Here is a 70,060-nt window from a genome sequence, read left to right as displayed (position 1 = left end):
AAGCAGATGAAAATTTTCTTTTTCAACTCTGTTCTTTCTCTTCTGTTTCATTTTCATTTCTGCTATTCATTTCTTTTGTCCAGCACAGCTTGTCATCCATTAAGCAGCTCAAAATAAGTTTTAGCAACTTAACCAGAGGTTTTTTCAAGAATTTATGACATTAGAAGACGTCTTTTAGATTAGGTTAAATTTTCAACATTTTCAACCCAGAAACAACTTGATGAGCATATTCTACCTGTGTCATTCCTCAAAATGCTACTTCATTACCAAATCATCTAGAGCCCAGAGGTGTAAAAATAGATAGTCAAGCTGTTTAAAAATGTCTTTTCTGAACTTATCCTCAATCAACACTGACATGTCTATCTTATAAATATATTTATCTTTTGTACCATGTTTTTTGAAGCAATTGACTTTCATCTTAACATGATCATAGCGCTTATATGACCATCTCAATCATAAATTTTTCAGGCTATTTTGTGATTGTACAATTTACTCCCATAAAATATTATCAAAGTAAAATCACATGCAATAAAATTTACCAAAAATTACTTTGTTTCTGTAGATGGACTTAACAATACATTCAAATCACCTTTCTGTATAATCAGGAGAAGAAAATAGAAGAAACGCCAGGAAAGATTTCATCCATATACCTTGATCCAAGAAAACCTTTACCATCTTTTGAAGGAACCCAAACTGTTTTTTTTGTTCGAAGGTTGATAATGAGTTTTGGCTTTACTGTTCTTGTGCTCAAGGGAACATGCTCTGGATGCTGTCCACAAAATATGAGGCTTTACCACTTCTGATTGGTTAATATTTAATAAATTACATGACAACAATATATAAGCATGGCACCCTTACCAAGCAGAAGAGGAGAAGAAGAAATCCTTTTGCTAAATCCCTAATACTGTTTGTCCTTCATCTGCACTGTGTAAGCTAAATCAGCACTGGCATCTTTATGTGTTGAGACGCATGCCTTAGGTGACACATGAACTTCCACAAAAAGTCAAATGTTCAATAAGCCATTGAACAAATTCAATTTGCATGTCTGCTTTCTCGTTCTTTGATCCTCTTCTGTCTCATCAACAATTTCATTCAACAACTTTAATGTTTACATTCCCATAACTTGATCCTCAACCATTCCATATCTCTTGCAGCCTTCCAGGAAACTACGCCATATGTGGGGACCTGGTGGGAAAGGCATGCTGGAAATTACTTTCTCTGCTTCCCTAACATGTCCATGTCTTGCCAACAAATCCACAATACAATGATAATGATCCATTTCTGGTTCAATCCCATAACTATTCATTCTCTCAAACAGCTCTATCCCTTCTCTCACTAAAGGACCATGTCTGCATGCTGTAAGTGCTGCAATAAAAGCAACCTTATCAGGTCTAAACCCCATATATTCCATCTCTTTGAACCTTTCCAATGCTTCAGGGGCACAACCATTAATTCCAAGGGCTGAAATTAGAGCCGTCCATGTGATGAGATTTCTATCTGTCATACTGTTAAAAATTTTTACTGAACTTCCAAGGCAGCCGCATTTTCCATACATGTCTATCAATATATTGCAGACAAATAAATCACAAAAACTGAAATTGTTCTTTATGAGGAAACAATGGATGGAACTACCCAAAGCAAGATCACAGATCTTACTACACACATTTAGGACACTAATATAAGTATAGTTATCTGGATGGATTCTAGCCATAAGCATGTGCTTGAAAAGTTCAAAAACCTCCTTATAATTACCATTGCGAGCACAAGCTGCAATGACAATATTCCACGAAACGTTATCTGGTTCTTCAAGCTGAGAAAGCAACTTTAATGTTTCATGGTACTTGCCACATCTGTTATAGATTCCGGCAATATTGTTAGAGGGAACAGCAGAAAGTGGTGTTTCAGAAGCTGCAATGAAGACCAGCACATCTGATATAAGACCATTTCTACCATAAGAGGAAATAAGGGAGGCTAACACATATTCATTATCCTCATAGCCCATTCTAATAATCAGACAATGAAGCTGCTGTAGCTCTAATTTGGATGATGATTTAAGAACGGATGAAAATGAAAATTCATTAGGCCGATGGCCACATTGAAGCATTTGTAGCAGCAAGGAAATAGAAGCAGAAGAGCATTTATTCGCACAACCCAGAATTAAAGCATTCCAAGAAACCACGTTCTTCTCATTTATCTTAACAAAACAACACCTAGCATCGTCCAGTTTGTCACATTTAGCGTAATAGTCCACTAAGGCACTACCGACGAAAACATCAGTTTCCAGATCATGCATGATTATTTTAGCGTGAACAAGTTCTCCATACATTGGGATCTGTAAATTGGCACAAGAGCTGATAATACTTACAAATGTAGTCTGGCTAGGCATAATTCCTTCCTTATTCATTTTCAAAAATTGCTCTAAAGCTTCTCTTGGCTTCTGGCTTTTTGACAATGCACCAATTATTGTATTCCATGTCACAATATCTGTACAAGCTGCCTCCTCAAATATTTTTTCCGCTAGCTGTATGCTTGCACATTTCGCATACATATTAATGAGAGAATTCACAACTGAAACTCTGTAGTCAAACCCTCTTTTAATGACTGAACCATGTATTTGCTGTCCAAATTCCAAATCTTCCAGGCATACTAATCCAGACAAGACACCCACAAAAGAGCATTCAGACAAACAACCCTCTTTCCTGAAAAGCTCACAAAACAAAAGCACGCCATCCACATAGCCTTGGTTTCCAAACAAAGATATCATTGAATTCCATGTCACCAAGCTCTTAGTAGGCATATCCTCAAAAACAAAGAATGCCTCATCTAACCACCCACATCTTCCAAACAAACCCAATAAAGCAGTACCCACAAAAGCATCAGCGTGAAACAGCCCATTCTTTATTGCAAATGTCTGCAATTGAACCCCCCGTCGCAGATCCATAGAAGCACACGACAATAAAGCAGCAAATGTGAAGTTATTGGGCCTAAACCCAAAGTGTTTCATCTGACGAAAAATTCCCAAGGCTTCCTCTAAATAATCATACCTACAATAAGAACTGATCATTGAGTTATAGGATACAACGCTCCTTTGTGGCATGTTTTCAAACACCTTACGTGCCAACACCAATTCATCGAGAGAAGCATAAAGAGTGATAATATTGTTGTAAACAAAAGTAGGTTGGTAAGAACTTGGGCCAAGTGTGATAGTGAGTGCGTGGAGAGGCTTTGTTGTGTCGAGGGAACGAACCCGCAAGCAGGCTTGGAGAAGGTGAAGGAGACGGTGGTGGTGCTTGAAGAAATCCCCATAGAAGCTCATGTTGGCTGGAAACACTGGAAAATCAAAATATACCTGGGGAAGGCTAATTTTTCGCGGCTAAATTTCTATTTTTAATAATAATAATTAAATTTTTAATAAATTACCATTTGAACTTAATTCTTATAATATAAAAAACACATTAATTAATCTTTTAATAGCGTTCAGTATCACTGAAATATTTTTAATTTTTTAAAATTAAAAATAATATTTTTATTTTTATTAGAAATTATTTGTATAAAAATAAAAACATTTTTATATAAAAATAAAAATATTTTTATATAAAAATAAAAATTTAATATTTTTAAATATAATATGTAATAATAAAATAAAATTATAAATAATTTTATAAATATTTATACATCAAAATGAATAATAAGTTTACATTATAATATTATAATAAAAAATTATTATGATATAAAAATTTATTAACTAATTTTTAAATTTTAAAAAATATATGAGATTTTTAAAATTTATAATTTTAAAAAGTTTATTGATTATAGTCTTTGTGAATTTTAATAGTTAAATATTATAAAAGTAAAAAATTATTATTTAAATTCTTATAAGGTAAAATACTCATTAATTAATTTATTAATTTAAAAAATATATTAAAATACCTTAAAATTTTAATAAAAAAAAATTTAGAGGCTCAAAGAATTTGAAGCTTACAAGGCAGCCCAGTTATCCAGAATAGATCTGATATTCAAAAGCTTACAAGGTATAAAGGAAAGCCTAGAGATTCAAAAACTGCTGAGGTTTGAGAGCTTAGAAGTCTAGAAGGCTGGAGTGTGAGAGTAGTCCGAAAATCTAAAGACTCGTTAGAATAAGAGTAATTTGAATGTAAAAATTTAGAATGTATAAATTTTTTAAAATATTCGGAAAGTTTGATGCACGATTTCTTTAAAGTGTTTGAAACGTCTGAGATAATTAAAAAAATAATGTGTTTCACTAAAAAATATTGAGAGATTTTTGAATTTTTCTTATAGGGCAATGTCATTAAATCTAGAGCAGACATTCTCAAAAAAATATGCAAAGTAAAAAAAGTAAAAATTACTATGTGATTGTTTGATTATTTTGGAATCAAAAGTTTTAGTAAAAAAATTAAATTAGATTAATTAAATCTAATCCCTACTACTTAATTATGTGCCGTGTGTATAACTATATATGAGTGATATTAAAAAAGAATTGTGTTTATATGAATACTAATTTTTCAATAATTAATTATTTATAAAAATATGTGAATTTAAAATAAAAAATATTTTTATTTATCTCATACATATGTTCAATTATTTATATAAATATACATTTTTTTAAATATATATATTTCTTTCATTTCATAATTTTTATTTTATTTTTTTTTGCATATTTAAAAATATAATTTTTTTATTAACTTTTTAATTATATTTTTTTTAATTATATTAAATTTTATTAAATATTAAGAATTATTTTAAGAGATTTTTTAAATAAAATTAAATTAAATAGAATTATAATAATTAATTTATATATTATTATAATTAAAAAAGTTGAATAATAATTATGAAAAAAAAAAGACGGAAGATCAAGATATCCGCATCGTCAATCAATTAATTAATTAAGCACAAAAGGGAGATAATTTTCTGTTCTTTTTAACTTTTCCACTAGAACACGAGGTTACAAAGCTAGCATTAAAAGTCAATGACTTGACGTCATAAACTAAACCTTAATTAAGCCAAAGAAATTAGACCTCACGTTGACTTCCATTCATCTCCCTCTGTTTCAACTTCTTCAAAGTATAAAGAAGAGTGTTTTTTTTTAAAAAAAAAAAAGCATAAAGAAGATCGATGAAGGGTGATCAATATCTAGTGATGTTTAGGGTCTGGACCTCCTGGACTAATCCTCTTAGATTCGTTAAAGTATTCTCCATCCGCCATTTCATTCTCCAATCTCACCTTCAATGCTTTTGATATTTCTTGCAGTTCTTGAAAAACTGTGGTCAAGTTCTTCCTCTCATGGCGATGATCAGCGTAAGGCACAAGAACTCTACTTTCTAACTCGGCAAATGGAAGCAAGAAGATAACAATGTAAACCCAAAACTTCAAATAACTCGCCATTGTTAATTCACTGCCTCTTCTAGCTAGCCAGCTACAGCTAAAGGTCTCGAAAAAAGGCTAGTTTGTGCAGAGATTCAAAGAAGACCTCCCTTATATAATAGTTGAAAGAATCCTCTAACCCATTATTTATAATAAGTGGAGTCAGAATATATTGGCGAAATGAGCATACCCTGTTGCTTTTTTCTCGTTTTGTGGTGGTGGGTGGTGGCCAATGTCGCCTAATAGTACAAGAAGAATGAAGTTCATGTACATGCATGTGCAGCCAATATCTATTCAGTTATGAGCTTTCTGATTCACCAAGTTAGATTGATTTCCTTAACTGAATATAAATTTAGAAACTTTTTTTTCATGGGTATATAGAGATTCATTAATATTCCATTAATCCTTGAGAGGATTCTCAAGTCCTTAACCATGAGTGTGTGTCTAGTCATCATCTGCTTATTCTTTTTGTCCTTGTTTAACACTTTGTGATGCTGAAGAGCTCATAAGAATGGAAGTTTTGAGCTTGCCTTCAACCTTGTAAGCTCCGAAAGGTCAACTATGTTCAATGTTTATGATGTCAAAACCTTTTGAGTTCAGCAGCTGTTGTTTGTATTATCTTTTAGTATAGCTCCAAAGGCAAGAACTTTTTTAGTTCTTTGGATTTTTGTGAACATCATTAAGGATTCAATTTAGATGACTATGATCGCCACTAATCAGCAATTAAATTCGAGCAAAGTTGCAGTCACATGAATACGCATGCAACACAGAGAGAAATGGGGAATGAGATGAAAACTAGGGTTGGTTGGTCTTGCAAGTTATGCAATTAATTAAAATTAAGAGAGCACTTTTTAAAAAAAAAAAAATTTAAATGGATCCGATTCACTATGAATCCAAGTGATATTAAAGCAAATATCATTTTTTTTCTTTTTTTCTTTTTTTCATGAAATGACTCACTGAAATTTGAGTTCTTGGAAGCAGTATCTAAATAAATTACTTTCATCAACAATGACAAGTCTAGAATTCAAATACCTAATTTTACAAGTAAAATTCACCAGCGGATATCAGCTATGTGCTACTAATGTAGCTATTTGTTAGAAAATTAGGAAGAGAACTTTACTCAATCAAGGGATAAATATCAAACAATTTGTAGTAATGTTTTACAGTTGACCAATAAATGATTGATAAGTAATAAGGTTATCCATACATGGCACTCACCAATTTGTTTAGTGTAGTGCTCCTGTAGCCTTGAAATTTTCATTAAATTATACCCTTTTTCATCTCATAATTTTCATTCCACAGTGACGGAGATTAATGCGAGAGAACGATAGAGCTCACTCAAACTATTGCTGTTGCTATTGATTTTGTGGTGGGAAGAAAACTAGGTGATGTTTTATCCATTATCCTAAAAGTATAGGAAGAAAACTAATTGAAGATAAGGTTTTGACTAAGATATAATATTTTATTGAAAGCCCACTAAGGCACTTGTATACGTAATTACCTATAACCAAAACTACACTTCTACTGTATTATATCAATGGTGTACTTATTAATTAATTATTTTGAACTAATTACTATATGAATGCAGGTGGTGCTGCCATCATTATGCTAGTTAATTAAGACGATGTATTGTACACTCAGCTGAGCTCAATCAGCACCAATTGCCAAAGCCATCCCAGCACCCAATGTGTCTTATGAATTTCTCGAAGAATCCTAAGTTTCATATCCACATGTGAAGTTATTCTTACTAATTTGTCTGTATCTTAGCCACTTGTATTGCTAATGCTATGATGTGTACGTATATACGTACAGCATCAAGCAATCTTCCTTGAATATGTAAGCTTTAATTTACTTTAAATTAATTAAAAATGGTATTGATCTCTGTTCGTGTACAGCTTTATTAAACGGTTAATTGTCTTTTTTTTATTTTCTCTCACTAAGAAATTTAGTGCTTTCTGATATCATAGAATTTTTGAAAAACTAATTTCAGATTCAAATCTAGTATGAAAATTAGAATGTAAATGTTTCAACCTTTGAATTTAAATCTGTAATGATGTATGTATATAGAACAATTGTTGATGGGTTTTCAACCTTTGAATTTAAATCTAAAATCTAGATTATGAATTTTTCCACCTACCCAATTAGCAATCTAGCCCAACAATGGCAACCATCTCCTATCTGAATCCAAATCTTAATGACTTAGAGCTGGGGCCTGCAACAGCTCCTGTATCTTCATTCTCCTGATCAGATGCTTTTCTCTTCTTAGAATTTGATGCACTACCTGAAACAGATATAGCTGACAAAGAATCATCCTCCTGAGCTAAAGCTAACTGAACAGAACTTCTATAGAAGTATGTAATGTCCTCAAGAGGCTCTCTAATCCTTCTTCTGAACTTTTTCTTGGAAGAAGCCACACTTGCAGGAATTGGGTTGGCTGGTTTTGCAGAGAAAGGTGGGATATTCTCTTTGTTGCTGTGGTGGTCACAGAGTTTGGCGGTGAACTCCATTGGGTAAATTTGTCGAGCAGCTGGTGAAGGATTCAAGAGGTAGAGGAAGAGTATATGTAGTGAGGTAGAGATGAATTTGTTCACTTTGGATTTGGAGGGATGATGGTAAAATTGATTTTTGAGTTTTGGGATTTGGATTTTGAGTTTGAGTGCGTAGGCGGGTGGATTGAAATTTCATTTCTTTTTTAGTTGAAAATCTTTTTCTGGGAAAGAGAGGGAAAGGGAAAATTTTCATGTCAGGTTTTTGCAGAAAAAGGAAAAATAAAAAAATGGCGCCCAGTCTTAGGATCCAAGGAGGCAAATGTGAAGAAATTATAGGTTTCGGAGCTCTATATGTTGACTAAGCAAATAGCCAAGTCAGCATGACAAAGTTACCAAATCTAGTAATTTTCTTTTATTATTATTATTATCCTCGTTATTTTAAAATTACAATAAGATATTATTTCAAATTTTTAAATATTTATGTAATTTAACAAAAATATTTTTATGGTAGTATTTAACACTACCTCCAATATAAAAATTCAATCAGAAGACTAATAATATAAATTGATATAAAATATATATTAAATTTGAATGAGAATAATTTATAATTCTATAATATATGTATATATTTTTTAATTTATTTGTGAATATATAGATGTTAATATAAAAATATATTCATAATAAAATATAAAATTTTATTAAAAATAATAGCATATTATAAAAAAAATCAAATCCTTTATTTTTTTAATAAAAACATAAATTTTATTAAATTTCAATAACAATTAACTCAGAAATATAATCAAAAAATAAAAAAAAATCTCAATCACTATAGTTAGCTTAAGCAAGTTCATGAATTACACAAATTAATAAAAATAATCAAATTCTTTATAGTGAAATAAAAATATTTTTTTATAAATTCTAATTTAATTTACTAAATTATGTGTTTAAAAAATATAACAATCAAATTAATTCAATTAAAAATAGAGAAGAATTTTTAATTATTTAACTTTTACTAATTAATAAAGAATTTTAAACAAATAAATTATTTTGTTGATGTAATTAATTACCAAACATTGAACTTTCATTCATAGAACACTGTGACCCCAGATCTCTCAGATGGAATCCTCGAAGTTGTCAGCTTTAATCTCCCTCCAGACAACCTCTTTCCAGGGGAGGCGTTTTGGTAATTAACGAGGAAATGACGGCGGTCGGAGAGCCAATGTGGGAGGAGAAGGGTTGGGGAGGAGGTGGGTGGAAATGAAATTAGGGTTAGTAATGAGAGGGCGCCATTGCTTACAGATGCATGTGCATTGCACGAGGAACTAGTGAAGGATTTCCCGCAGTATTCTTAGGGAGCAAATCTGACTTTTTACTTTAAGCTAAAGGACTAAATGATAATCTTCTCTGATGTAAATCTACACAGTGAATCATTGTGAAACCCTAAAACCCAAAAATCAGATCAGAGAGAAGAAACTAGAGATTCAGAATAAGCTGGGCAGGGTCCTACAAGATGAGCCCAATTCTAGAAATTATACAAAGCCCAATTTGAAAAATGGCCAATTTCCCTCAAAATAAAGGCAAGAATCAGTGACGTGGGCTCTTAGGTCACCATATCTGGACGTACTTGGCCCTGTTGCATCACTGGAGCACAGTTGCAAAGAGGGATGCTAAATTCTATAACTTTCAAATAACTTTAGAATTTGAATATAAGCTCTTTTCTTTTTATTACCTATTATGTTTTTTAATCATACATACTGCACAGTTGCTAAGTCTTAATTAAATATAAGAATCATTGAATTAACCTCCATGGAATTAAAAAACAATATAGTTAAAAATATAACAAGATCAAAAAAACTTGATTACTGAAGAAAATGTATGAGAAAGAGAAGCAATCAAAGTGAGATATAGAAAAGGTAGGAATCAAGTAGAGCAACTTGAAAGGAAGGAGAAAGCTCCAGGCAGTATGTGTTGGAGATGAATTGGGTGTGTGCATGTAGCCACTGTTTTGACAAACAGTGACACTCTACAGCTAAACATAGAAAATGACTGAAAGAGAATAGCAATTGGAATAGCTTTTCCTTGTATATAAAAAAAAAAATAAGAAAAGAAAAAGAAAAGCAATATTTTCAATATCACAAAGAGATTGGCTAAGCAATGACCTCACCTCTCATTATAGTTCTTGTTATTAGCTATAGCTACCTAGTTTCTACACAAGTCTAAAATTGCTGTGTTCTAGTTCTTGTTAAGGCCAATAGAGCTTATTTCCAAGAATTTGGGAGAGTAGTCCAATTTTTTCATGACATAATAATTAAAGCAGTTTTTTTTTATTGATAATCTCATAATAATGCCTTTTAAACAGATCTTTGGACTTGCCCAAGTGAGTGTACTTTCCCTAGTTAGATATATGGAATTAGGGTTTGTGATTTAGCCATTTTTCTTTTTGTCCAAGGAATTGAAACTGCTAGTAGGTGATGATCATTCCCAAATAATGATTCAGAGAAGGGATATGGGATTTTTATGAAAAAGGGAATTTTGATTTCTGGAAGGAATAACAGAATGTTGGAATTTTTTTAAAAAATTTTTTATCTAAAAAGCATATAAATTAGAGAAAGTTTCATAACCCAATTTCAAGGTTGAGTGTTGATATTGACACTCCCTCTTGCTCCACTTGCCAAGTCGTAATCACCACTAGAGAGAAAAAAGTGCTATAGGCCCTACCATTAGCTTAGTTGGTGTGATCCATAACCCACTCCTGGCTTTCTTTTTCCAAAAATTTTTGGTTGGTTTTCTAACTAGTTAAAAAACTTAAAATTAAAAAAAAAAAAATGATAACTGTGTCTGTTTAGTTGATATTTATTCTTGATTTTTTAAAAAGTTAATGACTTTTTTTTTATGGGAAAATCCATATGGGTAACCTTGCTTGCAAATGAACAATCATTTTATTTTTGAATTTGGTATATATGGAGTGAAATTCATTGGAATATTAAACCCATATGAGTTGCAGAATGAAGACGATAATGTGATTGGCCATCTTCTAAAATTGAGACTCTTCAGTAACATCAATCATAGCAAATACTGTGCTGTCCTCTTCTGTCTTGTTATTTATGGAATATAGAGTGTGTAGGGTACTTCCCTTTTTAATTCAATGGGACCCTTTTCTTTTGTATCAAACCATGCGCAATCAATCATGATCAACTTACAAAAGAAAAAAAAAAAAAATCATTCATGTTCAATATAACTTGTCTTGCATTCGTACCAGTGAATGCTGTCAACACATAAAATATTAAGTTTATTTTACTTTTGATTTGCTAAGCTGATGATGACACTAAAAATTTTCTGAATTCTCTTATTCACTTCATATGTAAAATTAGGTGACATCTCAGCTCTTAAAGAAAAGCAACTAGAAAGCCGGGAAAAAAGAAAAATAAAAACAGAAACCTAGGAGAAGAGTGATAATCCTTACCCTAAAACCTCTTCTAAAAGCATGGTCCTAAAGTCTATTTTCAAGGGCTAATTAGGACTTTAAAGGTAGGTATGTCCTTAAACACATAAAACACAGAACAAAGCATAAATGAAAAAGGAAGGGTTTCTGGGCTGGGTGGCCTACAAGAAGATGGAGAAATATTGGAGGCATCAAAGCTGTCAAATATAAGTAAGACAAATGAAGCAACAACAATAACAACTTGGCAGTTCCTGTAATGAAATGTCTCTCGTCACCATAAATGTAGCATTCATTTCATATACAAATCTCTCTCTCTCTCACACACACACACACAGTGTCTGAAACTAAAATGTCCAAATAAAAAATTTTCCCATATAGAGAGGATATTTTTGGGTAGGGTAGAGTGTGACTGATAAATGATTATCTTGGATCATGCGCCAACGATTGGTGGCTTTCACGTTTTTCACAGATAAAAGGAGAAGATGATCGATGAAGACGATAATATTATTACATGCAGCCCTCTGTCTCACTGCCATTGTCCTTTTCTAGGACTTGCGCAACTTAGCTTTCCAAGTTTTCTTTTCTTTTCTTTTCTTTTCTTTCTCTCCACTCCTTTGCATTGCATGCTATGCTTATTGCTTAATCCTTCCCCCTCTGAGAGCAATTATTCAGTGCTTCTGAGTGTCGCGTGACATGCACGTCGTGATATTGTAACCTTATCATGCTAAGTGATAGTCTGGGTGTGTTAGTGTAATTTTCACTCTCTCTCACTGATTTCTTTCTTGCTTGCTTGCTTTGTTTCTCCAACCAAAAGAAAAAATGGCAGACTTTGATTTTCTGAATGGGGACATGTTAGCTTTCCTTTTCCTGCGAAAGACAATAAAGAGAGCCAGGACGCAGATGTTGCTTTCCATGTATTCAAAGCCTTGCAAATATTTACTACATTTTACTTTTACAGCTTTCCCCTACTATTATTTTTCCTCTTTTTACCTTCCCCAATATCTACTTTAAATTCCAAATCATTCAATCCAATTAAAATCACCCATTAACTTGTCATAAAATTAATTTGAATTAAAATTAAAATAATTTATATATATTAATTTGAATTTTTTTCATAAATGTGGTTAATTTTAATTTTACAGAAATTAAAATATTATTGTACCTGAAATAATTATAAAAAATAAAATAATATATTTATAAAATATACTATAAGTGTAAAAATATGTTTAATTTTTATTTTTTTTTAAATTAAAAAAATAATTCTAATTAATAATAGATTCAAACTAAAAAAGAGAAGTAAAGTTAGAATTTAATATATTTAATTAAATATAAAATAATTATTTATTGATTAACTAATAAAAAATTATATAAATTAGATAAAATATGTAAATCAATTTAACATGAACAGGCTTTGAATAGGCCAGTAATATTATTTAAATAATAATTAAAAATAAATAATTTAAATGGAGCCATCCCACAAAACTCATCAAATAATCTTTCAATAAATTTTTAATAATAAATTAGTACTTAAATTTAATTTTTGTTTAATAAAATAATTCTTCCGAGGTATAAATTATTGTCAGTTGACCATTAATTAAAGATTTTATATTTTTTAATGACCAAAACATTTTTTGAAGTGGTCAATTTTTTTAATAAAAAATTATTTTTATTTATTGTTTTAATAATAAATAATTGAGAAATTATTATTTTAATTTTTAAAAATTGATAAATTTATGGTTTTTATTTATTATTATATTATATTTTTTATCATTATAAATAATTTTAATTTTTAAAATATAAAAACTGATATTCTATAATTTTTATACTTATAAAAATTAATTTATGCAGATTCTAATTATAATATATAAGTATAAAAATTAATTTTTAATTATAGTTAAATTTTATACATATAAAAAACAATTTAAATACACTTTTAAGCATAAAATTAATTTTTAATTTTTTAATTAAGTATAAAAATTAATATTTACTTTTTAAATCTGTCATTTTATACTTACATAACATAAAAATTAATTTTTAAAAAAAATTAAATGATTCATTATTAATTTTTATGCAAAATATTAATTTTATATATTTAAAAATTAAAATTATTCAATTAAAAAATAATGAATAAAACTCACAAATTCATCATTTCTTAAAAATTAAAATAATAATTTTTAATTATTATTATTAAAATAATAATAAAAATAATTTTTAATTAAAAAAAATCATCTAAAAAAATATTTTACTCATTAAGAAATAAATATAAAACCTTTAGTAATAAATGATTACAATATTTCACTCATTGTAAAATATTCTTAGATTAATTTAAATTTGGAAAGAAAATTATTGAAATATATAAAATATAAAGTGTATTTTAATTTTAAAATTAGTGCATTATTTAGAATTATTATTGTTAAATTATTAATTATTAATAAGAAATCAAATTAATTTTAAGCAGAAATTGAATTAAATTGAGATTCATTGTTTTTTCTATTTCTTTCCTTTTAATTTTTTATTTATTTTATAAAATTAAATTTATTGAACTTATTCAATAAGATAATAATATTTAAATATGTCATGTGTTTTAAAGAAAAATTAATAAAATATAAATTGAAAGTAAAGATCACGTGTTATAGGGAACGAAGAAGGCTTTTTTTTAAAAAAATTCAATATTAATTTGAGATAAAAATAATATATTAGTAAGGTAAATCTGTTTGATTTTGAGTATACCTTTGATAAATTTTTCATGTTTTAGATTTAATCACGAGTGAAAAAAATTTATTAAATTTTTATATTAATTTAAAATAGAAGCAATTAACGGGACACTTACATATGCTAATAAAATCATTAAACAAATATATTCATAAAAACTTTTAGAAAAATATCAAAAATTTATACAATTTCAAAGAATTTTTCTAAAAGTTTAGAAAATATACTATCTTACTATTAAAGAAAAATAATATAAGGGAAAATTGTAGAAAAAAATGAAAGAAAATGAAAATGAGGTGCAAAATAATGATAAGCAAAAAGTTCAATAAAAATGAAGAACACGAGAAAACAAAGAGGGAAATTTGATAAAAAATTTTGATGAAATATGGTGGAAGATGAATATGAGAAAACAATGATAAAAATGAAAATAATGAAAATGAGAATAAATGAACTGATAAAAAAAGAAGAGTGCACAAAAATAAAGAAAAAAAAATTGAATTTATGATATGTCTGAGATTTAGTGAGTTGTCCAGATGCGGACATCTAGATAGCGGCTCGATTTCACAGATTGATCGTTAATCCGTAATTGATTTCATTAGATCTCTCCATGTTTGATGTTGAGGAAGGGGACTTATAAAGTAGAAAGCGATTCCCCCAACCCCTATTTCAAAAAAAAAGTAGAAAGCGATTAAGGAATCTATTGGAAATGTATTCGGTGGAGACCCTCCGGCACTCATATTAAATTAAGGATTATTCAAAATTCACTAATGCAAAGAGAAAAGAAATAATCAAGCATTCAAGAGAAAACTCTCAGAAGGCATGTAGCTTTAGGATTCTTCTGCAGAGGCACAGAGAAGAGAAAGACTAACTTTTAAAAAATTAGTTCTTCAGATAAAGAGAGAGAGTATCAGCCCCTTTATTTTGGATTAGATTAGCGATATATATACTGGTTGGTTATTCTGATGGTCTCCTATGTCAAGTCCCATTAGATCTTATGTGAGCCTTCTTGTTTAGTGTGTCGTATTTTAATGGATGACATGTTTAATCCATATCCTGCTTATCGTGTATGTCACAGTAATCAAGTTTTCTGCACACTTATTTAATACTCTAGAGGAGACTAAATATGTCATCCATAGTATGAGAGGTCGTTGTCTCATCTTGGTGACATGTCTACCTCTTTCTGAGGTCGGTAAGCTCCGAATTAAGTTCTTATGTGTGGTACAATCACTAGAGTGATCGGTCTGCTCATTCTGGGTGTAAAAAAAATTGGTGGCACTAAAGATGTAATATTTGTGCGCTGTAGGTCAGGTTTTATATAATCCGGTTGGATTAGATGGAGAGATTCACGCGTCTTTTTCAATCACGTATACATGTGTCAGTATCTTGAAAATTCTTATTTTTATACATTATCGGTTTATATAAAGTCACTTATCATATGATTATAAATTTATTACTAATTAAAAACAAGTAGGATTTTTTTTCACAAGCCATTGTCAATAGATTTTTAATTCAATTGGTAATTTAGCAATGAATTTTTAATATCGTCAATTTTTTTTTTTTTTTAAAAGATGGGACTAAAATGGAGGGATATTGTCAAGCATTAAAAAATATACATTTATTTTTAAGGTAATTGTCAAGCATTAAGAAAATATTTACATTTATTTTTTAAAGCATATGTTTTTCTAATAAGTTTCAAGATTTGTTGGTAATTTATTAACTTTTTATGTAATGTAAATTAATTAGTAAATATATCACTGAATTTAAAAATATTGATACATTGAGTAATTATTTTTAAGACATGCCACTTATGAATAAATTTTAAAATTTGTTAATGAATTTTTAATTCCATTAACAAATAAAAAGATATTGTAATACCCGGCTAGACTCCGGTATTGGAATTCCTACCATCCGGTGGAATCTCGGATGTCGGAGACCTCTAGAAGGGTAGAATCATGTTTTTATGAAATGTTTTTATGTTTTTAATGAGTTTTAGCATAAAAAGTCCTTGGAGGAAAACCTAGGTTCGGCTGCCGAAAGTCAAGTTCGGCCGCCGAACATGCATGCGTTTCGGAGGCACGTTAGGCCCCCGAAAACATGAGTTAGGGAAGTTCAGGTTCGGCCGCCGAAAGTCAAGTTCGGCCGCCGAACATTGCATGGATGCGGAGGCACATTCGGCCCCCGAACGTGGCCTGGCCAGCCACCTATAAAAGGGGCACTTAGCCGAAATGGGCGAGTTTTCTCCCATTTTCGGCCACAGCAAGCTTCCGACCTTCCCTTTGCAACTCTAGTGTTCTTCCTCCAAATCTCTTCCATTTTTCTTGAGTTTTAAACTCACATTGCAAGTTTTGAGCGTTTAAAGCAAGTTTTGGAGCTTTGGGAACTCAGGAGCTCATTTTTGTGGATCTCCAAGTTTAGGTCGTCTCCCTCTCGATCTTCAAGAGGTAAGAGCCGATCTTAAGCTCCTTATGTGTTTTAAATAAGTTTTATGCAAGATCTATGGGTAGAAATGCATGTTAGGTTATATGTTGAGTTATGGGTTAATATTGATGTTTTGAACAATGTGGCTTGTTTGAGTATGTTTGAAGTGTTGTAGTTGGGGTATTTGATGTTTTGAGGCCCCTAGGAACTTGTATGCATGATTTGGTTGAGATATATGCTTGATTTGAGGTTTTGGGAGGCAAGGGGTTCATGTGAACCAAGTTTCTGCCCTTCTGGCAGAAACCAGGTTCGGCCGCCGAAGGGAGTTTCGGCCGCCGAACCCCCTTTGTGGAGGCAGCATTCGGCTGCCGAAGTTGCCTCCGAAAAGAGACTTTCGTCTCTGTCTGGGACTTTCGACCGCCGAAGGTGCCGCCGAAAGTGCCTGACTTTCGGATCTGTCCAGGACTTTCGGCCGCCGAAGGTGCCGCCGAAAGTGCCCTGTTCAGCTATTTCATGCATATCTCTATGTGATATTTTCAGGATGTTTTAGGGGGTTTTTGGGGAGTATATTAGAGTTGTAATTACGTATGTTTGGTCCCTCATTTGAGTCCACCTGTGTAGGTTCGGACCTGAGGAACCGAGGACCCCAGCAGTGAGTTTAGCTGCTTCGGTATTGTCAGAGTCAGCCAGAGGTGAGTGGAACAAAAACTTAATCTTTTAAATTAAATGCTTTATCATGTTTCATGCATCATGATTATGCAATAGGATGATTGCATTAGTTTTCACGAATATGCCGCATTGCATAATTTATTGTTGTTGTGGGTGAATGTCGGATGACCCAGTTAGTCCATGACAGGAAGACCAGGCCCCATGCTACAGGCCTGGCACAGAGTAAGGAAGACCAGGCCCCAGTCTACAGGCCTGGCACAGAGTAAGGAAAGATCAGGATCCCATCCTATGGTCTAGCGCGGTTATGGGACTTGAAGACCAGGAGCCAGAGGAGGCCCTGGGAAAATGGTAAGTAATGTATGTTCTTACAGGAAAGACCAGGACCCCATTCTACAGGCCTGGCACAGAGTTAACTTGGACTAATTGGTGACAAGTTCACCCAACCCTTATGTGAATTGTTTGTGTTATGATGCATTTCATAGAGCATAGTATTAATGTGTTTTAATGGTTCAGCTCTGTCACACCCAAACCCAAAACTGGGCCTGGGCCTTATAAGCTCACTGGGCTTTTAGCTCACCCCTCTCCCTTTACCCCCAGGCTTGCAGGTACAGTATAGTGCGGGAGTCCGGATAGAGTAAATAAGTCATGCTTATGTAATAGCTAGCAATGGATATGATCAAATTCTAATGTAAAAGTACAGTATAGTTATGTAATGAGTTTTATGGATGTTAGTGTGTGCTTGACCATAGATTGTTGTATCCCTTTTAATACATGATCTTAGAGATTTTTATGATGTTTACGTAACCAACTCAGCATATGTTATGTCACCCATTGGGGACACTGATGAGATCCCACAGAGGGATCAATGTTATGTTAATGTTTATGCACAGGCTGAGTTTGGTTGATGTTCATGGAAAGAAAAGTTTTAATTTTTATGTATGTTGTTGATCATGTATGGGATTAAGCAGGTTTTCAGGATGCATGTCAGGCTTGCTACGGGTCCCGGCGGCTTTAAGTCGATCCGGATCCTAGCGCCGGTAGCGATCCAATTTTCGAGTCGTTACAGATATCTACTATTTACAATGAATTTAATACTTTGTTGGAAATCAGGATATATTTTTTAATAACATTTATACTAAATCCAAAAATTAAAATATTTACAAAAATTTACTATAATACAATAAAATTAGCTAATTAACCGTTATATTTTAAAAATACACTAAATAGCCTTTATAATTTTGAAAATTCAATTAAAATGATGTTTTTATTAAATTTTAGCACTATTGTTACTCTTAACTTTCATTTATTTATAAAAAATAATTTATATTTAATAAATTTATATATAAAAAATTTAATAAGAATTTTAAATTATAAAAAATGACTTCCCCTTTAACTTACCTTTTCCTTTAATTAGAAAAATATTTTTTATTAATTAAAATTTTTAAATATTTTAAATGTTAAAATATATAAAAAATACTTTTTAAAATATTTTTAAATATTTTAAATGTTAAAAAATATAAAAAATATTTAAAAAATATTTTTCATAAAATAAAAGAAATTTTAGTATAATAAAATATAATTTATCGATAATATTGTAAAACATAATGACACTCACAGATTTAATCTGGTAGTAAGTATATTTGAATACAACATCTTAGATTTCTATTTTTATTATCCTCAATTTTCGTTTAAAAAAAAAAAAGAAATAGTAAAAAAATAATGATAATAATGTTAAAATTTAATACCAATAAAAGGCTAAATAATAATATTTTGAAATATTTATTTAAATGAAGAATTCCAATGAATAATTAATTACCTGTTTTGAAATGTAAAAGATGCCAAAAAAAGAGAAGAATAACAGCATCTCAATAATGAAGGTGGTTTTATCTGTAATAGTCAGCAGTACTCTTTAATTGCTATAGCCCACATTTGGTACCAATTTAATTGATGTAGCCTGCCTTTGAATTTTGAATGATAGATTTAGGGATTAAATTCAACAAATTCTATCTTTCTTTGAAATTATGGCCAATTAAAAATTATAAGAATTTCCCTAATATCGGAATACTCTTTCAAAATCTAGGAAGAAAACAATTTTTTATAAAAAGTGGAGGAGTAATATAAATTTGTTAAAATAAATAATAATTTAAATTTCAATATTTTATAAAATAAAATAATTTTATTAATAGTGATAATACAGCCCAAAAACAGATTGCTTATTGATATCATGTTACATAACTACTTTTAGGTATACAAGTATAGTTCAATTGATTCATAGATTAAGCTATTGACTGAGAAAGCTTCATCACCTTCTAGTTTTCCTTTTTCCAATCTTTTGTTCTCTGCAAGTTGTTACATCACTTGCCAAGTTTGAGACACAACATGAACTTGTCAACAAAATACACCGACAATAAAAATAAAAATAAAAATAAAAGCTATCAATTAATAATTTAAAAAATATATCCCTGTCTCAAATCAAGACACATAGACATCCTTCATGTGATTTAATCACAAAGAGTACTTATAGTGTTAAGATGGTAGTGTATCTGATTTCTTAGTATAAGAATTTAGAAAAAGTTTTAAACATTTCGATCGCTAGAAAAAATAAAAGAGTTTAGACTTGTCCTTTCAAATAATCACAGAGAATATTTAATACACGTATAATAACAACACTGAAACAACATGTATTAAAAATAATATGAATCTAGTCGGTTCAATATTAAATAAAACAATTACATACCGTTAATAAGTAATTTCAAAAATTACATTTGTTTATTTTGAAAAGGCATATTGCAATAGTACTTTACCTAATAGGATGGAAGGTATATACATACTCCTTCCATTTTTGAGAGGATGATTTCACTTTATTTCTCCAACTTCTTAACTTCCTTTATAATTTCACACAATTCTTCTCAAAAAACATTCTCAGCACTCTTACTACATTCATTTATTAAGTTAAACTCATTTATTTTTCTCTATAAACTATAAACGCTCGTCCACGTATCACCTTCTCATAAACCCCAAATCTCTACTTATTATCAATTAAATCAGAAAAAAAAAATAATAATTGATAAATCTTTTTTCCACTAGGCTCCCTGGGTTTGATTTTCTTCTTGGTTCATCATATGGGTCCATCAAATGGATCTCTCAATATTCTATTTGACGAAGAGACCTGTAAAATAGGAAAAAATGGCCAGGGGTCTACCGGGGATGCTCCCGGTAGAGACCCTCCGACGTTCAAGTTAGATTTTATGAATTAGAGTAGTATATTTAAGCAAGGGTTGTAGAGAGAAGATAAAAATAGAGTCGATGAAGGAGAGAGAGGAAGAAGAGAGTGCCCTGAAAAAGAAGACCCTCATTCTATAATGCTACCTGTCCATATCACTCAGACCCGTATGTACGGACGTATCAGACCCTTTATCCACGCCAAGCGGCCATTTAATTCTCCCTGTCACGCATGCGAACAGGGTTGGTGAGTGATCGGCCCTGCTTCCCTATTGGGTCTGGACCCGTATTTGATTCGAATTGCCCTGGATTGCTGGTTCCGGGCTTGTGAAGTTGGGCCGTCTTTCGAGCGTATGGTCTGACGGACTTTGAACTTGCGGCCTTCTCTTGGATCCGTCCTTATTCTTGGACTAGGAAATCCAGGAGGTTATCAATAATTATTTACTAATTATCTAAAACACATATCTATTACTATAACTTTCTTATAGTGATTTAATTATACATTAGGCTCTCCACATATATTCAATATTAAATTTATCAATTTAAATTTAAATGTGAGACATGTCCCATTTCAAAAAAAAAAAAAAAAAACGTGAGACATGTCATAATTTTGACTAAAATATCTTTTTTTTTTTTCATTCAATGGCTGAGTGTATACGTGGAATTCCTACATTAATTAAAGAAATAGTATATATAAGATTTATATAATAGTTACCATCAGACCACTCAATAATTTAAATTAATAATTCCGTAAATTCAAATTAGTTAATTTGAAATGAATTTCATAAAACTTATATAATAATATTTTATGGGCTAAAATACCCCTAATAAAAATTTTCCTCTCAATTATTATTTATTTTACTAATTAATTAAATAAATAACTGAAAATTAATAAATTATTAAAAAATATTAATGATTATAAAATAAATAATTATATTTTTTAATTTTTTATATTATTTATAAATATTAAATAAAAATAATAGATATTATTAAACAATCCATAAACCTTCACTTTTTTAAATTAATTAAATAAAATAAAAACTTTCTTATTTGAGAGTGCACACAAATATAACTTTAATATTATTTATTTTGATTTTATTATTATTATTATAAATAAAAATTTTTTCAATAATATATATATATATATTACTGTTAAGAGTAATTTAGAAATTTAGAACAAATGAATTTCAATTTTGAAATTATATGAAATTGAATTTTGCGATTTAAGTTATATTAAATCAAACAGTAAAATTCATTTAAAATAAATTATATTTAAAATTTAATTGAATTTCACATAAATCTAATCATAGAATTGAATTAAAGACTATGTAAATAACTGAAATTCTAGAAAAAAAATTTAAAAATTATTTAAATTGAATTATTGCATAATTAATAAATAATTATTTATATATATATACACACCTGGGTATTTAGGGATAGTACAAAGTAACTAGGAAGGCTTAGTTTAGTTGAGTGATGATAGTACAAAGTAATGAAAAGGAAGCTGAGAAAGTGTGTCTGTATAAAGGATGTTTGTCCTTTCTTTTTAGTGAAACCACACTTAAAATCTTAATAGTGGAACTCTAAAGTACTGTAAGAAAGAAAAACCAGAAAAAAGCTGTTATATATCATTATCAAACCTTCAAAAGGAAAAGGGTATGAGAGAAAATGGCCATTTGATCAGACACCTCTTTATCAATCCTCTCCTTTAATCATAACTCATCACCAACACTTCTGGTTAAGATTTAAGCCCAAAAAGAAAAAATAGTTACTGAAAGGAGTCTTAAGGAGAGGTAACTAGATAAAGTTTGAGTTACAGGTTACTGTTTCATTTGTTTCTTTTAGAGCTGAGATAAGAAAATATCTTTAATCTTCTCTGACCATACTCTGCCAACCTTTGCAGAAGCATCAAACAGATTTCTATGAGAAAAAAAATAGGATTCATCTTGTATTTACTGCTTCAAATTCTTTCCCTTTTTCTCTTTCTTCTTTCTATTTCTTCTAAGTCTCTTTATTTTGATGTCTAAAGCAAAGCACGTTCAGTGAGTTTTGCTAATTCTTTTCAAGTTTCTGTTATGGTATCTTGCATATTTACTTCAATTTTTAGAGAAATATCAGGTTAACTTCCCATTTGCCTTGTTTCTTTTTTCTTGCAAAATTTTGTAGCCTGCATAGAGAAACCCACCATTCTAATCCATTTTCTTTCTGACATCTTACTCTCTGTAGAGATGGAGATAAATGAGTTGGTCACAAGCTTTTTCTTTTCTTTCAAAAATGGAAACTTTTTTTGATGGGTATGGATTTCTAATTGCCTAGTGAAGATTTTGGAGTTTGTGGTGTGGAATTGGGATATGGAATCTGGAGATGGCAATGACAGAGGTTTTTGGGATCAGCAATTGCAGGAGTATCAGCTTTAAAGTTTTGTGGCAGTAGCAGATGAAGAGCCTCAAGCAATAACAGAAACCAGAGAAGTGAGCTTTGAAGAGTATCAAGAAATTCAAGAAAAGAGAAATCTGGATTTCCAGAGAAATCAACAGCACCCACAGAATCTTTCACAAGAAACTCAAGAACAAAACCTAGACACACGACAAGCTCCTCACCAACATCCTCAGCTTCTCCAAAACCAGCAGCAACATGTGGAGGTGATAAGTTCCAGCCGAGCAGCAGCAGGAGTTCCCAGCAGACGAAGTTCAGACCAGACAATAGAATATGCAAAATCTAGACAAAGAATGAAAGGAGCTGGAGGAGAGATTGTTCAAGTCCAAGGAGGCCACATTGTTAGGTCTACTGGGCGTAAAGATCGACACAGCAAAGTTTACACTTCTAAAGGTCCAAGGGACCGCAGGGTCAGGCTTTCTGCCCATACGGCAATACAATTCTATGATGTTCAAGATCGGTTAGGCTATGACCGACCCAGCAAAGCTGTTGATTGGCTCATCAAGAAGGCCAAGTCTGCCATTGACAAGCTTGCTGAGCTTCCACCATGGCACCCAACAGCAAATGATGCTAATGGAATGATGGAGACAGACCACAATGCTGGGTCTAGTGAAATGGCAATTGCAGAGCAATCAGAATCATCTGGTTATAGTTTCCAGCTTCATAGACAATTGGCAGATAATCCAAGTAATGATTCCTCCTTTATTACACCTCCTATAGATCCTGATACCATGAAATCTTTGTTTCCGACAAGCTCCACAACTTCAACAATGAACTTTCAGGGATACCCACCTGAAATTATCTCAAGAACCACTAACCATAGTGAAGATCTTGGCCTATCTCTTCACCCTTTCCAAGACCAAGATCTAATTCATGGGCAATCACAAGCAGATACAAGCCATACACCTTCAAATGATCAGAATCTTTTTGGTGGTTCAGCACCAGTGGGATATGAAGCTAATTTCCAGAGAATGATGGCTTGGAGCAATAACACAGGTACTGAGAATAGAACTGATGGGGGTTTTGGATTCAATCCACCACAAATGCCACCACAACAAACATTGCTAGAGCAAGAATCAGCATTCTCTCAGAGGGGACCCCTTCAGTCCAGTTTTGCACAAACTATTCGTGCTTGGAATGATCTTACTATGGCGTCTGCAAACCACCATAGAGCACAGGAAATTCATCAGTCTTTTATTTTTGGCAGCAGGTTTGCATCAGAGGGATTGCCAGGTTTTAGCATTCCAGTGCGAATTCATGGCGAAGAAGAGCAAACTGTTGTTTCAGATAGGCCATCCTCTTCTTCTCCCAATTCTCAGCATTGATTAAAGAACTCAACTCCTTGCCTATCCACAAGGTACTAAGTTCTCTTGAAAAGCAACTTGAAAAATTAAGAGTTGATGAACTCTTCTTATTTGTTGGAGATAGATTTCAAGAATAATTCTATCCCACTAATTATTACCTTTTTCTTTAGCATATTATAGAATCAACAAGCAGCCATGGTGGATTATGATCAAACTGAAGATGAAGTATCAGAGATACCATTGAAGTCAATGGAAAGAAACTCTGGTTGGATTCACCACTTCTTTTTTTATTTTTTTCTACTTTTCTTTATATATGTTTAACGGATTCCATACTTATTCCATATAGAGCTCTTATTATTTGTTTAGGGCATTGAATGGGCTCTTTTGGCTCTACTTTGATATATGTTTGATTGGTGTTGCTAGATTTGGATTCTGATATTATAACTCTTTCTTTCTTTGTTGTTATTGTTGAGTTCTCATCATAATAGTCTTCTTCTATAGCACAAAGATGATCATTACACTGTGGGCAAATTGTAATGTTCACTCAATGCACTAAAGAATAGTGCACCACATACTCTTAGAAAATAATTTTTTCCTTGAATCACTGAGAGTGGGATTTGTGTGATTATAAGTTTAAATGAAGGTGTATATGCACTGTTGCTGCTTATACAATCAAATAGAAACCCCCAAGTCAAATGCCAAAAGTTTGCATTTTTGAACTTGAAGACATCATTGAAGTTGCTGCTTCTTTCATTTCTCACTCTGCTCCAATTTGCCTCTTAATACTTAACTTTGAGTTTCTTTCACTTCCTCAAATCCTGGTCTCCAAATGCAAGCCTTCTTCTGCTGCCTAATCCATCAACTCATATTCTGAACTACTAGAAATAATTTATTCAGCTCATATGCAACTCAGCAAGACAGTGTTCTTAGTTGCTGGTCTCCATTTCTAAGCATTCTGAAATGGGCCTTATCTTACAGCAACCTAAGACATAAAGAGATTGTCCTTTATATCTTCTGTAAGTTTGGAAAAAAAATAAAAATGTAAGAAGCAACCATGTCCTGATGTGATACAGGTACGTAGATTTTGCCAGTTTTGAAGTGTACCATGTTCCTGCGACTTCTGTCCTTGATCATGGGAGAGATTTGAGCTGAGAACTTTTTCTCTTATTTAACTTCAGCTGGCTCAATCTTGAAACTGTGCAGTTTTAGTTATTTATTTTTTAATATGGAGATTTCATTTTATTTATTTATTTTTAATTATAATTTAATTCGTCAACTAAAATTTAAACGTGAGACCTTGCAATTTTAGAAATCCCAAGGGCGTGCAAAATTTTCTAAATTATATTACCATATTGCGATTTTACCGAATTAAAAACCTAATTAAGAAGTAATTAACCTAAATTGGAAAACGGCTCACAAATAAATTTATAAAAAAAAAAAACTTTTTAATACACCAAAAGAGGAAAGTTTATAAAAAGCTGAACATAAATTTATGATTTATTGTATACATTTTAACTAATTTTATGTAAATCTCAGTATAGATATTCAATATCATAAATATAATACTCATTTTCATATGAAATATAACTTATATTAAAATTGCCATTGAAAAAAAATATTAGTTTCCTTGTCAAAAGATTTACCCTCATTTGAAATTAAAAAATTCGTAAAAATTTATTTTATTTTATTTTTATTAAGGATTAATTTTGTTTATTTTAATAAAATGTTTATTTTAAAATAAATATAAATAATACATAAATATTTAAGAATTAAATTATATATATTTTTTCAAATAAGTTATCTCGACTGGGAATTTGAACCTCAAAAATTAAGACCTAGCCCAAAAACCTATAGATCTGCTCCACAGTAGCCCAATATGGCATATGATCAGTTGTTGAGCCTGTGGTCTATGAGGATCATTTAGCTGAGAACTTGAACCGGGGATTACTGTCCGAACTCTGATGTGTTCTGCTGGGAGATTTAACGAGCCTCTTTCAAAATTAGACGAGAGCAAGAGACTTGAGAAGCGATAGGAATAGTATGGGATCCAATTCAAAGAAAATCTAGATTCCTCTGCTGTGATGCGGAAAGTACAGGCGAATGAAGCCATCATTTGGGGAGTTCGCTCCTTTTTGTGATTCGAAAAAGTTCCACTTATTTATGGAAAACCCTCAAATCTCAGTGATTACTACCCACTTTTCCTCACAGATCCAATGATCAAACCTAGTGGTGCACACTCATTGCTAGTTCTTGCCTAAACAATTTACCATTGCTAATAGTTCACAAATTCTTTTTGGGTTCATGATTTCTTTGACAACTTGCTTCTCTTTTAGCCTGCAAGTACAACAAGACTCAGTAGTATATGTTTGAATTGGTTGTCCTGGTTTTCCATTCAGAAAGCTTCCAGAATAGCTACCAACTTCTAGATGTAGAGCATTAATCAATGAACAAGTACCCAAAATTTTCATGATCAAACATCAAATCACACACACCCAAAATTATTCAATGCAATCTGTATGATACACAACTGTTGCATGTTGACTATTAATCATGGTGGAACCTGGAATTACTTGTTTTGACCTGGAATTGGAGTGAAAAGCACATGCAATTGCTAAATTCTATCATGAAAATGATAAATCTAGTTCACTCCATAAAGAGAATATACAAAGGGATTCCACGAGAAGAATTTCTTCAAAAGAATAAAATAATAGGAGATTGATTTCCAAGCTTCAAAAACTGCTTTCTGAGAAAAGGGATACAAGACCTGAATATTCTTGATTTTGCTAATGAGTTACAAAGCTAAGTTACAGATAGAAAACAAAGACTGGAAGAGGATTCCCCAGAACTCACCGAACAAGAAATACGCGATGGATCAAATGCTAAATGGTAAAGGCCTCTCTTATGAACAAAAGCCTTTGCTTTTGACTCAACAATTTCACTTGAAAACCGCTTAAATGAATAAAGAATCAATCGCAGGTCTCTACTATACTCTAATTATTGTCGCAAGCACAACAAACAGATGACTGGTGATTATGGGCCAAAACCACGAGCCAGAAATCTTACTACATCCGCTCAAATCTGCAGTGTCTGGCCCCATTCCGATTGTTGTTGTGGTGGTGGTGGAACCAGAAACGATGCCATTGTTCACGGATAGGCTGCAATGCAAAATTCAAATTTATCATTCCAACTAAGGCTACTCAATGTCTTCATGTGTTGAGAGAAGACAATAATGAAACAGAACAGATTATTGAAGTAGAAGTATCCTTTCAATTGAAAATGCACACATACTGTGTACAAGAGGAATCAGCAATGGATGCAGGGAATTCCAATTTTCAGAGGAAAATCAATTTGTAACAGAGTTCAAAGGAAAAAAAAAAATTAGCTCATTACCTGGAAGGGAATTTGCAATTATCATGACCTGAAAATAGAAAAAAATGAGTTAAGAACCAACATATTCAATAGAACACAACGAACCACCAAACTATGAAAATCTCAGCAAGGAAAGAAAAAAAAAAAAAAAAGAGAAAGCTTTCATCAATAATTAGTAATGCAGGGACAAGTTACTAACAAAACGAAACAGCAAGTTCCGAAATTTTCCAGATCTAAAAGCAACCCAAGAATCAAATCAAGTTATAAAACACCAAAACTAGTATTTAGTTCAAGTGGGTTGAAAAAACTGACTAGGGTTTAAGGAAATGAGAGCAGCAGTGTTGCTAAAGGAGCATGCATCATCAGTCAAGCCATGCTTCAAGTAATAATCATTAAAACACCAAGACGCCGTTTTCTGAATATCATTAGGATCATAGCAAGGTCCCCCTTGCTGGATGGAGCCACAGTCAGCTCCACCGGGCCCGCACGCCCAGTCGATGGCTGCCTGCAAGGCTTGATCGTCGGCGTTGTTTTTAGCAACGCACCACAGATCCCTTGGCGCTAAGCCGTTTTGGCCCCTCAAAGAGAGCGGAAGCGAGAAAGCAACTAGTAGCAGAAGCAGATACCCAGACATGATTTAATCAAGAAAAAGAAACTGGTAACAACTAGAGATTGCGGAGTCTTCGTAGGGAATTTGGAGAAGGTTATTACGAGGGTGGTGGAAATGTGACCGTTGGTTGTTTTTGGGACATGGGAGGAGAGATCCAAGGAGCAGAGGAGAGAGTGTGTGTGTGTGAAAGCGAAGGTTGAAGAAGGTTAGTAAAGTCACAGGAGAGATGGGAAGCCGTGTTGGTGGTGGACTTTGTCGTTTTACGGTTACCTATCTGGCGGCAAATGCTGCTTGGATTTGGAGTGGAATGGCCCAGTACAGCTTCAATGAAAGGTGTAATTGGACTTCAAAGAAGAGATATGGAGTGGTTTTGGAATTATTTCATTTAGTGAATTTATATATTATTTATGTGAGGTGGCCATGAGGCCATGTGAAGTCAGAATGTTCAAAGTTTCAAGAATCATGTTTTAATATATAACCTTAATTAATCAGTAAAATTAACAGATTAATTTCAGGGATAAAAGGATGAAATTGATATAAAAAGAAAATAAAAGTATCTTTTCTATGTATGCAGCCATTTTCATCCTTAAAACCAACTCTGCCAGAGAAGAGTATTTGTGGAGGTTGGTCCAACTCCAATCCCTTAGTGTTATTCAAATTAGACACCTTTTCATCAAATTACTCTTGATTAACTTGATAAACCCCAAAAGAAAAAACATTTCACTCTCATACGATGATATCAACCCTCTTAAACATTTCAACGAATAAGATATGTGCATCACTTCTAATTCACAAATAAAATATATCCATAATCCTCATACTATTCAGATTCACTTGTAAAATAGAGAAAAAATTTTCTTTCGAAAATTTTAGCGTTTGTATTGATTGTTGTGTGTCCAGGAGAGAAAATAAATTAAATTGATCAAAATGGAAGAAGTAGCAGTAGAGAAAAAACAAGTGATAAAAAAAACAAGTGATATTCAAGGGCTATATAGATAGGCACCAAGAAGATTGACATGGAAATGAGAATTGAGACTTCAGAGCTCAAAACGCCAATTGATGGACTGTAATTAGCTGAATTTCCTCAAATTGTAATTGAATAATAGGGTGCTGGTGTTGGGAATTTGGGATTGGATACTGGAATCTAGCTTTAAAGAATGGATTTAATCCACATCTTTTTACCTGAGTATGGAAGTTTGGGAGGAGTTTGGTGACAGGATTTTTTGGGGGACACCATATCTGATAGGACGCAAGGTTTGGTAATGATGGACGTGACGTGTGGAATGGAGATGGAAGTGAAGTTCCTGGAAAATTTGCATGAAAAATCTCTTATTGTATGCAAGAGAAATTAGGAAGGAAAAGGTATTATTAGCGTTGAAATATATTCTTTGATCTTTTTATTTTATCTTTGAGACCTCTGCTTGAGTGTGAGAAGGGGACTCTTGAAGCCTCCTTTTCCTTTTCTGTTAAAAGTTGTCTGCATGCCTTTTTCAGATCTCGATCTACCATTACCACGAGAAAGGGTCATTTTTTTCAGATTGATGTTAATATCTTTGGGTTTGTATACCACTTCTCTTCTGTTGGACGATTGATTCTGGATGCTTAGAGACCGTCATGAGCTTTATCAATATCCCCTTCAGCGGCACAAATGACTTTTTAGCGATGCTTATCAGTCTCTTTGGGCTTCTGTATTCAAATACACCTCTTTGTATGGATTTGTTGCCTGCACTATGAAAAGTCTTTTCCTCTATAAATCGGCGAGATATGATTTTTCACTGATGTTTAGCCTTTTGACGCGGCGACAGTGATGGCAAATCCATCTTCTTCGGTTTTAGAAATTAAGGTGTCTGTTTATGGGGCTTGGGCTTGTACCTGGAGTTGAGTATTTAGGCCTAGCTTTTCATTTGTTATGTATTTTTTTTTTTTTTTTTACTTTAGCCCAATCAATGCTATAAATCTCTTAGCTCTGAAAAAAAAAAAAAAAAAAATTCTTTTTATCATATTTAAATTTTTAACTAATAAATTTTATAGATAAAAATTTAGACGAATTTAAAATTTAAAGATTTAAATGATCTACTTTAAAAATAAAGAAATTGATTTATTAATTATTTTAAAATTAAAAAATAAAGTATAATTTTTTTTTTTTAAAAAGAATTCAAAAGTAAAAATATATGTTGTGGCTTCTACGATCTTTTCTTAAATAAATATGATTATTTTAATAAAACACTTTATGAAAAATTTATGTTAACTTTAGATTTTCTGTAAAGTGGTATTTTTATTTTCTATAAACCAATCATTTTATAGAAAATATATTGTATTAATGCAAAAATGATAACATTTCAAAAAATATATATATATAATAAGCTCTTTAAATTTTACAATAGTTTATCTCATAGATTTATGTAAAGTGATACATATTTTTGGTAAAGTAATTATTTTTAAAAAAAATTACCAAATCAATAAAAAATTTACATTTTCTAGCAATATAAAAAGAAACCTTTAAAAATATAAAATATAATTTTTTATATGTGATATGATAAAATATTTTTTAATTAGTAATAATGTTTGTAATTTATTATTATTAGAATTAAATAGCATATAATCGTTATTAATTTAAAATAATTTAATTGCATTAATTTATAAAAAGGTTTGTCTATATAATTCTTTTAAATATAATAAATTTTTCATTAATTTAATATATTCTAGGTTAAATAATTATTTTACAAAAATAAATATTACTTTAAATAAACTAAAAAATAAATATAAATTAATGTAAATATCATTATATTTGTAAATAAAAATAGTTTTACGTTATATATATATAACTTTATTGAATTCTCCTCCAAAATTCCTTTATTTAATTCTATTTTTTGAATTTCATTGAAACTATTAATTCAAGACACTTACATATAAAAAATAATTAAAATCTCTGAATTGGATCGAACCGTGTTAAGCAAGTAATCCCGATCCGGGTCCGGCGAATTGTAGCGTCGCAGGACGTGAACGCGGTTTATTGAGCACTAGAGCGTAAACTATAGTCGTCGGTTTACCTTCTTTATCTGGAGGAGTTGGATTGCAATTACTAGCTCGATATATGAAACTGAGATGAGACTCTAGTGAAAGATCACCACAGTCGTCGCCGGCGACGAAATTGAAGTGACCATGAGCTCTCCCACGAACCCTCAAAATCAAGCCCCAGGCTCTCCCACTCAAGATCCCAACCACGATCAACAAGAAGACCCCCCACAATCAAATGACCCCCAATCCCCTAAAACCCTAACCCTAGAAATTCCTCACGGAGAACACCCGAACGCACAGGCCGATGATACGAACCAAGACGATCCAGAAGATATCACCCCTGTTTCTCCAACAATCTCTGATACCCACGTGTCCGTCGCTGTCCCTACCAATTTTACCAATTCTCGCCGCGGCGGAGGCGGCTCAAAACGCAATAAAAGACATCGTTACCAAGAGAAGAAGATCCAGAAAAGGCTCGAAATTCTTGGTGGGACCCTTAACCCCATCCCGTTTGTCCCCGTCAAAACCCTCGATTTCGCATCCCATGAAGCTCTTCTAAGGAGACTTGGCTTATGGGACTTTGTCCACCTGCAGTTCGATGTGAACATCCGCGTCGATCTTATTATGCAATTGATTGCTAATTTTAACCCCACCGGTCGCCACAGCTACGTGAATGGGTGTCGCATCAAAGTCAGTCGCGCTGACTTGGCTCGTGCGTTGAGCCTTCCGACTAAAAAGGATAAGGTGGATTGTGCGGTAGAGGTGGAGAGGGAAGAATCGATTGGATTCATAGAGGAATTTGTGTCTACTTGGTTGTTATTGCATGAAGATACCTGGATGATGACTGACGACATTTTGAGTATGACTAATGCGATCAAAGAAGGGCATTTTGAGAAGGTCGACTGGGCTAAGTTAATTTGGGTTATGCTCGAGAAGGAGTTGGCGGCATCACCCAATTTAGGTAACTGTTATTATGCCTCGCATTTACAAAAACTGATAAAACATCAGAAGAGTGACTTGTTTAGGGAAGAGCCTGTTAAAATGGAGGTCGATGGGAATGATGACGGGGAGGAGGAAGATGTGAGAATGAGTGAGGAACTTCCTGGAGGATCAGAATTGGAAGAGCATAATATTGAATTGAGTCTTGGTGGACTGGATAATTCAGCAAAAGATGATGGTGTGAAAGAGGGAAAGGAGGAAGTGGGTGATGAGGACACTATGGATTTTGAGGAAAGTAAGGAGGATGAAGAACAAGGGCAGTGGCTAAAGAACAGCGTGGATGGGAATTTTCTGCGGCATTGTACTCTTGGGGAAATTGCAGGTGCGGAATGTGAGGAGAGAAGGGAGGAAGAAGAGGTGGGAGAAGAAGAGGAAAAAGAAGGTGAAGATGGAGAAGAAGAAGAGGAGGAGGAGGAGGAAGAGGAAGTGGGTTATAGTATTTCGCCTAAAGGGGACGCTTTGGAGGGTGTAAATTCTGAGAATCTCATTGCAGCCATGGAAGCAGCACAAATTCCTTTTAGTTCTGGTCTTCAAATGGGTGATACTGTGTCCTCAGCAGACTTCCTTGCATCTAGGGTTGGTGCACAGACAATTCCTGGTAGTTCGTCACTTTTTAGTAATGGCAATGGAAACAAAAGGGAAATTGAGCATCTTGAGAATGATATGCCCCATCATGCTCTTAATGGTGGTAACAAGAGGATAAGGACTGATGGACCATGGGATATGAAGTCATCCTCTGAATTTGAAATGTATATGGAGCAAATGGGACATATTATGGGAAAAGCTAGGATGGCCTATGAGGCAAAGGAGCAGGCTTATCAGGATATGAGTATGAATCAGCAAATTTTGCTTAATGAGTTGCAGCAGCGGGATAATATGATTCAGCATTTACACAAGGCTAAGATGGAGGAGCAACACAAAAGGCAGTTAGAGGTTTATAGGCTTGAGCGTGAATTATATATGATGGCAAATCTCTTAGAAGGGTATAGAAAAGCTTTGAAGGAGACGCACAAGGCATTTGCTCAGTATCGATCACAGTGCCCGCTGCCTGAAGAACCAATTTACAAGGATACTGGGTCTGGGGGTCTTGTTTTGAGCACCATCGAATTGGAGAAGCAGCGTTTGAAACAAGAGGAAGAAGAAAGGCAAAACCGATTGTTGATTGAGAAGAAAGTTAAGGAATTCGAGGCAGAGTGTATCGCTAGTTTTGAAGCATACAAAGATGGAGTCGATACATTGGATAGCAAGTTGCTGGATGTTGAAAAGGAAGTCAAAGTCTTGAAGGAAAGATATGAGAAACGGAAGTATGCAAGGATGTCAGAATGTCCTCCAGCTGAAGAATGAGTTGCTCACAAATCTGTTTAATGTGTGTGGAAATGTAGGTGAATGCCAACTATTTATGTAAGTTGAACGGCACAAATCTTTCTGTGTTTTTGAAACTAGAAGCTAGAAGCTCAAATTACTGTTAATTGCTGACAGTTTGCATATTTTGATGTGTTATCCGTTTGATCAATATTTTGGGGTGATAACAAAACTACTTAGGTTTTTACTTGGTGGCTAAGATGTCAATTTTCTGTTCAAAATTGCTTTAGGATGTTTTAGAATATTACACGAGAAGATGACTCGATTTTTCATCCAGGCCATCCAAGGCAGGAAATATATTATTTTGGTGTCTGTGTCCAACTTCCTTGTACATCACTTTTTTCATTGGATGGCTTGAGTTACAACTTGGGCCTTGCTCAAGTTGTTTAGTAATGTAGATATTGTTCTGGATCTGAAATGAAAAGCACCTCTTAGCAGTCCTATATTTTAAGACTGGAAATTTGAATTACATATCAATATATAATTTCTCAGTATCAAATTGTATTTTTAAGTAGTTACAAAACGTCTATTGATCATGGTTGACCAGTGAAATTATCAGAGGAGAAAAAAAAAGAAAAGGAAAATTTTGTCGGGTAGAAATATCTTATCTATTATATTTCAAGCGATTCTTTTTCCTAAAAGTATTTTCTTGCTTCTAAGAATATTCAATGTTTCTTTTCCAAATTAATGGTGTACTGATCTGAACAGGAAATGATCCGTTGATTATGTGTGCGAGTATTTATCCAGTAACCAGACTACGTTGTGTCATTGTTTGCTCATTGACATGGTTGTGTGGGTAATGCAAAGGCCTACGAGGCAGACAGAATAGTGCTTAAATTTTAGAACTTACTGAGAAAACTTAGCCAAAACTAAATTCAGAATATTTTGATGTTAGAGTTTGTTCTCATAAGGCGTCCAATTGTTCCATGTACACAATATTGCTGATTCGAACTAATGCATACTCATAAAACCGAAGACATCATCTGGAGTTATGGCAATTGGATAATATGATGGCTTACTATTCAAAGTCATTACTTTTTAATCTAACGGTATAGATATGAAACTTGAGATTATCTACTATAATAGAGGTCTGAAGTCTATAGGGTTGTATTATATAGTTATGAGAGTTATTGGTGTCGTGTAGGAGCCGTCCCCAACGATTTCCCCATGTCATCAATACTTTCGTCAGGCTGTTCTGGAAGTAGCATTCGCGTGAAGCTGCAGGACCTGGAAATGCTTTTGATCTCCACCTACAGGTGCATATTGGCCTCAAGACTCATAATCATGCTAGCTACTAGGATCTCTGGAGGAACATCCGCCAGGACCCTCTTTGTACCTTCCATTACAAGTCTAAAACTGTGGAAAAAAACATTTGACAGAGAGGTAGATTTGTGGACAACAATTGATTGGTGGAGGTCTATTAAACTTTTTTCTATGCAACTCATAAGGAAGCAAGCAAATGAAAGCATATCTGGATTCCCAGCAGAGATTCAGTATAATGTGCAGAAATATGCTAGGAGCCTAGGATGATAAACTTGAACTACAGAATTTGGACTGGAGCTCTTGTCTTGACCTATGTTGCTGGTAAGATTCTTATAACAATGCATTGATGCAATATAGACACAAGGAAAACAACCGTCTTTTTCAACACAAAGGGAAGAACTGGTGTTACAAGAACAAGTCCCACCATAAATGAAACCTCTGTATCCATTTCCATGCCAGTACAAGAAATTGTGTGAAAAAAAGGGGAAATCAGAGGGATGAGCTACATCAAAGACATGCTTTTCCATCAAAGCTATGTAAACGGGAAAGCAAGAAAGGCTGTTGGTGGGAGAGGTAGCTGAGCAGAAAACTACAACCAGAGCCTCACGCTGACTGGCTAATAAAGAGTTGTATTCACATATTACTAATATATGTATTTATTTTTGGGCATGGGGAAGGGGTAAAGGATCCTCAAAGCATACAACCTGAACAGATGATATGAGAGAAATACATCATATTTCAGAAGTGTATACAATTTATGCTCCCATATACATAGGGAATCAAAACAAAAAGTGAAATAATTCATAACTTCCATCAACTCTGGATGGTTATATATCCTTTTTTTCCCCTCTTTTTCTATTTTACTAATTTCACTGCCAAAGCAAATGGGGTTGGGGAGACCCTAGCTGCAATTATTAACATCTGCCACGGCACCTCACCAGCAAGGGAAGGCTAAGAAAGCCGTCGCAGTTATCTACGAGTAAATTTGTTTTGCTGGTATCTAAAGAAGTTCCCACTCAGATTCACAGCAATCTGCAGTTGGGGATCTTCTTGCATCATTTATTATAAGACTTGGCATTGAATTCTTGATGCTTTCTTCTTGATTGGGATTTGAATCATTGCCAGGCCATATTGGTAGTTGCTCTTTCTTCCTCACTGACCTCTTTCTTGGCAAAAAAACATCCTGAATCTTCTTCTGAAAATGAATAAATTACTACATTTGATAGTTAAATGAGTAAATGGAACAAGTAGGGGAGATTACCCTGTAAGACTTGCTTTTTACTCCATTTTGAGGAACAAAACGAAGTTCATCCCTATTCACCATAACACAGGATTCCTCAAGCTTTGCCTTGTGAACTGGTTGAACGATCTCTATTTCTGCATAAAAACATAATAATTAAATCAGCACAAGATAATCCAAAGGGCAAAAAATCACACACCACAAATAGAGAGAAAAGAAAATAAAAACGAAAGATTAAGGAATGAGACCTAAAAGATAGTCTGACAATCACATAGACTATGGAAAACAGTTACTATTAGGCAAACTGAAACAGCCCGACCCAAATAACTTTTGGACCACTTTCCATTTGACCTAAAATGGTTAATCCAAGTTATTTAATAGTTTTTGCTAATTTGATTTTTCCGTACTTTGTTGACGTGGGATACCCTACAAACAGACAGCTGAATGTTACACCCTCCCCGTTAAATTTGCGACGTCCTTGTCTCGCAATTGAATACTCAGTCGAATACAATTGCTAAGCCAGGACTGAATTCTCAGGTATTGTGGTTCGCTAGTACCTCGGGCAGCTCTACCTCGTCTCACACAGATAGCCCTTTCCTCGGGATCCCACTAGCTCTGCACAATTTTTCTGACCCAGGGTGGTTCTGATGCCAATTGAAATAGCCCAACCCAAACTGACCCAAATAACTTTCAGACCAACTTCCCACTTAGTCCAAAATGGTTAACCCAAGTTATTTAGTAGTTTCTGCTAGCTATTATATACAATTTGATTTTTCCGTACTTTGTCGATGTGGGATGCCCACGAGCAACCAGCTGAATGTTACGCAAACACAAGAAATGTGTCCACAATCCTGACCTTGTAGAATTGCATGAGTTCAATCAATGCCAATTCCAAAGATCACAAAAATGAATAAAAATTTGCTTAAAATTTTCCTTTTATCATCTTTTTCTTAAAAAAAAAAAAATAAAATAAAATAAAATTCTTTCAGAGGTGGCATTTAATGATAAAAAAAAGTAAAATTGAATAAATCATTGCACTTAACTACTATTAAATAGAAGTTTGTGGCTTAACTAGGTCATATAGCATTTCATGGAAGAAATCAGCATTTCAATGAGGAAAAAGGAAAGGAAAAAAAGGGAAAGAAAGAAGAAGAATAATCGAGCTCTCAGCTCTAGCCAGAAGAAGGGGCAAAATGGCCCCTGCAAGATTGGCCACATTGGTTTGGGTTGGATTGAGGACCTGTATCAGTCTGTCTGCTGTACTCTTCAATGAAGGCTAAAAGAAATATGGATACCCACTTACATAAGATATGTGCTGCCAGAAACACAGTGCACACGTTAATCTTTACCTATACACAGCCCGCAAATACAAACAGGTATACCCAGAGATGAGCTTATTGACTAGCTTACATGTTGGAGCTTTCTACCAACCTGCTATACAGGAATATAAGTTAGAAGGATAGGATGCTTTAGGACTTAGCTCAGAGCTAAACCTTTGATGTTTTTCAGTAAATTTTTCCTAGATTTACTTGAAGAGTAGAAGATACATCCTTGGTGCCAAACTCCAGTCACAAATTGGTAAGCATCAAACTGGAGACCCATGTTCAAGCAAACAAGCAACCTAAAAATAAATAAATAGTATGGACAGAAATGCTACAGCAATTTTCCCTGACAACATATGTCACAAACTACACAGCACAATCAGGCATCAGATGAAACCAAAAACTTAAGCTGCAGGGTGAAGAGATCCTAAGCCAATTAAGCCCACAGAAGAATCTTTCTTGAAGGGATGTGAGGCTGCTCTTACTTTAAACACCCCATCCACAAAAGGCTTTAACTTGCTAGAAGTCCACAAGTCTATCAAACTCAAAATCAGATAGACCACACATGGACTCCAGCTGAACATCAAAACAAGCTCTTATCAAGCACTAGAGCTCTGTTCCAAAAGCTCCAAGTCTTGCATTTTAAGGCTCAAAAAGTCATGAACCACATCAAAGATATTAAGCGTGGTTAATAATGATCACAAATATAAGCAGATGGTAAGATGCAAAAGCAAAATGTAGGTAATAATGCCTAACAGAAAATCTAGAATCAACTTTTCTGCTGTGCAAAACAACTAAACAACTTTTTCTGCTGTTCAAAGTTGGTTCATAAAAATTGATCTTGATAAGTCGATAACAGACTACTTCTGCAGCCTGTAATGAGTAAAGAATGGCAAGATGGAACAACAAAGGTTCCGCAAAATGAAAATGACCAAATATATAGTGATGTATACTCTTTTCTAATTGATCAAAGAATGGTTACACACCTATGAGAGGACATAGCATACCTGAATCAGATGCAAAATCCTCCTCACAAGCAATCTTACTTCTCTGTACTCTCCCATTTGCATAGGATACCTCCAGAGAAACCAACCCATCATTCATACAAACATCAGCAGCTGCCAAATCAGAAGTCAACTTAGAATGGCTGACACATGAAATTAAAAACAATAGGCAAAAACAATTAGAAAACACGAAGTAGTCACCATTTGCTTCTTGTAATGAGCTACAGCAAGAGGAAGTTCTCATATCCGTTTCTTCACTCATGCCAGATTCCTTTAAATTAACTATATCAGATGCATCTGTTTGAATATCAGGCATTTGTTCACTTGCATTTTCAGTCTTAATTTTACTTTCTTCTATGGATTCATGCCCTGTCACTTCAACAGACCCTAGAGTTGCAATTTTATCATTCTGATCAGATGATGCCTTGTGATTTTCATTTGAAAATTTACAGACAGATGATCCTCCGGTCAAATCTTTATCCAAAGGAGTGATGATTCCTGATCTTTCACTTGGGAGCATGTTCTCCCTTTTTGAGTTTTTATTGGCACCACCAAGATTTGATTTATTAGACAGACGTCCTTCACCATATCGGTTTGAAGCTTCTTCAGCACAATCCCCTAGATTTTCATTTGAAGGTTCATAAAATGAAGATGCTCTAGTCAAATCTTTATCCAAAGGAGAGATGTTCCCTGATTTCTCATTAAGGGACACCCTCTTACGTATTTTTTTGGTACCCATATGTGGTTTATTAGACAGACTTCCTTTACCATATTGTCCTGGGTCACCTTCAGGAGAATCCCCTTGAGATAGTGGGAACGAACTATCTACATGATTAAGCCTGCGGAAAGTAGGAGAATGACCTGAAAATTTGTTATGAATGATCATTTTTGGATCCTCAGTCAACTTCTCTATATTATCAACCTTTGTGTGCTTTTCCTTCATAGCCACTTTTGGCTTCATATAGATCCCAACATCGGCATAAAGCTCCAGAGGCAAGTCATATACTCCATCTTTAGTAGCATCCACTGAAGATGGAGGAAGCAAATCTTGCATGACATCTGAATAGAATTTTTTCACAGTAGATCCAACTGTCTGCACCTGATTTTCAACATATTTAACTGTGTCCTGTCCCAAAAAAATAAAAATAAAAGAAAGAGCCAATCAAGCAAATAAATTCAACTAGATGGTGACACTGAGCAACAAAAAAACAAAAAAAATAAAATAAAATAAAATAAAATCACATAAACAAAGATGTCCAAATGCAGATGATCATTCCATGGAAAAAGCAATAAAGAGTTAATAAACAATGACAGCCCACTTCACAAGGAGAGCACAGCATTCAGCAACCATGGAGTTTCATACGAAAATAGCACTGATCAATCTAGCCACAGCATCTACCAGCTCAATGGGAATTAAGGGTCAGATGCTTAGCCATTTGGATTTTCAAATGTTTTCAAACAGTTTAATGTCATATCATCAGAAAGAACATACCTGGTATATATTTTCTTCAACTTCCAAGCACATAGCTTCAAACTTCTGGTAAACATTACCAACCCATGATATACCCTTCATGTCCATAGTTATCATAAGTCAACCTCAGACAATCAGATGTTGGATTATCCTTACAGTTTCTAATTATCTGCAGGACACCAATCTGAATTCAGCAAAATGAAACAAGAAATACAAGTGAAGTGTTCTTCATTGGCCATATTCCCTTAGCAAGAAGCCAAGGGTCAAAGCAATGTAATCTGCAGGCGAGAGATCCTATACAGAACATGCACCATAAAAATTTCAATTGGATTATGAAATAACTAACATTAGGATTACATAAGTCATTTGTAGCACTCATTTTCATAAATTTCTAATTTATCTAGAGCACAAACGAATTTTAGAAAAGCATTTTATTCTACTTTATTTTATTATTTATTTAATTGATTGCATGAAGGGAGAACACTTTTGGTGCCCGAACCAGCAGCTCCAATAATGACTTTCATCAAACATGACAGAAGATTATGCCTACACACAACATCAAAACTTGTAACAGAAACCAAGGTTATCCAGGATCATGCAATTAAACAGCTTGCTTTCTCATAGTATATAATATGCTGTAGTAAAATTGAAAATCATGAGCAATTCCAAATTTGCCTGGAATTCTAGTAGAAAAATGCAATAGCAGAACAAAACTTCACTCTAAAGCTGCTATATTTCTATGTATTTATTTCTATTTCAAAACAACAGATTCCTATTTCTTTCACAATGCTACATAAAAGATTTAGGATGAAATTGCCAAGCTTGGATAAAATAGAAGAAACAAAGAAAATTTTAAGTCCAAGCATCTGTGTCTCAAACATGTTGCATTTTTTACAGAAAGCTTTCGCGAATTCCTTTCACCGGCTTGTACACAGAGCTAAGGACAAGGGGAACAACTGATAAAAATTAGTACAAAGAATATTTGCTACAATAAATCCAGCAGTGACAAGATTGGGTAGAGATACTATTAACAGACAAGGTCCCAGGATGGTAAGAAGAACCAGAATTCTAGGTAAGGAAACCAAAACAAAATGAACTGAGCATTCTACAAAAAACACACTAGAGGGGTTTTTTCCCATGCTGGCAGAGAATGCCATTGTAATGCTTAATACACATTTCAGCTCTGACTAAATCAAACCATTTATGTATACATGAGACAATTTGTTTCTTATTTTCGGCATGCTGGCTTACCTTTTATAAAAAAAGAATAACAAACTACATAAATATAAAGTAAAAAACTTTACATCTTCAGTGAATTGCACCAACACAAAAGTTCAGAGAACAAACTACATCAAGTCATTTCAGCAACCGATAACACTTAAAATTTAAAAAAAAAAAAAAAAATCTAAAAATATGGGAGCCAATTAAAAGCTGAAGAGCAGTTCATTAAACATAGCCCAAATAACTAAATAATTCATCCTCAATTCTATATTTTCAATCGAACCACACCCCCCTCCCTTCCCCAAAAATAAATATATAAAACAGCTAAAAAATATATCAATTTATGAATTGGTTACTCCTTGAGCTAAGGTTCCTCTGTCCACCCCAAAAAAGCAAAAACAAATAATAGATATAAAGGTTTTGGGTGTGATCGTCAAAAGAAACAGCGGGATACCACGAAGCAGCCTTAAAGATAACAAAAAAAAAAAAGGAAGAAAAATTAAAAATAGAAAGAACAGAACTTGATAAAAAAGAAGGCTAACAAACAAATTATGGTGATTTTTAGAACTATATTTTTATATATAGTCACATAAATAATCTTACACAGAAACAAGAAAAAGGGTACACGATCAAAAAGCACAGCACCAAAAGAAACAGGCAGAAGGAGACAGACAAATACTTGAAGCTAGAAAATTTACGTACTGTAACAGCCGAAGGATACCCACAAGCCCAAAGACTTTTGATGAGTCAGATTATCTTATAAATAAATCTTCAACTCAGCGGAGCTTTTTCAAGAGAGACCCAAAATACCAGGCAATTTATTTACAGAACCCAAAGAGAGAGAGAGAGAGAGAGAGAGAGAGAGAGGGTGAAGCTCTTCCTGCTTGACACATAAAAGAAAATACTAATAATTGAAAATGAAAAAAAATAAAAGCAAGGCAGTGGGACCCACAGGTGCTTCTAAAGTTTCTAGTGGATGGGTGGGTCCCTTAGCTTGATAATATGTTTATGATGTGATGAGAATTAGTTGGTACTTGGTAGTTGGGTCCTGTTTCTTTGGGCCTTGAGAATCTCCTTTTAGGCCCAATGAGACATTGACATCCTAAATTTCTAAATCCTATGACCCTCTATAGGACATGTCTTGTATTGTAAGATGTTTCAACTTCAAATTTAGTCAAGACTCTCATGATCTTATATAGAGTTTTTCAATTGGGGGTTCCATGGTTAGAATGGATTACATTGTTTTGAAGTTAGCTTGGGAAGAATATTAGAAATCTTCAAGTAAGCAAATGGTTTTGCTTGCAAGCAAGAAAATTTTTAAAATCATTCCATGTTCAAATTTGTGGGATGCTTTGTTCTTCATAGCTTCTTTCCTGAGTAGTTGAGACACTAATTTAGTTTATGTACCTCAATAGGACAAGTTGTTTTCATTGACCCAACAAAGAAAAGGACAGGTTTAGGCTCCATTCATTTTGTAGAAAATATATGGTTTGATAACAATAACAAATTTATATGTACAAGACTTAGTAGTGTTAAGAAGATTTTTATAATAAATTATTTTTTAAAAAAAGTGAATTTACTTTCTCTTAAAAATGATTTAATATTGCTTTAATGAGAAATTTTCATTCATAATTTTTTTAGAGTATTTCAAACGTAAAAAAAAAAGTTTTGTTAAATATTTTCCATAAGATAAACATTGTTTTAAATTGTTTCTTATGTGTCCTATGCATCTAAACAATTTGCCTTTAATACAATTTAAAAAAAAAAAAAAAAAAAAAACTAAACATTATTTTGCAGCATATCCAGTTTCATTTTTATAATCTATTAATCCTTCAGAAAATCTTTTAAGACAATCATGGCTTTTTTTTCCCCACAATGTCTTTCTTTTCTTCATTAATGGCAATTAAGGACCCATAATTAACAACTTAGTGAGTATTGAATACTGAATGCACAACTTCTTGATCAGATAATTATGATTTGAACACATAATGAAGAAAGAGACATTGAATTAGCTTTAGCTTTATCTGCATTATTACTAAAGCAGTTATCTGAATATGGAAACTTTGATTGTACACTAATCCTCATTAGATAATAGGGCAGGCTTTTCAGAGGTTGAGGAAAAAAAATGTAAACCACTCTTAGCAGCATATTTCATTTATCCAAGGAAATTCCAAAGTGTGTAATATGCAACAGATATTTTACATGATCATATCAGTCTCTGTGTCAACCAGCTGCTTGAAAGTCCCCAAAATCATCATCTGGGATGTCCGGGGCGCTCTCATTCATGGTAGAATTTTGCTCTATTGGATCTTCCTTTCTGGGGTTAGGAAACTCATCTGTAGAAGTTTCACCAAGTGACAATTTTGGTGGCAAGTTCGGTGAATTTTGTACAGAAGCAACAGGTGAAAGTGGTCCTGGGGGTGGTCTGATAGTGAGGACAGGCTCTTTCCGGTCACCCTTCTCCTCTAATGACAGATTATTTGGACCCTGCTCCAAAATCTTTGACTTGGTACTGCAACCACCTTTCTGTAGACACCAGAAGACAGGTTAATTCCACTGTTAGGGTGTATGTGTCTCTGTGAAATTTAAAAGGAGATGCAAATTAGCTTACATTTTTTATTTGGAGGACAAGGGTCTCTCCTTCCTTTAAACTGTAATCAACTGAGGAAGTTTTCTGAAAATGTTGTTCCATCTCTTCTGCAGTTTTCTTCTTGTTCAGATATCTGTAATGAATGTATATAAAAAATAAACAATACATTAGTAGTTATAATTTATGGAAAATCCAATACATAGAGAAAATATAAGCTGTAAAAATGCTAATAACTTGCACTCATCAATGAGAGGCAAATAATATTGGACACTTGTGTATGTTGGAACATACTTCATATGATCATGCAGGGCTGCTTGAAAGTCATAGGCTTCTGTCCTTTCTCGAAATCCTATACCAATAAATGCATGCCGAAGGCGGCCACCTGCATGATTTCCGAACTACTCAATGCCAAATTTGAAAATATATTTGGTCAATGGAAAAAGAAAAGAGGGGCAAAGCCAAACAGAGAATCAAGAAGACAATATCTGAGCAATGCCAAGAGAGAGGGGGGACAAAAAGATAGGGAGAGAGAAGTCCCACAAAAGATTAGGAATGGATCATTCCTAAAGCAACATAGAGCAGCGAGGGCATGATTGAGCCTAGTAGCTTTAGAGGTTCACAGGAAAAGATGTTTAGCACCATTACAAATAGAGCATGTTACTTTCCAAATTTTTAATCTATGTGATCCTTTTCTAGAGTCTCAGAACAAGGGAGAATTTTGGCGTGTTCAATCAAAATTTCAATTAAGTCACAAACAGCATATACAATATCAGTTAGTGCATTTGGAATTACAAGTCCTTTGAAATTTTTAAGTCAACAAGTTAATAAAATCAGCAAACTAAAATAATATAAAATTATTTGCACTTGCTTTCTTAGAAATTCAAATATGATATGTACTCTAATTGAGCATGATAGCAAATAGTTTTGGCCTATAGTAAAAACAATTACAGCTAAGAAACATGCATGACTTGGGTGGTAGCGAACTGTTAACAATAATAATGACTATTAATGTTTCTGACAAAAATAAGAAAGATATGGAGTACAAATAGAGAGTCAAATGCTTCCATCAAGTAAATTACTTCAATATGAATAAAAGAATGGGGGAGGGGAGGGGAGGGGAGGGGAGGGGAGGGGAGGGAGAGGGTGGGCAAGAGAATGCAGATTATGATCTGATTTTTTGATATCAAAGAATTCTAAGAAAATTACAGATAACAGGTACCAAATTATCCTACAAAAAAACAGAATTTTCAGTTTGAAATAAAACTCAAATTAAGAGGCACTGTAGCTCACCAATGTTTTCTTCTATTCGCAGCACAAAATATCTGCAAAAGAAAGGAAGTTCATTTAGATGTGCTCCATAGATCATGTTATATGGATGGCAAACAGAAGCTAACACACTACATCAGACTTGGACATCAGCAAAACCAAATGAGTAGACTTCATGCATATTTCCAGTGTTAACACAAAAAATAACATTAACAGCACAACAAAAATGAAAGTCATCTGCAATGAGAAACAGACTTGACCTGCTGCTGTCAATTACGGGTTCCACAGGATGTGGTTCCCCATTTCTTAAAAATGCCCTTGCATACAATTCACCTGCATGAGATAAACCAAACCATTTGGAAACAGTGGAGTCTATGAAACAAAGGTCGTTTTCCGCCTTGTAGAAATTCAAAGTTAAATCTAACCTGTGGTTTTGTCTTCAAGTCTGATAATGCACTCTTCTCCTTTGCTAATGACTTTCAGTGTCCCCTCCCATGCCCATTTGTTAACATCCCATTCATCAGCCCTGATATGAGCATTAGATATATAAATAGTAATAACTAGTTTTAGGCATGCATATGACTAATAGATTCAAGTACACCAAAAATTTATTATGCAACAGAGTTAGCAAGGAAACTTATTTTGGAAAGGAGATGCAACAAATAAAATGCTGCATTGGATAGCAGAAAAAGGGAATACAATACACACATACAGACACATGCATACACTGGCAAAGTGACTGCAATTTTAACCTTTCTGTAGTTTGGGAATTGTCATTCTTTGTTCAGTTTACCTTTTCTTTCTCAACAAAGGAAAAAAAAAAGAAGGGGGATAGATAAGAGTGTAAGGAATCCTATGCTCTGAGTTTGTCTCCTAACAACTTTTATGTCATAAACCTCTTAATATATAAGCCTCGATAAAAATTACAAATGTGATACTTGAGTTAAGAGGTTGATTTACAAAATTTCCAAAAAAAAAAAAAGAAAAAGAAAATATCTCTCATCAATTAAAAAGAATAGAATGAAGAATGAAAACATTAATCATTGTACATTGCACAACCACAGAATAAAAGGAACATTAAATCGGATAAATCATTTAGAAAATATGCCCATCAATCACTATATCAGGCATCCTACTTGAGAAGTTGAGCAAAAACCTGTAAGAAGCAGCACTTTTCCTTGGGGGTATCTGCAAAAGTAACAAAGAAAATAGCTCGTCAATCATAATTTCCTATGGCTTTCTTTCACCAAGAAACTATATTTGTCTAATGCAGTTTGTATCACATAAGAATTAATGAGAAATTATGGGATATAACTTGCAAAATCCGACATTTTAATTTAAATAGAAAGCATCAAAATTGTAATGGGTCTCATACACAAGTAAAAGGATATTTTTGTCTTAGCAGTAGAAAGATAACATCAACATATCAGATATCTGAGTTGCGTATGCACACAATCCTTTATATATAAAAACAGGTTAGTCTGAATTACACAAACAAATGCAACATATCACCAGCCTTATACAGTCTAACAAATCGCCAAAAATGAAATCTTTCATATGATTACAACAAGAGGGAACACGTCAATACAGATCTTTACAAAGAAATTGACAGCACGTAAACAATTTAAGATTTATGTAAAAAAGCAAGTGCACATAACAAGTACCAGAAAAAAAAAAAAAAAAAAAAAAAAAAAGAACACACTAAACTTACTACAGCAATACCATCTACTTACCACAGGCCAAAGATGTACGAATTTAGTGTTTCTGAGCATGAAATAGTTTCAAACTGTCTCTCTTTATGACACCATAGTGCCTTTTTTTTCCCCTTCAAGCTTCCAGTTTCACAGAGTTGAAGGCCTAAGCAAGATTCTAAAATGTCTAAATTCTATCCTCAAAAGAAATGTAGGAAGGGCACACCAACGACTTCATTAATTTTGATATTCCCACAGAGAGAAATATTATCCAAAGACTTTACCTCATTTCCCATTGCAATGATTTGATCACACCCAATTGAACTAAATTTAGCCCACTTGAGCTTCTCGACACATGAATTTGTAGCTCCAAAAACACATTATTGACATTACAACAAGAATTTCTCTCCCAGTAAATTTATCAATGAAGTTTTATCCTAAATTTGCAGCTTCCACAGTTCGTTTACCTTCAACAACTCAAATCTAAATCCTGATCTCCTCCACCAACCAACTCTAAAAGGAAAAAGAAAAATCCACCATTTTCAAGAAACCCATTCATAAAATGACAAAACAAATTCATTCAAAGCAGATTCTAGAAATAAAGATAAGAGTGCGTGCTTGTTACCAAGTAAACGTAGCATTCAGAGACTTGAAAGAGAATAAGCTCAATCGCTTCAGCTTCTTCTGTCACTTGATCATTTGGCGCCTTCTCTTGTTTCTCCATGGATCAGAGAGATATGAAAGGAACTGGTTAATTGAACGAGGACTGAGGTCGGAATTTAGCCCAAAATCAAGATTGCAGTTTCAGGGACAAGGAATCGATTTGGAGACTCTGGTCTGTGCGAACAGTATTAGCGAGCACAGGATCCCGAACGCAGATGGTTTACAATAATAAGCCTAATTAACGCAGACCGTTAGATTAGATTACTTTTTCCTCATCAGATGCGGTTGTATCATTCGTGGTTAATCTAACGGGTTTGGTTATCAGATCATTTGTTAGAGTTGTTAGTATTGGACGGTCACGATGGGAGTCAACACGGAGGTTTGGTGAGCTGTCGTTGCTTCCTTGCTTTGTAAGGAAGCGTCACAGTTATCTAATTTAAGGAATATCCAAAAAACTATGGGAGTGGAGCTCACCATCTTAGGGTTTTTTTTGCTCCTTTTTAAGTTTGTATTGTATTAGAATTATTAATCTTATGAGTTATATATTAAAATTAGGCTTAATGTATAATTTGGGACTTTAACATTTTAAGATAATTTTAAATTTTAATGAATGTTTTATGTATCATTTTTTTTAAAGAATTTTTAAAAATAATACTAAAATAAAAAAAATACTTTCTATAATTTTTATTCATTTTATTTTTCATACATATTAAAAAATATAATTTTTTATTAATTTTTTAATTATGTCATTTTAAATATATTAAATTTTATTAAATATGAAAGAAAATTTAAAAGTTTAAAATAAAATTAAATAGGATTATAATAATTAATTTATATATGATTATAATATAAAAAATAAAAATTATGAAATGAAGAAAATATTATTTAAACAACTGAAAAAGCAATAAGAATAATTATTTAATAATTATTTTTTATACATTAAATTAAGTTTGGATTAATTTTAATATGTTATAATTAATATATTTAAGCTTGTTAATAAAATTGAAAATTTCTTTTTGGGCCTAAAGTTATAGGACGAATTGAACATTAAGCTAAGGAAAGGGCTACAACTAATGAAACTGCTCAATGTTTTTATTTTATTTTATTTTTTATTTTTCAATAGGGGACCGAGAGAATGGGACGGAAGTGGTTGACATACATTAGCCATTACAGGAATTAAACATTGGTGAAACAACCAAATTCCATGTCTCCGTCAACAAGTTGATTTTAGCAAAACATATGATGACAGCCGCAAGATGACCAACTTATACACTCTGCAAAAACAATCTTGGAACTAAAGTAAGCATTCATTTGATTGAGCATTACAGTGTTAATGGAGGCACTGTTGCTGTTACTGTCTTGTGCCTTGGATCTGTAAGAACTGATTGTATATTCACAAATCCTGCTTCCTTCAGTCTTCCTTCTAGATCAGTCAAATAGTATTCATCTAAAAATGGCTCAGTGCTCTTCAATAATGTGAACAGAACAGGAGGCAATTCCTGTAACAATATCACAAGCCATGGTTTTAAGTCCCTCAATACCCATTATGCAAATTAGTCATTACCATCCCATCATATATTGCATGTAATTTTTCACTCTAGCAGATGTTTTATGCCTATCAATCGTTAAAGAAATGGAAGCATACCTGAATGACCTTCGACTCGGGCTGCACAAGTGAGCACAAAGTTCATATTATTGGTGTTGCTGAGCGAAAAGGTAGAACATGCTAATACATATGACTAAAACAGTAAACCATAGGTGCATGAGAGTTTACCGCCTGATCTGTCAAAGCTAGCGTGCCTCCAGGTCGAAGTAGCCGAAATGCTTCCTTCACTATATTAACTATTGCTCTTTCAGGGCATTCATGAAACTGCAATCATCAAATTGAAAACATGAGTATCTGCAAGTATCAAATACAAGTCACAAGGATCTTTTCAAAACACAAGTTTCAGCAATATGTGAAAGTCTCATGATCTCATTTCACAGACAAAGGTCAACTACATAATAGCAAGAGACACCAGTCCACTGTCCTTTTATCTCATCTATAGGTATGATTTTGGATTTGGAATCCTTTGTCACATGAAAGTATTAACAATAATATCACAATCAATATATCTTCTCATCTATAGGTATGATTTTGGATTTGGAATCCTTTGTCACATGAAAGTATTAACAATAATATCACAATCAATATATCTCAAGATTTTGCAAGGTAAAAAACATGACAATGGACCCTTCCTTTGTAAAACATTCTATGCCTAAATCCAACTCATAAAAAACTGGTGTGAAATTTACTTCCTTCTGAAGGATATCATCTGCTTAGAGAGCGTTCGAAGCAAGAAGGTATATCCCTAAAATATACATATTAAGCAAAATGTTGGAAATATTCATCTAGCAGAAAAGAAACTTTAGTTTCTTGATAAAAGAAGCTTTTTGTCTGCCACATGTGTGTGAGGAATCTGAAACAAAGGATTGCCTTCTCCGACGCCATAATTGGTGACTCATACAGAATAAGTCATGATGCATCAAAGACATAAGAGGCATTTTCAGAACTTCAATAACAATACTGCTTTAGAAAACATATATACCACATATGCAATAGAAACAAGGTCATAAGATTTGGAGGGCAAGCCTGTGTCTTCCCCATTAGCATGTATCCATTTAATTGCATTCTTTCTTGGGGCTCTCTTCTTTTCCTTGAATTGCGCTACAGATAGAAAGTAAGGAGACAGATCAAGCCCCTGCAGCAGTTGCATTGACACACAAATTTAGGTGAGGTGCACATCAATATTAACAACTAAACCAGTTTTGTGATTTATAGTTTGGAAGCATCTTAATTTTGATTTACGTCTATCATGTTCCTCATTAAGGTTTGAAAACTGAACTCACAGTGACGTTTGCTAAAGGAAAGTTGTCAGCAAGAAATCTTGTCGTGACACCTACAGAGCATCCAATATCTAGAATGTCACTTATCATGGAATTTCCAGAATGCTGCAGATGATGTTGTTGAATTGCTTGAAGCCAATTTCCACGCATTACTTGATCTGCTTCTTCTGCTGAGGAAGCATCAGGCATTGCTCGTCTTGCAATTGACATGGTTGCAGGTTCAGCTTCTGCAGCAGCCTGACATTAGAAAGGTGATTACAATAGGTTTGTGTTTTCCTTGATTTTGCACCATCTCTAGCATGCAATTCTCAATAAATTAAAGCAGTAGGAAAGTTGAGATCATAACAGAACAATAAACACCAAGCATGAAAGGAACAAGATTGGTCATAATCGGTAACGAAGCTTTCCAATAAAAGCATGAATAACAGAAATATATCCAATGCTGCACAGGGAACTAAATACCCAATTTGCAATTGTCAAGAAAATTCACAGAAACTTCAACAAAGTTGAAATAAGGAGAAAAAACTTACTAGCCATGAAAGATTTCCCTCATCATATGCATGGAAAGGACTGAGATAATCTGAAAATCCACAACCGAAGAAAAATGTTTACAATCAATAAACCACATAAAAGCAAGAAAATAAATTAAATTTGGATTAGAATAAGTTCAGAGGTTCACAATCAGGGTATATGATTGAGGGGTTTTGAATTCTCTCAAACTCCTTATACACATCTGATTCCAGAATCTCTCGCCTCATTTCCCTCCATGGAATGTTGTTCTTCTCAGCTGTGCTGTTGCACGAACATTCCAAATTCCAGTCACCACCCAAAATCTAAAGAAAACCCAAATTACACACTCCATAGACACATATTACTCACGTACTAAAATTGTATATGTCTTTCAGATTGCAATACAATTGAAAAGACAGGATATGAAGAGATAAAGCAGGGAACCTGATAAGAACTTGTCTGGCACCAAGCTTGAGAAGTGCGGATAATGGCTTAAAGGAAATGAGAGCTCCAACAAGACGAGAGAGAGGAGTTTCTCCTCCCCATTTGGGCCTTTTTAGCTGTCCCTCTTCATATGTCACAGCCATCTTAACAACCATTGAATCTGCTCTCCTTGATTTGGTTCTTCCATGGCCAATGGCTATGGTTTTGGTCGTGGAAAGAAGCACTAAGTTGTGGGTATGCGCAGCTAGAGACAGTGCCATGGAAACCAAGATCAGACGCTGGTGAAGCAAGAACGAAGAGACAAACACGTAGAAGAGAGAACTTGTAAACTGTACAAAAAATCGGAGGATAATATATTTTCTGTTGTCCTATCGGCTATAGCCATCTCTCAAATGGGGCTTTTTAACCTTTCCACGTTAAAAAAAAAAAATCTCAAAACCTCGGTGAGAAAATATTTTTTTCCCAGATCAAAGTGAAAGTTGGCTGTGGGACTTTTGACCTTTCCACGTTAAAAAAAAATTTTCAAAACCTTGGTCCGAAAAATTTTTTCTCCCATATCAAACTGAAAGTCTACTTTATCGCATTTAAAAGTATATTTTTAGAATGCGATAACAAAGAAAATATTTTTAAAAAATTACATTATCATAAAAGTGTGGTAATGTTTAGAGTATTTTTTCAAAAAATTACATTACCGCAAAAACTGGGCTAACATTTTCGCATTTCAAAATTTAATTTTTATTTAATTAATTATTATATTATATTTTATTAATTTAATTATATATTAAATTTATATAAATATAATTATAAAAATTATATTAATATTAATATTAATATTAATTATTTTAAATTATTTATAATATAATATTATATTTATTTTATTAATTATATATTAAATTTATATAAATATAGTTATAAAATTATATTAATATTATTATAAATATTAATTATTTTAATTTATTTATAATATAACATTATATCATTAATATTTATTATTTTATTTTATTGTTTTTATTACAATTAATTTATAAATATTTAATTTTTGAAACAGTAACAGCTTTTAATTTTTTTTTAATTTTAAAATAGTAAAAGGTCCAAAAAAATTTTTAGGTGTTGTTAGTTATATAATTTTTTAAAAATTTTATAATAATAAAAATAATAAAATAAAATAATAAATATGAAAAATATAATGTTATATTATAAATAAATTAAAATAATTAATATTAATATAATTTTATAATTATATTTATACAAACTTAATTTATAATTAATTAAATTATATAATTAATAAAAAAATAATATTATATTATAAATAATTTAAAATAATAATTAATATTAATATTAATATAATTTTTATAATTATATTTATATAAATTTAATATATAATTAAATTAATAAAATATAATATAATAATTAATTAAATAAAAATTAAATTTGCGAAATAAAAAAATGCGAAATAATTCCTTGTGGGCAATACATTACTGCATTTACAACACAGTAAAATATTTTTTTTATGCGGTAAGGTAAAAGTGCAGTAGAGTAAGTTTTTATTATGATACGAGAAAATAATTTTTCCAGACCGAGAATTTTTTTTTTTTTTTTTTTTCCAACTTGAAACGGTAAAATGTCCAAAATCCACCATATTCTAGCTTCCGCGTTGTTGCCTCTACAGGAACTTACTCTTTCCTTTTTTTGTTATTTTGCCCATTGCTTATAAATTTCCTGAGGGTAAATTTTAGTAAAACCTAGACATTAATTTTTATATTTTTTAAAATTTAATTATTTAATTTTTATAATTTTAAAAAATAAAATAAATTATAGGAAGAATTAATTTATAGTTTTTTAAAATATAAAACTATAAAAATGAAATTATTGACTTCAAAAAAAAATTAAATTATTATTTACCTTTTATTTTAATATCTCAAGTTAAGTTTTTTTTTTACATAAAGGATCTTTCTTTACAACAATAAGCATTACGAGATTTAGGCCCAACCATAATTCGCATAGAAAAAAAAAAAAGAAAAAGCTATTCAGGCGCAATAAACAAGTACAAAGGCCCATCAAAAAACCCTAGAGCTAGTGGCAACTCAAAATAAGAGAATTCACAAGAAGCCCGAACCAACTTGGCCAACACGAATTCAATTCTTTGAAGAAGCCTTGGTGATCATAAGTAATATTATCAAGGTGCAATGGCCGAACTCCTTTGCTTACACAACCTTTACGCCTATGTTTGGATATTTTAAAAGAGGAAAAGGAAAATATTATTTATTTTCCCTGATAGGTGAAAAATAAAAAAATAATAATAATAAATCGTAGTGGATATAAAAAGATAAAAATGTAATTTTATCAAAAAAATAGATGATTTCTTATTTTCTCTTTAAAATGGAGAGAAAATAATAATGGAAAAACAAAATTTAGTTTCCTCTGCACCCTTATTTCTTTATTTGAATTTTCTTCCCCATCCAAACAAAGAAAAATATTATATTAAAGTTATTTTACCTCTTTTATTTTCTCTCTATCTAAATAAATTATAAAAACATACTACTACAAAAGTGAATAAATATTAATTGAAATACAAGTTTTCAATTATTTTGAGTTTTTAGAGTTTAGAGTAATTGGATTAATATTTCAATTTTTAACCCTAAAAATTTAGTATCGACGTTATTTTCTTAATAGTCTTGGCCTTTTCATAATCCTTAATAGGGGTGTAAACGAACCGAGTCGAGCCGAGTTTTGAAGAGTTCAAACTTGGTTCGTTAAAATTTTTTCGAGCTCGAGCCGAATTCGAGCTTTACTCATATCGAACTCGAGCCAAGTATTAAGAAATTCAAGTTTGGCTCTTTTAGCAAACGAGTTTAGACGAGTCGAGCTTTTATCGAGCTGAGTCGAGCTTTTATTGAGCTGAGTCTCGAATAGTTCACGAGTAATTTAATTTATTTACTTGTATAATGAGTTTTAGTTTAAAACTAATAAGTTTAAAACTAAAATAATTTTAGTTAAATAAGTATATCTACAAATTAGCATGTAAACTTATAAATATGAGTTTTTAAATCTTAATGATCCAAATATATACAAGTTTAAGAGTGTAACTAAACTATATAGAGCTGAATTTTAAAAAATTTAGATTTGGCTCATTAAAATATATGCAGGGTTTGAGTTTATTTCTCTTATGATAGTAATTTCAGTTTGTTTAACGAGACTGTTCACGAGCCTATTCGCGAGCCTGCTCATGAACAGCCGAATACTATGGAGTTCAAACTTAGCTCGTTTACCAAACGAGCCTAAAAATTAAGCTCGAACTTGGCTCGTTTAGAAATCGAGTCGAGCTCGGTCGAGTTTTTATCGAATCGAACCTCGAATAGCTCACGAACGGTTTGGTTCATTTACGCCCCTAATCCTTAACCTTTTATCTATAATAAAATATATAGAATTCTTATATTCTCAACTAAAAATATAAAAAATTATATATAACTTTATGAAAATTAAAGCATATCACTTATAGACTGAGTTCACTCTCAATATTATAATCTCAAATGCGTTTAGTGAATTCATCTTCAATTTTATATCCTCAAATATATTTAGTAAAATTTTATGAGAAGGTATGCGAATGTTAATTTATAGCCTTTTATTTTTTAAACGTTAGGCATTTTTTTCTATTTTGTATCTTACCCTGTAAACCTAATGTCCTTGAATTGGGAATTTATTGATTATTTCTAACTTATTACCACGCACTAAACACAACCCAAGTTACCCAAATTTTGAATGGGGGAGAAGCCATTGTCCTTTTTCTAGAAAGAAGTTTCAAAGTTTTTAACTGCAATTCTCTGTTCACATGGGCGATGCACCCAACTAAGACCACCAACCCCGCGCCTACTCAACACTAAATTTCACCTGGAAAAGCACTTCCCAACATATGAAAATTGAAACAGTCAACCCATTCTCTTCACTGTTCTCAACAATGCAAAATTTTATGCATCAGACGTACTATTAGAAATGTTGGTGGATCAGATTTTTACTATTATTTAATTTGAAGGTAAATTACATTTGAGTTTTAATATAATTAATGAATTGATTATTATTTTTATAAAGAGTTTAATATAATTAACGATGAATTATTATATTTTTAGAAGTAAACATTTAAATATTTTTATAATTAGTTTGTTCAAATTAAAAAAAAATTTATTTATTTTTACGGTTAAAAAGTGTAAAAATATTTTTATTTTCTTTTTAAATTGATAAACTACACTTGAATTTTAGCATAATTAATGGATCGATTTTTATATTTTTAAAATCATATACTTAAATTTCTTTATAATCAGTCTGTTCTCATATATTATAATTTAAACATTTTGATTATTTATTTTTTATTTAAAAAAATACTTAAATTTTCATTAACTTTTATTTATAATATCACATTTAACTAAATTTTTAATACTTTTTATTTTTCAATTTTTATTCATTAAAATACTTCAATATTTATAACTTTAAAACTTTTAGAAAATATTTACAATTTCAACTACTTTTAAGTTTGCTAAATAGCTTTTAAGTATGTTATAAACTTTTTTATTCATTAAAATACTTCAATATTTATAACTTTAAAATTTTTAGAAAACACTTATAATTTCAACTATTTTTAAGTAATGCTAAATAGCTTTTAGGTATGTTATAAACTTTTATAAAAAATATTGTAGAAAGAAAAAAAAAAGTTTGATTATTCACTAATTGTGAATTAATATCTATAAAAGATGGAAGAACTATAATTTTAAATTGATTAAATATAAATAAATTTAAGGATTTAATTTTAAAAATATAAGAAATGATACGTTAATTATACTAAAATTTAAAAATCAAAATATAATTTATACAATATAAAATTATTATTTATATTAAAAAAAATTTAAATACTTACGAGAGTATATTAGATATTTAAAATGTTTATAGTTGACTAATGAAATTATGAATGGAAGTACTTTTAATTTGGTTGATATCATTATACAGAAATTTAAGTGTTTAATTTTAAAAATATAAAAATCAATCCGTTACTTGTACTATAATTATAGTCATAAGTCAATAATAATATTTAAAATTTATTGTATATGTCCCAGCTATTGAATATAACATATAGATTTATTTATTTTTTGATAACGGATAAAAAATATGACTAAAAATTATAATTTTATTAAATATAAAATATTTATTTTATTAAATATAAAATATTTTTTTTATTAAAATATATTATTATATATAATAAAAAAATAAATTTTCTAAAATTGTTATCAAATTATTTCTTTAATATTATTAATACAATAATTTTATAACTATTACTGAGATATTGCCTCCCAAAAACCTAAAATGCGGTACTGTATAAATTTATAATTAAACACATATAGTATTTGACTAATAGTTAAACGCATATGTTACTCATTTTCCGAGTCTTTACTTAGTACAATTCCAATAAGAAAATTCATAAGCTTGTATGAATCCGTCTTCCATGTCTATTGCAAATTCGTATCCAAATTCGCATCGCCTTGTTTGTGCCGTGTCGATATCTGTACCTGTGTTCGAATTCCCGCAAATGGGTGTCCTGAGGCAGGCATTGGTGTCATGCATTCCTTGCATTAGGCCCCCCAAGTTGACAATAACTAAGCCACCTCTCTTCTTTAGTTTGGCAACAATATTACATGCATTTGTCACATGTATACAAAACGTTAGAGCTATGATCTGTGTAAGTGATGGACAAGTTCCAAGGTTTTGATGCTAGGTTCTGTTGTTCCCTGTAATCTGTCCAATTTCATGGTATGCTAATTTGTCTTCATAATAGAAATAGAAACCAAAAGGACTTGTTCAATTCCAAATTGTTTCTTTGCTTTGGACTTGAATTTTGGCTTTGTAGATTGTACAATTAATTTCCAGCGGTTCTCAAATGTCATGTAGTTAGTTTTAGTTTCTTGGAAATAAATATGTTTGGATTGTTGCAATTTCTTTCATAAATTTCAAAAAAAAAATAGAAAAATTAAATTTTGATAAAATAAAATAATTATATAATAGTCTTACTATAATTGATGAAAATTATTTAGACATGAAATATTAGGATTATAATTATCTGATTAAAATTGTCATAAATAACTTTTAAATTTAATTTTTAATTTGTATAAAATAATTAATTCAAATTATTTAATAATTTTAAGCTATTTATTATATATTTTTTATAAACCTAATTTTTTTTAATCGTTCGTAATAAAAAGAAATATTTTCAAATTATGCAAAATGAAAACTATTTTGAAGATGTAGTGTGTTAAAGTTATTTGTTTCATAGTATCATGGTCGAATATTCAACACTCACAGTGTCAAACACCATGGGTGTTGAATAATTAGCTCACGTTTCATCAGAAGGGGTTCTAGTGCTACTAGAGCTGGTGAAACTCATACATGGTATGTTCAACTCCTTAAGTGTCAAACATGCAAATATTAAATGTCGGACACATATCCAATGGCTAGTTCAGTACTACAAGTGCCGAAACTAATTCCAACGTATACTATCCGCTCTCTCCTATGTAAATAACACAGAATTGATCTCTCCTCCTTTATAAATTGCTTATTTCTTAATCATTGAAGATTATGTTTTTAGAGCGGGAGTGATTTTTATACGAGCAAAATAAATTTTGTAAAATTTTTTTAAAAAAAATATTTGTATTTAATTATTTCGATTCGACTGGCAATTAAAAAAAACTTTTTTACTTAAAATTACAATAATTTTTACTCAACTAAATTCTTTGACTAAAATTACAATAATTTTTTTACTACACAAAATCATATTTATATAAACTTTCAACGTATATAATAAAAATAAATTATTATTGCATCTCACTAAAACACAGCTAAAAATTTTATTTATTTATATATAAATAAACATACACATTTAAAAAAAAAAAAGTTTTAAACATATTGCCGAACAAACTAACTTTAATACACTGGATATGGTAAATAGTTTCCGTCTTGCAATGATTTGAAAATAAATTTTTGTATTATGAATGATTTAAAAAAAACTCTGTGATATACAAAGTCGCGTTGTAGAGAAGAACTATCCAAAATTTTAAATAAAGCATTTTTGCTCTGACACCTAATCAGAACTAAACATTCCAAGCGCGAAACTTATAGGACCAAATATGTGTATGTGTTCGAACATTGTAAAATTTGCAGAGACTTAACACATGTAGATGGCTCAACATTAAGATTGCCATATTCAGATAGACTCCTATACAATATTGATCTTGAAAGGCATTTTAGGAGAGAGAATTGCCGGAAGTATTTTTGCTTGATACCCTATAAATGTAGGACTTAACACTAAATAAGCCAAAGACCAATTCATATATTTGGCCTAAGAAAATATATGCTTTGGCTACTGGCGTGTACAACATGGTGCACGTTTGGTGTGTTGGCTTATCTTCTCACTTCTGCCTCTTCCTCTCTTCTTTTCATTTCTCGTAGCCTTCTTTCTTTACCATTTCTCTGAATGGAACTACCAAGAAAATCTCCTGATTCTACTGCACTGAAAACTCAGTATCGAATTAGAGCAAATAAACTTTCTTACAAACTATCCAGTCAGATTGATGACTGTAACTGGCTTCATCACTGGAAGACAACATCAGTTAGGGGTTACATACTGAGAAATGTGAGTTGTGAAGCTCGACCAGGGGAGATCATGGCAATTGCTGGTCCAAGTGGGGCTGGAAAAACAACATTGTTGGAGACACTTGCTGGTATAATCCCACCTGGAAGAGTCTCTGGTCAAGTTCTTGTTAATGAGCAACCAATGAATGCTAGATGTTTTCGGAGATTATCAGGTTATGTCACGCAAGAAGAAGTTCTCTTTCCACTTCTTACTGTTGAAGAAACTCTCATGTACAGTGCTCGTCTCAGGCTGAGAGGCGAGTTCCAAGCTTCTGCTGCGTTGAGAGTTCAAGCACTGCTGAAAGAGCTTGGATTAGAGAATGTTGCAAATGTAAGAATTGGTAGTGAATCAAACCGAGGGATTTCAGGTGGTGAGAAACGTAGAGTGTCTATTGGTGTAGATTTAGTTCATGATCCACCTGTTCTTTTAATCGATGAACCAACTTCAGGATTGGATTCTGCATCAGCTCTTCATGTAGTTCTGTTGCTCAAATCTATGGCTACAAAGCAAGGTAAAACAATTGTCTTAACCATCCATCAACCCGGTTTTCGAATTCTTGAGCTGTTTGATCAGATTCTGTTATTATCAAATGGCACTGTCCTTCACCAAGGATCCCTGGATCTCCTTGAGCAGCATCTTAGATTTGCTGGTCATTCCGTTCCCAGGCATGTCAATGTTCTTGAGTTTGCTGTTGAAGTGACAGAAACTCTAGTAATAGACACAGAAGAAAGTGAAACAGAAGGTAATGTGACAGAACAAGATTATGAAGAAATCAGAAGAAATCCCAACATTAGAAATCTCAGAGAGGCTAAAATATGTTACCCCAATGGTAGATTCAAGGAGATTCTAATACTGGCTCAGAGATTCTCCACCATTATTTCCAGAACCAATCAACTCTTCCTTGCAAGAATAATACAAGCAATGCTTGCTGGGATTGTGCTTGGAACTGTATTTATGAATGCAGCAAATGATCCAAACAAGCACAAGCTACAAACTCAAATTGGGTTTTTTGCCTTCAGCCTCACCTTCTTGCTAGCATCAACAACTGAAGGCCTACCAATTTTCTTGCAAGAGAGAAGAATTTTAATGAGAGAAACTTCAAAAGGGTATTACAGAATATCTTCTTATGTCATATCAAACACTCTTGTTTTCATCCCATTTCTGTTAATTGTGGCACTCCTCTACAGCACACCAGTATACTTTCTAGTGGGATTGAGAAGGGAAACAGATGGATTCATCTATTTCTTATTGGTAGTATGGATGGCTTTCTTGATGTCAAATTCTTTTGTTGTATGCTTTAGTGCTCTTGTGCCAAATTTCATCATGGGAACATCAATAATTGCTGGGCTTATGGGTTCTTTCTTCCTGTTTTCTGGGTATTTCATAGCAAAACAAGACATACCTGATTATTGGATTTTCATGCATTATCTGAGCCTGTTTAAATACCCATTTGAGTGTTTTGTAATAAATGAGTATGGTGGAGGGAGGGGAAAGAAGAAATGCTTGGAGCTTATTGAAGGAGACTGCTTCATGTACGGTGAAGAGTTTTTGATGCAGCAGGGTCTGGAAGAGTCAAAGAAATGGAGTAATTTAGGAGTAATGTTGAGCTTCATTCTTGGATATAGATTTCTTTGCTTCTTGATTCTGTGGTACAGATCACAGAGAACTAGATTTTGAATTTTTTTTTTCAGCAAGCAAATTGGAAAGTAGAATAAAAAGAGAGATAGTTCTGCTTGTTTCTGCTCATTCGGGTTAGCTTTCTTTTTTTCAAAAAGAAAATTCAGTCATGAATAATTCTGCATAAACTTTGTGTTACCCTTTGTTTGATGGTTCATTGTGAAAGAAATATGAGAGAAATTAAGGTGAAAAGAAAATAATAGAATTTTGTTTGGATAGATTACAAGAGTAGGAGAAAGTATAATTTCTCTAATGACTATTATGCCCTCACAAATGAAGGAAGAGACTTTAAAACAATGAGGGCATTTAAGTATTTTAATATAATTAGTCTTTATTTCTCTAGAAATATTTAGACTAAATATAAGAAATTAAAAAATACGATTTTTCCTCTTTTATTTTTATTTTTTCCTCTTTTCTCCCCTTGTTTAATGTGCAAACAAGAGAATTTAGTGAAACTAAATTTCGTTTCTTTTCTCCTCTATCTACTTCCGTACATCCAAACAAAGCATTCATGTTGTTTAGCGTAAGAAGTGAGCGTATTACGCTAAGGGCGCACAATAACAATAGAAAACAGACAAAAGCATGTACTATAAGGCGCAAACAACTCAGCAGCCACAAATACCAATCTCTGTCATTTGCTGACAGTAACGCTTCCTCTTCACCTCTAGCGAGCTCCCTCTTCTCGGCCTTGGATTTTCGTCGGCACAACTAATGGCTGCCGCGACGGCGTTCTCCGGTACTCTTTCCAGCCATACGCCGTCTTTAATTTCTCTTGATTTTGATTCCTCTGTCTTTAAGAAGGAGAAGATCTCCCTCGCTGGTCATGACGAGGTATGCCATTTCATTTCCTTCATCTCTTTTCCTTTGAATTTATTGCGTTTTTTTAGTGTAAATACTTGGATGGGGAAATTTCAAGGCAGAGATCTAATTTGGACTAAAATTTGGATGGAATTCTTCCATTTATATAGTTTTTCGTGAATTTACTCTTTTCATCTTTTACTTAGCACAGAGACAAAGAAGAAAATTTTCTCGTGTTTTATACTATTTCTATCTTCTTAGTTGCGTATGTGTAGTCAGAGCTCTGTGCATGTGTATCACTGTGCGAGATGCAAAAATTGTTTCTGTAATGCTCACTGTTTGTTGTAGTACATTGTGAGAGGAGGTAGGGATTTATTCTACTTGCTGCCAGATGCATTCAAGGGAATCAAGCAGATTGGCGTTATTGGTTGGGGGTCTCAGGTGAATATTCTGTTGTCACATTGTATTTTGCTTAAATGATTTTTATTTTTGATCTGTTTATTTACCTGAGAAAAGCTTCAGAATACAAGGAAACTGATGTTTTATTTTTCATCCCTATCAACCAAGTCTAGTTAGTATAGTTCTTTTGGAATATCTATGGAGATACAAGTCTTTATGCCCTTTGAGCTCATCCATGTGTGTGTATGTGACAACATGTGCATAGCAACTTTCTATTTATGATTTTTCTATAATGTCAGTAAAATACAGCGTCCGAATATTATATTTCTTTCTAGTTAATTTATGTTCTTTCACAATGATTAAATGTGTATTGTAGAGGATAAAGTATTTATGTTTACTGTTTTTATTGTAAGGGTCCTGCCCAAGCTCAGAATTTAAGGGATTCCCTAACGGATGCCAAGTCTGATATTGTAGTGAAGGTTAGTGGTGATATATTTTTAGTTGTTTGGAGTACTGCTCAGACATTGTTGATCAATCTCATGTCTAAGTTTGATATGTTTTTTTGTGGTTACCTTGTTTAATATAGATCGGACTTAGGAAGGGGTCTCATTCATTCGCTGAAGCTCGTGCTGCTGGTTTTACTGAAGAGAATGGGACGCTAGGTGATATATGGGAAACTATTTCAGGCAGTGACCTTGTCATGTTACTGATATCTGATTCTGCACAGGTTGATTTTAATAATACTTCCTATCTTTGTATTTCTGCAAAATTTTCAATTTGTCCCCGAAATTTTTTTTCTTTAAAATCAAATAAATCCATGGTTGTTATGTTTGGCTCAATAAACTTCCTGCATTATTTAAACTTTGAACATTATTGCTCTTATAATGTGAGAGAGGAAAAGTTTGAACTTGTGATGCATTTATGCTTTGCTAAATTTTGATGATTAACGGGTTCCTTCTTGATCATTTGATTCTTATCATGTAAAGAAGGGAATAAGGAAAAGAAAATACTGATAATGTTTTTTCTTGTCTGAGTTGTTCCTGACATCCTTTACGCCTTTATTTTTTTTTAATGTCCCATATTTTCCTTTAGTAATAAGGAGCGCAAAAGTTTTATGACAAATTTTCAATTTCATTGGTCGTTAGGTAAAGCTTAGCAGAAAGAAAAGTTAAGTTGAATGAAACATTTCATAATTTCTAAATTTCTCTTGATGAATGTCTATAATGTTCTCAATCTAATTTTTTTGTTGGTTCCTTTTTTCCTGATATATATATTTTTTTTCTCCTTACAGTGATTCTTTTTTTTTTTTTTCTATGGCAGGCTGATAACTATGAGAAAATTTTCTCCCATATGAAGCCAAACAGCATACTTGGGCTTTCCCATGGATTTCTTCTTGGACATTTGCAGTCAATGGGACTTGACTTCCCAAAAAACATTAGTGTGGTTGCTGTTTGTCCCAAGGGAATGGGTCCATCTGTAAGGAGACTTTATGTTCAAGGCAAAGAGGTCAATGGTGCAGGAATAAATTCTAGTTTTGCAGTCCACCAGGTCCTCTCTCTCTCTCCTCCCCCCCCCCCCCCCAACACTCACACACGCGCGAACAAAAAGAAAAGGAAGAAGAAGAAGAAGAAAAAGCCTAATCAAATGCATTAGTGTTTATTTCATTTCACCGACTCTTGGTCTTAATTGGTTTGTGTGTGAAGGATGTTGATGGTAGGGCCACAGATATTGCCTTGGGATGGTCAGTAGCCCTTGGTTCTCCTTTCACTTTTGCCACTACACTGGAGCAAGAGTACAAAAGTGACATCTTTGGGGAGCGTGGTATGTGCAGTTTCCAACTATCCACATGATTGTTTTCCATGTTTTAACTGCTTAACATATGAATTTTGATTTCATGGTATGCAGGCATTTTACTGGGTGCTGTACATGGAATTGTTGAGTCCTTGTTTAGACGATACACTGAAAATGGAATGAGTGAAGAGGAAGCTTACAAGAACACTGTTGAGTGCATAACAGGAATTATATCAAAGACCATTTCAACCAAGGTTGCATGTGATAAAATTTGGTTGTTATCCTCCTGGTTATTAAGCAAGCATCACTGCCTAATTGTTAACGTTTCTGGCTTTTTGTCTTCAGGGTATGTTGGCTGTATATAATTCCTTGTCTGAAGAAGGTAAAAAGGAATTTGAGATTGCATATGGTGCTTCATATTATCCCTGCATGGATATCTTGTATGAGTGCTATGAAGATGTTGCTTGTGGAAATGAGATACGCAGCGTTGTCCTTGCCGGCCGTCGCATTTATGTATGTTCATACTCTCATTATTTGCTATCGCAGTTGAATAAAATTTCTAGTTTGGAAGTATAACGGTGTAATTGAGATGTATGTGAAATACAAAAATCTTGTTCTCAAAATGATAGGAGATAATTTGAAGCTTTTTTTTTTTTAATTTCAACATTATGCTAATTTTTGTGTTTCTTGTTGATAGGAAAAAGATGGGCTACCAGCCTTCCCAATGGGTAAAATTGATCAAACACGCATGTGGAAGGTTGGCGAGCGAGTCCGATCAGTTAGACAAGCAGGGGACTTAGGTCCATTATACCCTTTCACTGCAGGAGTCTACGTGGCATTGATGATGGCACAGGTACCACATGCTTATAAATGCTTTAGTTTTCTTTCATTCACCATACTATTAATGGGTCCCTTCCCTTTTTAAGTTACAGTGAAATACATAAATGCTATTACACCTTAAATCATCTTGGTTCATGGTTACCACATACTGACTTGACTGGTAAAGAAAGAAGTAGGAAATTGATGCCGCTTTTGTATTTCTGAATTATAGATTGAAATCTTAAGGAAGAAAGGGCACTCATATTCTGAGATCATCAATGAAAGTGTGATTGAATCCGTGGATTCTTTAAATCCATTTATGCACGCTCGTGGAGTTTCTTTCATGGTAGACAACTGCTCAACAACAGCAAGATTGGGATCCAGGAAATGGGCCCCTCGTTTTGATTATATCCTTACCCAACAAGCTTTGGTAGCTGTGGACAATGACAGTCCTGTGAATCGCGATCTCATTAGCAACTTCCTATCAGATCCGGTGCATGGAGCCATTGAAGTTTGTGCTCAACTGAGACCTACAGTAGACATTTCAGTGCCACCAGATGCTGACTTTGTGAGACCTGAGTTGCGCCAATCTACCAATTGAGATCTAAAGGTGAATTTCTAGTTTGAATCGGCTACGAGAAATCGCTACACATATAAGCTGAGGACGAAGCTTTTCCTGGATTGTAAGCATGCTCTAGTTTTTATCAACTTAAATATTTTGTGTTGTATGTAGTATTATGATCGTTCTCTTTTTTTCCTTTTTGTTTTTTTTCCTCCTTTTGTGTGTATGGACAGGGCTTTTATTCTTGTATTGGTAACGTTGGCAGTAGAATTTTAGCCTAGTAGGAAAACTCGCATTGCTATAAGATACAGAAATTAGTTAATACAATGGTTACATATACAAATTACAATGGTTAGAGGATAACTATTGATTATAGTAGAAATTTTATGAGATTTACTATGATATGCATAATAAAGCCGCTGTAATATACTAATTTTTTTCTGGTAACTCTTATTCTTTTAGTAAGAGTATAAAATTTAGTTTTCTTTTATTTTAACTCTACCTTATAGAATTAGGTAATAAACAAATATTATTCATAGAACATAGAATTAGGTAATAAACAAATATTATTCATAGAATTAGAAATCATAATATAGGTTTTTCTATTTTGTTTAAAAAATCACAAATATATTATTATTGTGTGATAATAAAATGCCAGGGTATATTAATCAAGTGAAAAATTATAGATCTATGATTAAAAGTTATAAATTAAACTGCAAACTTTAGTATCTTTTTTGCACAATTTCTTTTCAATATTAAAAATTTAATTTTAACAAAAAACAGATCCTTAGATCATGTTATACATTTGTTACCAGTATTTCAATCATATAACAAAAAAATTTAATTTTAAATCAAAATTAATTCTATAGATATAGTATTAAAATTAGTAACAAAATTTCTTGAACAGTGAGATATTTAGTAAATTTTAAAATCACAAGATAAAGAAACAATTTGAAAATAAGCATCAAAATGCTATTTGCTTGCAAGTTTTATCAACACTTTAAACAGATAGCAACTTAAATTAGAGCTTATAACGCCTCACCCGTGGCCGGTGAGAAAATGAAGGGACATGAGCAGCAAGCGGCATCCTAACCAAAACCAAGCCAAGCAATGAATCTTCTTTTAATAATTATCCAATTTGATTTGAGGTTATAGACAAAACTTTCTTCTCAGCTAACAGGTTACCCAACAACTTTCAGGACTCGGTTAATCAACTAGCTCTTCAACGCCAAGAGCTCAAGGATACTTCACCCTTCTTCCACACAAGGGAATTTCCTTACAACATGTTTCAATCAACGTTCCAACATTATGCAACCTTGATTACCCTCATTGTTAATTAAGCTCTCATGCTTAGACATCTACATCCCAATTGGTCTATAAGACAACCAATAAATGCGGAGACTGGGCGAATTTAGAAAGGGGGAAAAACACAAAGCCGAGTTCTTAACTACCAGAATACAGTTGGTTCCCAGAAAAACACTTCGTTCAATCCTTGTCTATCATGACAACATTAAAAAAGAAAAACACATAAAAAGGCAACAGGATACTCGTCAGGGAGCTGCTCAAGCTGATTATCAATAACGAAGTAAATCATCAATTTCTAAATATTGCCAGGAGACACTAAAACTAGCCATCATATTCTCCCTGATAGAACTTGTTCTCAGGATAAAACACAGCCACAACTTGATTCCCACCAAATTTACGTCCATTCATCCCTGCTCGGGCTTTTGTAGCACCTTCAACATCAGCATAATCCAAGAACACCTGAATAACAACAGGTTTCAAATATAGCCTCAAGATATGAAGTTCCAGAAAAAAGCCAAATGGCAGATATTATCACTCAAAAAAAAAAAAAAAAAACAAGAAAAGAAATGAGTGATGAGTACTGACCTTCCCAACTCCTGGTGAAGGTTCACCATCTGCCTTTGGGCGTGGGATAACAACATTCGCCAATGTACCTGCATTTAAGGTGTGAAAATATGCAAACCGCAATTTTTAAAATTCTCACTTTTTTCAAAAAGAGGATATCAAGCAAATATAAATAAGGGATAATGAAGTCTTCTGTCTGTGTATGTTAGGCCTGATTCTTTATAGCAGAATGTGGGACTACAAAAGGCTGTAAAACAGACATACAACACAGAGAAAATAAAGAAATGTAAGAAGCCTTGGGAGAAAACAAAAGGGGCTAACAAAGAAAGACTTCACAAGAGGAAAAGTGGGGGAAGGAGCTCTAATGCAGAAGATAAATATAGTAACAGACAGTTTGAAGGTTTTACCAAATTTTCCTCCTTCCGTTCTCATATCTTCCAAGATGTCTTCGTACTCCTCATCATCTTTGAGTTCATCCGCAGTGACTACTTGTGTTAGGCATACAACTTTAGTAGGAACAGGTTGTAACATAAGCCTCTGCAAAAAATATTGCTTCACTTTCAAGTAATAACATGTAAACATTAACCAAAACCAGACTGGCTACTAGAAAGAAGAAAGACAAAGCAGAAGAAGATAATTAATCCGGGATGGAATTAAAGTTGATAGATAATAAGAAAAGATCAGTTCACCTGCAATGCAATCTGCTGCTGTGCATGCAATAGAACATTCTCTTGCTCAGGCTTAGGTTGGTTAGTTCCCTGGTTGGCACGTCTAACAGTGAGAGTTTTGTCACCCATTTTAATTCCATTCAGAGCTGCACAAGCTATGTCTGTAACTGAAAGATCTTGATAAACACAAAATGCATAGCCCTTTGAGTTGCCAGTCTCTCTGTCTTTGACTAGATCAAAACCTCGAAGAGGCCCAAAAGATTCCAACAACTCTCTGATTTGTGCTTCTGTGAAGTAATAGGGAAGCCCACCCACAAAGATGCGGTCAGGACCCTCAAGTCCACCAGCAGAGCCTGGAGTTAAGCCAACTGCTGCGAGGTTAAGATTAGGATTGGGCTGGCTTGGACCAAGTGTCGCAGCAAGAGATGGATTATAGTCGCTAGGTCTCCTCACCTTGACAGGTGCTCCCTGGAAGTAATTTTTGTTTTAAGAACTCAAAATCTAAGAGCAAATATCGTAAACAATCAGCTGATGAGAGTCCCAACCCAATAAAGATCCAAGAAAAGATACAGTTACCTCAAAAATAATTCCGTCTAAAGCCATTGCATTACTAGCCTCCTCAACAGACCTCATCTCCACAAATGCAAATTTCTTTTCATGGTTTATATAGACATTAACAACAGCATCCCCTTGAGAAAACAAACATAACAAGCATTAGTAGCAGCAAAAAATGCATGCATGCAATTGAATTATCAATGCGATAGGAAAACACTGACATACCAGGACCAGCAGTATTTCCTCCGATTGCAGCCATAACTTGGCTAAAAAAAGTTGCTACAGACTTCAGGAAAAGATAAATGTTTAGAATGTCAGGTGTACACATATATCAGCAAAAGAAAAGGGGGGAAGGAGAGGAAAAAAGAAAAGAGCGATAGAGCAAATAAACCTGTTCATTAGCTGTAGGGGGAAGTCCTCCAACATATACCCGTCGAGCATGTCTAGTGGCCTGCAGCAACAGCATAAAATCACATGATTGAGGGAAATATTTTAGATTGAATACAAATGAAATATGTTCCAAAAAGCAAATAATATGCATCTGTGATCATACCAACCTGCTGTGTCATTGCCTGAACTGGCATAACTGGAAGTGCACCAAACTGCTGCAGGTAAACAAATTACACAGAATTAATAAATTTGAAGGATACACAGAAAACTACACATGACATAGAATATGACATACCTGACCAGCTCCTAAGGGAAACATGTTAGGAAACATTCCAGAAATGGCAGGACTTGTCCCAGGTATCTGACCTGCAAAGGCAATTGGATAGAATAAGAACAAGATTATAATCAAATAGTATACTGTAATGCGTTCAAGCTACCAAAATTGACTCCTGGATCATTTTCTAATAGAACAATTAAGTCCATTCTCTTACAATAATTCTATCAAAAGAGAGAGAAAAGAATACATCATTTATTCAAGTTCTGGAGGAAATATTTGCAAGACTACCAAAACAGGCAATAGTTGCCAGTTGAAGACGAACAAGAACCATCAAACCGGTGCATTGATTCCTCCTTGTACATAAAAGCTACAGAAGTCGGCTCACGCCCATAGTCAGCACAGTGGGGCAAGTAGCCCAACATCGCCTTCTTACAACAAAAGACGAGAAAGAAAACAAACAAACAAACACCAAACACAAGAAAAACCAAAAAACTCTCTCAGTTCCGGAATTATTTCACCAAGCCATAAATATAATAAGAGTATAGCCCATCCAGAGACCACAGCTTGAAGAAGCTATATGTACATAATAAATGAACGGAGTACTTCTTACCAAAATGACATCATGTAATTGGTACGAACTTTCCACACTATATCACAAAAAAACAAAGACAGCAGTTAAGCAATATGACAATCTTAACTACGGAGGAGGGTACATGTACCTGCAGCAGCAGCTGCTGCAGCTGCACCAGCCAACATTGCAGAGGGAGGAGGAGCCATATCAAAACCACTGATCCTTTTGCTGAAAGCAGGTATGGTTAGCATGCCGAGAAGAAAGGTGAATGGATAAACAAACCAAAATTAGCATATCAAATATCATACTCAATTACATAAGTAAATGATGTTGTCCATAGCTAACTATTTTAATACCAGATACATTACCTCTTAGAACGGGAACGGGAACGAGAACGTGATTTGGATCTGCGCTCTGATCTACCCCTTGAAGGAGATTTTGATAGAAGCCTATGCCGGTCTTCCCTATCAAAATCTCTCCGCCTGTGAATAGCATTAACCAACAAATTATAAACATTCTTTAAGAGCAGAACAGCATTCAAATGGATAATTGAATTTCAATACCTATCCCGATCATAGTCTCGACTTCGATGATAATCATCATCATCTCTATCTCTACCCCGTTCCCTCCTCTCACTTCGATCTCTATGCCGATCACGATCTCTATGGTGACGGTCACGATCCTTGTCCCGGTCTCTTTCCCTATCCCTCTCCCTGTCCTTGCTTTTCTCCCTATCTTTTTCCCTATCACGATCCCGATCCCTATCCCTATCTTTATCACGTCCTTTCTCCCTCTCCTTTTCCCTACTTTTTGAAGACTCTCTTTCATAGTCTCGAGTACCATGCTGGATTGGAGAACATTTATTAGCACCATTAGATTAGAAAAGATTAAGTAGCACACAATACAGACGAAAAAAAATATATAGAAAATCCTACACAAAAGAGATGCTTAATAGCATAATATATACATGAAAACAACAAGTAAATGTTTAGAGAAAAAAACACCTTCACAGACA

At 32.9% G+C, this 70,060-nt stretch overlaps 9 protein-coding genes across 21 annotated transcripts in view; 4 read left to right on the top strand and 5 right to left on the bottom strand.

Annotated features, from left to right (window-relative positions):
* LOC110629460 (pentatricopeptide repeat-containing protein At3g58590) overlaps positions 1-3,342 on the bottom strand; it is a 9,037-nt gene extending 5,695 nt beyond the window's left edge. Inside the window, exons 1-2 of one of the 2 annotated variants that reach the window (XM_021776440.2) lie at positions 859-3,342; positions 651-769 (exon numbers count right to left, since the gene is read on the bottom strand). In XM_021776440.2, the coding sequence (XP_021632132.1) occupies positions 1,109-3,316 (2,208 nt within the window). In that variant the 5' untranslated portion in view covers positions 3,317-3,342 and the 3' untranslated portion in view covers positions 651-769; positions 859-1,108. Of the gene's footprint in view, positions 770-858 lie in introns of both variants that reach the window. The other variant, XM_021776439.2, reaches the window with a different exon arrangement.
* A 19,700-nt stretch (positions 3,343-23,042) lies between these two features.
* On the top strand, positions 23,043-24,536 carry LOC110629108 (transcription factor TCP4). Of its 2 annotated transcripts, none has more exons than XM_021776001.2 (2): positions 23,043-24,124; positions 24,252-24,536. In XM_021776001.2, exon 1 carries the CDS (start codon positions 23,061-23,063, stop codon positions 24,090-24,092), a length of 1,032 nt encoding a protein of 343 aa, XP_021631693.1. In that variant the 5' UTR covers positions 23,043-23,060; the 3' UTR covers positions 24,093-24,124; positions 24,252-24,536. The 2 variants fall into 2 exon arrangements, with proteins under 2 accessions (XP_021631693.1, XP_021631692.1); XM_021776000.2 differs by having other exon boundaries at positions 24,242-24,536.
* A 2,235-nt stretch (positions 24,537-26,771) lies between these two features.
* On the bottom strand, positions 26,772-28,378 carry LOC110629562 (PLASMODESMATA CALLOSE-BINDING PROTEIN 5). Its single transcript, XM_021776587.2, has 3 exons — positions 27,753-28,378; positions 27,462-27,489; positions 26,772-27,226 (listed from the first exon to the last, which is right to left on the bottom strand). Exons 1-3 carry the CDS (start codon positions 28,072-28,074, stop codon positions 27,055-27,057), a joined length of 522 nt encoding a protein of 173 aa, XP_021632279.1. The 5' UTR covers positions 28,075-28,378; the 3' UTR covers positions 26,772-27,054.
* A 2,616-nt stretch (positions 28,379-30,994) lies between these two features.
* Positions 30,995-33,580, top strand: LOC110629976. Its single transcript, XM_021777228.2, has one exon. It carries the CDS (start codon positions 31,213-31,215, stop codon positions 33,409-33,411), a length of 2,199 nt encoding a protein of 732 aa, XP_021632920.1. The 5' UTR covers positions 30,995-31,212; the 3' UTR covers positions 33,412-33,580.
* A 1,830-nt stretch (positions 33,581-35,410) lies between these two features.
* LOC110629977 lies at positions 35,411-41,842 on the bottom strand. Of its 5 annotated transcripts, none has more exons than XM_043949940.1 (6): positions 41,653-41,841; positions 39,751-39,898; positions 38,460-39,384; positions 38,262-38,372; positions 35,954-36,069; positions 35,411-35,881 (listed from the first exon to the last, which is right to left on the bottom strand). In XM_043949940.1, the coding sequence occupies exons 2-6, from the start codon at positions 39,844-39,846 to the stop codon at positions 35,693-35,695; spliced, it is 1,437 nt and encodes a 478-aa protein (XP_043805875.1). In that variant the 5' UTR covers positions 39,847-39,898; positions 41,653-41,841; the 3' UTR covers positions 35,411-35,692. The 5 variants fall into 5 exon arrangements, with proteins under 5 accessions (XP_043805875.1, XP_021632922.1, XP_043805874.1 ...); XM_021777230.2 differs by having other exon boundaries at positions 35,411-35,875; XM_043949939.1 differs by having other exon boundaries at positions 35,411-35,887; positions 39,751-40,023; positions 41,653-41,839.
* Positions 41,843-43,062: 1,220 nt separating this feature from the next.
* On the bottom strand, positions 43,063-51,372 carry LOC110630153. Its single transcript, XM_043949819.1, has 15 exons — positions 51,001-51,372; positions 50,726-50,838; positions 50,577-50,626; positions 50,050-50,283; positions 49,749-49,901; positions 48,935-49,030; positions 48,804-48,826; positions 47,123-47,222; positions 45,963-45,994; positions 45,232-45,332; positions 45,067-45,139; positions 44,831-44,862; positions 43,832-43,922; positions 43,562-43,673; positions 43,063-43,476 (listed from the first exon to the last, which is right to left on the bottom strand). Exons 1-15 carry the CDS (start codon positions 51,258-51,260, stop codon positions 43,174-43,176), a joined length of 1,773 nt encoding a protein of 590 aa, XP_043805754.1. The 5' UTR covers positions 51,261-51,372; the 3' UTR covers positions 43,063-43,173.
* A 6,709-nt stretch (positions 51,373-58,081) lies between these two features.
* LOC110629007 (ABC transporter G family member 10) lies at positions 58,082-60,808 on the top strand. Its single transcript, XM_021775842.2, has one exon. The coding sequence runs from the start codon at positions 58,511-58,513 to the stop codon at positions 60,344-60,346; it is 1,836 nt and encodes a 611-aa protein (XP_021631534.1). The 5' UTR covers positions 58,082-58,510; the 3' UTR covers positions 60,347-60,808.
* A 143-nt stretch (positions 60,809-60,951) lies between these two features.
* Positions 60,952-65,070, top strand: LOC110629306 (ketol-acid reductoisomerase, chloroplastic). Its single transcript, XM_043949889.1, has 10 exons — positions 60,952-61,177; positions 61,493-61,585; positions 61,957-62,022; positions 62,130-62,270; positions 62,864-63,091; positions 63,247-63,364; positions 63,449-63,588; positions 63,680-63,847; positions 64,032-64,187; positions 64,386-65,070. Exons 1-10 carry the CDS (start codon positions 61,058-61,060, stop codon positions 64,752-64,754), a joined length of 1,599 nt encoding a protein of 532 aa, XP_043805824.1. The 5' UTR covers positions 60,952-61,057; the 3' UTR covers positions 64,755-65,070.
* A 1,055-nt stretch (positions 65,071-66,125) lies between these two features.
* The window catches only part of LOC110629489 (splicing factor U2af large subunit B), a 4,808-nt gene continuing 873 nt past the window's right edge, over positions 66,126-70,060 (bottom strand). Inside the window, exons 2-13 of one of the 7 annotated variants that reach the window (XR_002490216.2) lie at positions 69,609-69,889; positions 69,414-69,527; positions 69,194-69,273; positions 68,493-68,563; positions 68,365-68,412; positions 68,199-68,258; positions 68,033-68,093; positions 67,829-67,941; positions 67,274-67,720; positions 66,992-67,121; positions 66,606-66,831; positions 66,126-66,479 (exon numbers count right to left, since the gene is read on the bottom strand). Coding sequence is in view for 6 of the 7 variants with exons in the window: in XM_021776476.2 (XP_021632168.1) it covers positions 66,342-66,479; positions 66,606-66,673; positions 66,992-67,121; positions 67,274-67,720; positions 67,829-67,941; positions 68,033-68,093; positions 68,199-68,258; positions 68,365-68,412; positions 68,493-68,563; positions 69,194-69,273; positions 69,414-69,527; positions 69,609-69,889 (1,611 nt within the window). In the remaining variant the exon portion in view is untranslated. Of the gene's footprint in view, positions 66,480-66,605; positions 66,832-66,991; positions 67,122-67,273; positions 67,721-67,828; positions 67,942-68,032; positions 68,094-68,198; positions 68,259-68,364; positions 68,413-68,492; positions 68,564-68,762; positions 68,903-69,084; positions 69,104-69,193; positions 69,274-69,413; positions 69,534-69,608; positions 69,890-70,060 lie in introns of those variants that run through there. The other 6 variants (XM_021776476.2, XM_021776477.2, XM_043949575.1 and 3 more) reach the window with 6 other exon arrangements.

Source organism: Manihot esculenta, chromosome 13 (genome assembly GCF_001659605.2).
Source record: "Manihot esculenta cultivar AM560-2 chromosome 13, M.esculenta_v8, whole genome shotgun sequence".
Taxonomy (NCBI): domain Eukaryota; kingdom Viridiplantae; phylum Streptophyta; class Magnoliopsida; order Malpighiales; family Euphorbiaceae; genus Manihot; species Manihot esculenta.
This window is presented reverse-complemented; position numbering and strand designations above follow the sequence as displayed.

Coding starts and splice junctions, on each gene's coding strand:
- LOC110629108 (XM_021776001.2), top strand. CDS start 23,061: ATGAAAGGAGCTGGAGGAGAGATTGTTCAAGTCCAAGGAGGCCACATT.
- LOC110629562 (XM_021776587.2), bottom strand. CDS start 28,074: ATGTCTGGGTATCTGCTTCTGCTACTAGTTGCTTTCTCGCTTCCGCTC. Junction 27,490..27,752: donor TCTCATTTCCTTAAACCCTA/GTCAGTTTTTTC, acceptor TTCTATTTTCAG/GTCATGATAATTGCAAATTC. Junction 27,227..27,461: donor AATTGCAAATTCCCTTCCAG/GTAATGAGCTAA, acceptor TTTGCATTGCAG/CCTATCCGTGAACAATGGCA.
- LOC110629976 (XM_021777228.2), top strand. CDS start 31,213: ATGAGCTCTCCCACGAACCCTCAAAATCAAGCCCCAGGCTCTCCCACT.
- LOC110629977 (XM_043949939.1), bottom strand. CDS start 39,846: ATGATAACTATGGACATGAAGGGTATATCATGGGTTGGTAATGTTTAC. Junction 39,385..39,750: donor TTGAAGAAAATATATACCAG/GTATGTTCTTTC, acceptor TTTTTGGGACAG/GACACAGTTAAATATGTTGA. Junction 38,373..38,459: donor CTCATTACAAGAAGCAAATG/GTGACTACTTCG, acceptor CTGATTTGGCAG/CTGCTGATGTTTGTATGAAT.
- LOC110630153 (XM_043949819.1), bottom strand. CDS start 51,260: ATGGCACTGTCTCTAGCTGCGCATACCCACAACTTAGTGCTTCTTTCC. Junction 47,223..48,803: donor GAGTCGAAGGTCATTCAGGT/ATGCTTCCATTT, acceptor ATCTCTCTGATC/CATGGAGAAACAAGAGAAGG. Junction 43,674..43,831: donor GCCCTGCATGATCATATGAA/GTATGTTCCAAC, acceptor CATTCATTACAG/ATATCTGAACAAGAAGAAAA.
- LOC110629007 (XM_021775842.2), top strand. CDS start 58,511: ATGGAACTACCAAGAAAATCTCCTGATTCTACTGCACTGAAAACTCAG.
- LOC110629306 (XM_043949889.1), top strand. CDS start 61,058: ATGGCTGCCGCGACGGCGTTCTCCGGTACTCTTTCCAGCCATACGCCG. Junction 63,365..63,448: donor TGACATCTTTGGGGAGCGTG/GTATGTGCAGTT, acceptor CATGGTATGCAG/GCATTTTACTGGGTGCTGTA. Junction 64,188..64,385: donor TGGCATTGATGATGGCACAG/GTACCACATGCT, acceptor TCTGAATTATAG/ATTGAAATCTTAAGGAAGAA.